The sequence below is a fragment of the Sceloporus occidentalis genome, unplaced genomic scaffold, assembly GCF_023333645.1.
Source record: "Sceloporus occidentalis isolate IW3139 unplaced genomic scaffold, rSceOcc1.0.p SCAF_50, whole genome shotgun sequence".
In the NCBI taxonomy this organism is placed as follows: domain Eukaryota; kingdom Metazoa; phylum Chordata; class Lepidosauria; order Squamata; family Phrynosomatidae; genus Sceloporus; species Sceloporus occidentalis.
Genome location: NW_028317030.1, coordinates 2305039 through 2377127, shown reverse-complemented (window position 1 = coordinate 2377127; position 72089 = coordinate 2305039). Strand labels below are relative to the sequence as shown.

The 72089-nt window shown below is 39.8% G+C and overlaps 4 protein-coding genes across 4 annotated transcripts; 2 read left to right on the top strand and 2 right to left on the bottom strand.

Annotated features, from left to right (window-relative positions):
• Positions 1 to 18681: 18681 nt before the first annotated feature.
• On the top strand, positions 18682 to 22938 carry LOC149288625 (leucine zipper putative tumor suppressor 2 homolog). The gene is made up of 4 exons (XM_089491543.1): positions 18682 to 19158; positions 20419 to 21009; positions 21627 to 21896; positions 22234 to 22938. The coding sequence occupies exons 1-4, from the start codon at positions 18682 to 18684 to the stop codon at positions 22936 to 22938; spliced, it is 2043 nt and encodes a 680-aa protein (XP_089347669.1).
• A 5037-nt stretch (positions 22939 to 27975) lies between these two features.
• On the bottom strand, positions 27976 to 45025 carry LOC149288624 (PDZ domain-containing protein 7-like). The gene is made up of 15 exons (XM_089491350.1): positions 44833 to 45025; positions 44491 to 44631; positions 43952 to 44126; positions 42928 to 43104; positions 42445 to 42592; positions 41381 to 41441; positions 39946 to 40437; positions 39554 to 39727; positions 36496 to 36659; positions 34522 to 34613; positions 33903 to 33994; positions 33078 to 33152; positions 32113 to 32730; positions 31720 to 31820; positions 27976 to 28131 (listed from the first exon to the last, which is right to left on the bottom strand). The coding sequence occupies exons 1-15, from the start codon at positions 45023 to 45025 to the stop codon at positions 27976 to 27978; spliced, it is 2859 nt and encodes a 952-aa protein (XP_089347476.1).
• Positions 45026 to 51616: 6591 nt separating this feature from the next.
• On the bottom strand, positions 51617 to 56189 carry LOC149288623 (proton channel OTOP2-like). The gene is made up of 6 exons (XM_089491349.1): positions 55781 to 56189; positions 54956 to 55092; positions 54125 to 54183; positions 53801 to 53925; positions 52374 to 53335; positions 51617 to 51805 (listed from the first exon to the last, which is right to left on the bottom strand). The coding sequence occupies exons 1-6, from the start codon at positions 56187 to 56189 to the stop codon at positions 51617 to 51619; spliced, it is 1881 nt and encodes a 626-aa protein (XP_089347475.1).
• Positions 56190 to 60877: 4688 nt separating this feature from the next.
• Positions 60878 to 69917, top strand: LOC149288622 (sideroflexin-3-like). Its single transcript, XM_089491503.1, has 10 exons — positions 60878 to 61041; positions 61322 to 61492; positions 64014 to 64112; positions 64706 to 64781; positions 65779 to 65864; positions 66250 to 66377; positions 67975 to 68024; positions 68397 to 68446; positions 69016 to 69063; positions 69821 to 69917. The coding sequence occupies exons 1-10, from the start codon at positions 60878 to 60880 to the stop codon at positions 69915 to 69917; spliced, it is 969 nt and encodes a 322-aa protein (XP_089347629.1).
• Positions 69918 to 72089: the final 2172 nt, after the last annotated feature.

Here is a 72089-nt window from a genome sequence, read left to right as displayed (position 1 = left end):
GAAGTATTAGGAATGATGATGATGATGAAAGAAACATTATTTTGGTCATCTTTAAATCAATGTGTATATCACGGGGTATAGTGTTATGGCAATAGTGAATATACTTTGCCATACGCAGTCATGGTTAACTGGCAACATTATATCTCCGTGTTGTCTGCGAGTTTCTGACATCTGCATACATGCTATCACTTTTAAGTGAGACTTGGCTTTGTGTTAGAAGACCACATTTACAGCGGGATAAACGGATTTGCTTAACCTGCTACAGTCCAACAGTCCATTATAGAACTGGAATATTTGGGGAGCAGGATAGGCTTTTTTTTTTCATGTGAACCAAAATTCTGAACACCCGCGATATTGAATTAAACCCCAGGTTTGGGCGGCCAAGCCTGCTTCCATCATCTGCTTTCCATTTCGCAACTGCCTTCAAATTGAAAAAGGAAAAGGAGAGAATGACAGTAATTACTGGGTGGTGGAAGAAAGAAATCTTTCCTTTCAGGCCCACAGAGCCTGGGAAATCTTTTCTGCGTCCAGGGAGCTGATAATAAACAGAACCCACATCTGCCCGACTGTCCTTTGAAGTCCTCTTTCCACCGTAGAACCTAGGTGATGTTCTATCAGCTGTTGAAGAAATGACCCGTTACCTAGGATGGTGGAGACACACTTATCTCTGTTTTTGTGTCTATTACTTCTCACCACATAATTACATCCAGACACGTATTCTGCAAAGACGACGCCAGATTCGTTTAGCGGGTTTTCACCATGTGAGTGCCGGAGCAGGATGTGACGGCATAATGCTTAATGATCCACTCTGGCACTCAAAGGGTCTTCCTAGGAAATCATTAGTACAGTGCTGTCAAAAAGTGTTTCTTGATTTCTTCTATTTTTGCTTATTTTTTTTGCATGTTTCAGATAATTATAATATAAGACAAACATAATGTGGGTAAACACAAAATACAGCTTTTAAATGACCGTTTCATTTCTTGAAGGTTAAGAGTTAACCAAAACCTATATCACCCATGTGAAAAAATAACCCCCCCCCAAACCTAATAACTGGTTTTAATTCAGCCACATTAGAGGATTTTGGAGCAAAACCTGTGTTTTTCAGGTCCTGCCAGAGCATCTCAATCAGATTCAAGTCAGGACTTTGACTTGGCCGCCAAAACCTTCATTTGGTTTCTTTCAGCCGTTCAGAGGTGGACTTGCTTGTGTTCCTTGGATCGTTGTCCTGCTGCATAACCCAACTGCACTTGAGCCTTAGGTCACAAACTGATCCGCCAGGTGTGATGGAGCCGATGTCTTCTAAAAAGCTCTACTTTTGACTTTGACTTTTGACTCATCAGTCCACAGAATATTATCCCAAAAGTCTTCGGGGGTCATCAAGATGTTTTTTGGCAAATATGGGACGAGCCTTTGTGCTCTTTGTGGTCCGCAGTGGTTTTCGCCTTGTAACTATCCCATGGAGGAAGGGAAGGTTCACCGCTGTTTAGAGTTTTCTCCGTTTGTAGATAACGGCTCTCGCCGCAGTTCGCTGGCATCCCAAAGCCTCAGAAATGGCTTTGTGACCCTTTCCAAACTCAATGAATGTATTTGAATTTCTTTAGATTGCGGCATCATGTGCTGCTTTTTTAGACCTTCTAGCCAACTTTACTTTCAGATTCAGCAGGGCTGGCAGAATTATACACTCTTAGGTTGTTTTCCTTTTTCCTAATTAAGTTTTAGTTTCCGGTTGGGATTCGTTGGCTTGGCCTCTTCCGTTCCCTATCTCTTTTCAGGGTTTTGCTTATACGTTTACGTCCTTGCACCCACACATAGATCTAAGTGCCAAGTACCAGTTTATTAATCTGCAGCGGGAGGGCAAGATAAAAAAAACAATTCCTGTGTTTAAGGGTTGCATTTTATTTTTAAATGTCTCGTGGGGCATGTCTGTACCGTCATATTAATTTGGATTTATTTGATAGTGGTGCCTACCATTGGAAATGCATGAAGGGGTTTATCAGAATCCTCCCCGTATGCATTTACTCTCTTTTATCTTCCTTTGGCTAGCAGGAGATATATTCGGCCGAACACATATCCTGCATGCCAATGTACATGGGAACTATACTCGCTGTTTGTGCCAGGATTCCAGGAGGTCTATTTAGACCCCCACATGTGTAGGAAGTAGCCCCATTTATTTCAAAAGGAGCTCTCTCTTACCAGTGATTGCTTTAAGCTGGAGTCAAAATTGGACAGAGGAAGTAGTATGCTGCAGCCTGGGAGCTGCAGCTTTCCCTAAAGGTAAGCCCCCCCTCGGCATATGATAGTACTAATTTGCATTCTTTACTGCTGAGGCTGCATGGAGCACTGGAGTATTCATATACACATTGTTGCTGAATAAAGGAACAACAGAGAATGCGTCTCTTAATGCAATTACATGTTACTCCGTTACGTTAGTTACTAAATTACCCTAATGAAAGGGACTCTGTGGTCATTGTGAAGGATGGAGTCATAAACAGCACAAAGTGACAGAAATTAGCACCCAAGTAACAGTATAACAATAAAATGTGACAGAATTAGCACGCCAGTGACGTGCACAAACCTACAAAAATATTTGTGAACCGAAATTTTTGTGTTGGCAACAGCTAAGTTATTAACCGGTTTGTGTCAAAGGACGTTCTATGCCGTATTCAAAGCAGTGGTCCTTTGTGACAGCGAGGATTGCCATGACTGTCCTGTTCTGTTCTGTTACTGACTTCTCCCGCTGTGAATCTGATCCAGATTGGGCTACCTGCTGGCCCTGTCTCCTCACTGTCGGCTGGAGCTGGCATAACAGTGTTCAGTGTGAGTACCATTATACTGGCAGCATCTGAATGCCTGAACAGAACTTTTTGTTTATTGTACCAGAGCCAGCAATGTTCACTTGAAATGCATACCGATGGTTGCTCTGCACATGCATGTATGGCTAATAGAAGGCTAATCAAGCCCACAGACTCGGCATCTGGAGATTATTTCCAACCATAACACATACCTAACTAGTTAAAATACATTACAGTGCCTACTCTTCATTTGCAGCAGCATTAATATCGAATATGTTGCGGTGCTGTTAAGACAACAGTTTAACTGCTAAGACAATGTAATAACGGCATCATGTGTAATTACTGCCATGCGGAACAATTATAATTCAGTCTACATCTGGTATTTCTAAATGGGAAGCCTCGTATTTTTTTTTTTTTAATTCTATGATCGTTGTATACAGCAGTAGTTTAGCGTTATTCCGATAAACACATTTTGAGATTATTATTATTTGTTTTATATAGCACCATCATTTTCCATAGCGCTGTACAATGGGAGAACCCCATTGTACACAGTTTTAAACTACATTCCAAACTCAGATGATTCTTCATGGCAATGCTAATAAAGTCCTACTTATGCTAATGATGTCCCTTACTCCCTAGACCTTAATTAGTCACTGAGACATGATTTTGTTGCTTTTTAGTACATTCAATTGTAAGCTCTTTAAAAAAGAAACCATTGTGTCTTCTCGGTGTTGACATGTTTATTTATGTAAGGCATTTACAAGAATAATACTTATTTTGGCGCTTTTTATCAATTCTAAATATTTCCTACAGTGTCTATCAACATTATACCCAGCAAACTCTGAGCTCCTAGAAAAGAGTGGAGGAAAGAGGGATTTGGGTCCTTAAATGAATAAACACTCGGAAAGTACTGTATGGGTTGATGCTGCTGCCTCTGCTGTCTTATGGTTACCCTAATTAATTTCAGTCTTTGGTCATGTTATAATTATAGGACTTTAATCATCTCTCGCATGTTCTGTGTCTTTTCCTTCCCGACACATTAATATGTCTGCCAAGCTGTCAGGGCATGATTCATGACGTTGTTGTTCCTTTCACTTAAACATCTGCCCCTTTCCCAGACGTTATTGGTGCACCAGTGGACATGCAGGCCTGTTCCCTCTGGGGTTTATTCAATGAAGACGGACTTAGACGAGTTAACAAGCGAGTCGCATTTTCATTGTGCGTTCTTTGGGATGCGACCCAAAGATTAAAATAGATCAATTCAATTTAGTTTGCCAACGTTTCGGCCACACAGGACCTTCGTCAGGGGAAAAAGCAATGAAAAATAGTTTTGCCTTGGCTAATGTTGGCAAACGTAAAAAATATTTGAATTATCAAATGTAATATTTGAGTGTACCTCTGGAACTTTGAGATGTCCTCTATACCTATTGCACCTCCGTTTTTTTTTTATTATTTTTCGACAAATATATTTATGCAAGCGAGTTTCTCTTTAATGCATAGTTTAATAAGTGAGGCTTTTTAAAGGGACAGCGCTGTGGCATATGATGGTGCTATATAAAACAATGAAATAATAATAATAATAATTAACCCCTGCGCCTCTTCTTTCTTCTTATAATTCTGGCCACTCAAACAGGCACGTGCTTATCCCACCGCATTACCGCGTAAAATTGTTAGCTTTTTACACTCCAGCAGAAACATTATGCTTTGCTAAAGTAGAGAATAACATTAAATATTAAAAGACGTTAAACACGTTGTTACAGAAGGAGAAGAGGGTGAGCTTACAATCTGTTTGGAGATCGAGGAAGTCTTCAGTTTTTTATTGAAGCATAAATACATGAAAAAATAAAATTGCGCACGTAATTATTTCTTTAATAAGCTCAAGCGTACAGCGCTGTAAAATGATATATAAATGAATAAATCATGATAATAATGCTCAGTCTCTGCATATGTTTAAACACAGAAGTGGAGTTAGAATCTCTTGTGATACTTTGTTACAGTAAAAAAAAAGATACATAAAAGTAGCTTCTAAAAAAACCTTTTAAATATAGCTTTGTTTCATACATACTTATGATTAATATTATTTTTTAATTATTATTATTATTATTTTCTTATGAATTGTATTGTTGTTATTTTTTTATTAGTCATTGTTTTATTATTTTATATTAATATTAATCATTTTTTATTATTTTATTATGAATTGTATTGTTATTTTATTAGTAATTTTATTATTATTATGATTTTTTTTACATTTTTTTTTATTCTATATTCAAAATATTTATCGTCTGGTCAGAGAATGGATAGCGTGATGTGTTTGTTGCGGAGCTGTCGGCATTATACTGTTTTTTGATCCAGTGCCGTGTTCTGGAGGATGTGGATAATAAGTAGCCGGTTTGAATCCTCTCTGTTCCTTCTCTCCTCTGGGGCCACTAAAGGGACAGATCCAGACAGCAGAGGGCTGGCTACAGAGTCAGTGCATAGGGGAGGGGAGAGCTACCAGGGGGATGGGCAGTGACCTAGCTGTTAGGGAGGAGAGCAACATTTTCAAACTTAATCAGTTTAACAGGAACCTCAGCCAGTTCTGGAGACCGTTCCCATAGACCGGGAATGCCAAGGAAGTAGCGGATCAGTAAAGCGGAGAAGGAATCCTCCCGTCTGTCTGGGTATCTGTCCATCCTGACTCTGCGGGGCATTTTACACCATGGCTGGGGGCAGGAGAGGTAAGGCTGGGGAGACGGCATGGGAAGGGGTTGGAGGGGGGTAGCGGGTTATCGATGGCGTGGGAAAGAGGGTGAAAATGAATGAGACCAGTGTAAAAGTTCCTTGAAATTTCTGGATTTTTCCTTTTTGGGTTTCTGTCCATCTCCGACGTGGATGTTTATATTGGAATCGTCTACGCTGAGACTATTTATATAAGCTTAACAGCCTTAAAGAAAGACAAAGAGCGTCTCATTCAAACAGCCGGGCTAGCTATGAGAATATAATATATATATAATATATTTAATATAATATATATAATATAATAGTTGGACAATCGTTCATCCGCCAAGTTATCGCAGGCAAATCAAGTTTTGGCTGGTAAACTGGTTGCAGTCTGGCTTGGTTTCCCACTGCAATTAAGAATTTGTGTGAACTCCCCGTCCATTAGATTGCAAGCTCTTTGAGATAGGAACTGTTCTGTGTTTGACAGTAGTTGTGCTGTGCTTTGTCAGTGTTAATGTGTTTATCGGTGTCGCGATGCTCGTAAAAAGGGATAGAACTCATTGTGCCTGGCAGAATTTTTAAAATAAGTCTGGAATAGTAAAAATCAAAGTAAAAAAAAAGTTGCGCTTTTGGTTTAACACCTTCTGCAGGTTTCGTATAACGGGAGGGCTGCGTCTGTTACGTGAATTCCGTATAAACCCCGGCTCGTGTTTCATGATTTTGTATAATAATGTACAGATTTTAATATTTTGGAAGCCGCTGAGGACTGTTCTGGTTTAGCGCACGTTAACATTAAAGCTCACATTGACAGTCTCCAGACTTATTAGAAAGACTCCAGATTTTTGGGATCGTCTTTTCCTTTTAACCCTTCGTCTAAACGGCATAAACGCAGTCTTGTCCTGTATTCACTCGCTCGGATCCAAGTGGATTCTGGCATTTACGCTTTTAATCAGGTTGCTGCGTTTCCGTGGGGACCTTTGATTTCATCTGACGAGGCGTTTTATTTTTATTCGTGTCAGTTCCCTGGATAGGAGGAATGGCGTGTCAGTCGGGAATGGGTTATCCCATGTTATGTCATTTTGGTTTCATCGGAACAGGGAACGTCAACTTTTTTTATTTTGGAAACAATTTGTCAGCAGAAATTGCATGTGAAATATTTTCCTGCCGCGCTCTTCGCTATCCCCGGGTCAACCGATTGTTTTCAAAAATTTTCTCGAAGTGTTTCTTTTTAAACTTGAAACAATGTACGTCCCTCACCGCCGATATGATTAAACATTTCCTGTTTTGTACCAGAGCGGTCACTTCCAGAATCATTTTCCTGATGGTTTTGGTACAGATGATTTTCGCAGCTGCACGGAACTGAACATTTTTGCCAAGCCAGTTGTTGGACTACAACTCACATTATTCTGCGTGAGGCTGGCTGGGGTGCTAGGAGTTTTTGATCACGCAACAACTTGATGGGTAACGTTGGCTGCTGCGGACTACAATTCCTATTATTTCCCCCGGCAGTTTGTTGGCTGAGCTTCCTGGGAGTTGTAGTGTGCACTCTGAAGCAGCCGGACTGCTAAAGGTTGCTTATCTCCTGTATAGCACACATCAGGTCATCCTTGAGACCCTCAAGTGCTCTGGAGTTACATTTCCAGTCGTTCTTAGGTAGCTAAAATGTTTGCTGAGCATTATGGGAGTTATTCGACTTTTACCAAAAGCCTGTTCCAGGTAACCAATGCGCTACTGGTTCCAGCTGAACTTTTCTCTTATTGCAATTCTTGTCTTTGTTGCCTTCTTCTTGGACTTTGAGTCCCTTTGATACATAAAGGGGTTTGTACTCTCCTCCCTTTTTGGGGTCTGCGTTATAAACAGGCAGCTTTGTTCTGTAATGGGGTCTCGACGTCTGGACCTGCATTAGCCCGTTGGTGATGTTTCAAGATGTGCTCGGTATCCTGACACCGGAGGGCCACGTGATGTTTGTACTCATGAAGATCTATCTTTAAACCAGCAGCACATAACTCACATCAATTATGGATGAAAGTGAGGAATGGAGGGGTTACAGTGACTCATACCGGCCCTGCTGGAAAGTAAACGTCATCCACTTTACTCCGTTACAGATGTCCGTCTCCTTTACTGCTTGTGTTGCTTGGATCGGGTGCTTTTTATTTTTCATTCCGAGTTCCCTTTGTTCCTCCTTCTCCAGGGCTCGTCGAGTTTGCAATAAAGGGACGGTCTGGTCCCCCGTTTTTGTTTTTTTAAGCTCTTATGGGGAGTGAATGAAGTCCGATGCATTTCCCGGCGTGTGAATCCGTGTTTGCGTTCTTTTGTTATTGACATTTAAAAAAAAAAGGCTTTTGTCTCATTTTCCTCCTCGCTCTGCCGGCCTTCCTCTGAAGGAGGAAGTGTACTTAAGTATGCTTCCTGCGCAGGTGCTGCGGGGATCCCATTGTAATCGGCGCATGTTTTAACTCTCATGCGGGGCAGCCGGTTGCATGTATAATAGCTAACGCCATATAATGGAGCTGATGCTGATTGCACACCCATTACCCCCCACAGCCTGAAATACGTTCGGACCGTGATGGTGGAGCCTTTGTCTGTTTGGAAGGTTTGTGTGCCATTTAGTAGAAAGGCCCCATTTGCCTTGCTGGGGGCAGACCTTTTGCCGACGTGCCCGGGTTAGGTTGGTGATTTAGAAAGAGTTTCACGCCTCCCTCCGTCAACTCAAGACTCGTTGGCTGCTACAACAAGACGCTTGTAAAGAGGGTCTTTAAGGAAACGCTAACCCCGTTCAAACCTCCACTTGGAGCCGCTACAGAGTGGCTTTTATGCAAACTTGCTTTTTTTTTACATCCCTGGAACTCGTGGAAGTTTTTAAGAGTTGACAAACAAGTGGGAAAGTGTGATTGTGACGTGTAAAATGATGCGGCGGGGGGGGCGTTAGCGAGCGGATAGAATAACATTTACAAGAAAAGCGACTCGTTGGACCAAAAACAGGGTCTACTATTATATGTGGAAATAAAAAAGCTCATTTTCGCATCAACATTTATTAAAACTGGCTTTTCTTAATAATGGAAATGCTTTTAAGACAGCGATCTGTGGCAGAAGGTGTCAGTACTCGTTTAACCATTGCCTGCTTAGAAAGACAGCCTTTTGTAGTTTTGGGCAAAATCTGTGTAACTAATTACTTGACAGTCCTCAGCTAACCTCCCTTGTCCTCAGCCCTCTGCCTATTACTCTCAGATTCAGGACACGCTTTTACGAGGAGGAATAATCATTTTTAACTGAGACCGTGCTAGGTAAGTGGAGCTGACTCCCAGCAGAAGTGGTAGAGGTTAATACAGTGAGGGAATTTAAACATGGGATAGGCATATGGCTCCTGAATCAAAGATGAGACCAGGGTGTCTGGAGCACGGAGGACAACTCAAGGGATGCACCGGGAAGTCGGGGGAGGGGGGGCATATAGGGGGGCAGAGGGGTAAATAGGGGGTATAAGGCATATCAGGGAGGCAGAGTGGCATAATGGGGGGGATAAGGCATAACTGGGGGGGGGGCAGGTTATCAAAAATACCGCTTATAGTATGTAATATTTCTGAGCACATTTATCGTATATAGAGGACAAACCATATTTATGGCGGATTCAGGTACATCATTTTTTTTGTAAGCTGGATTTTAATAATAAATGCAATATTTAAACAAAAAGCTTGGCTTAGTTAAACCACATCCAGAATCCTCTTTCAGTCCGACAAATGAAATGATCTGCATAATAGCCAGGGTTTGAAATCCCCCAGCGCTGCGGCTGTTTTCGGAGTGAACGCCGTACATAATGACAATTAAAGACCGCAATTTGCTTATAAATGTGAAGGGCCACGCGAAGGGCCACCTTCCTGCAGTAATTCTCGGTTAGAAGAACTACAATTACTTAAACAGAATGGCTTGCCGGTTTTAACGAGCGTGGTAGATAAATGCGGATTCCAGACCCGTTTTAGAAATTCACAGGGTATAATTATTGATACTTTCGTAGCACAAGTGGCCACTCGGGGTTCCAACAATTACAAAAAAAAAGCAGGTAGTATGCTAATTCACGGCTAATTCCCTCCGCAGGATTTAAAAATGGTTTTGTATGTGTTTATTTATTTATTATTATTTTTTTGGCCAAGATATGGGGTGTAAAAATATGTATATCAGAAAAGGCTGAATAGAATAGATTTTGGCTTTTTTCTTTTTTTTTTTAGTGCTTATATTGTCCACAGGGCTATAGCGAGCGTTGCCACGAAACTGTAAAGTGATCGCCGTCCATCGTAGGTTTAGGTATCTATTGCTTAGATAAATACAGCGGATCAAGTATCAGCCGTAACCATGGATACATAATCCACGAACCAGTGAAGATCTTATTACAAACTTTTTATCAATGGGTAAGTTGCCTAAAAATAATAAAAAATAAAAAAAAAATTTAACTGGCTTGGAAGCGCTCCCCCTTGAAATTTAATGGAGTGTGTGCCGCGCAGGTACATGGGGGTCTGATTAGACCCTCCGGAGTATTTGCCTCCCATGATTATATCACATGGAAGGAGATGTTTTTGCCAAACACATCTCCGGTTGGAGGAGGAAGTGAATATTTTTTTTATATAGGGACCCAATGGCTACGATTACGCATTAAAATGCATTTGATGGCTGAAGTGTCCCTTAAACGTCTGTACGGTGCTGCAGAATATGGCCGATCAATAAATATACAGACATATTCTGTAATAAATCATACTTTACCTGTGGGCGCTTTAACGAATACCAAGAACATCTGTAATAGAACTTATTTATGGGTGTTAGCGTGTGTAAGTGTGTGTGAATGTTATTATAACTATTATGGACCATGTATTGTATACCCACACTTCATCTTGTGTTTCAATGCCAGGTCATATGTCTGTATGATAACAAGGAAGACAATCCTTTTTTCTGTTAATAGCTATATACTGTAAATAAAATAAATAATTAATAATAATGCATTTACAAATAGTTGTTTTTCTTTCCTTTTTACATCAAATTTCACTTCCTAATGGAAGTTTCTTAAGCCGTAACACAAAGTGCTGGCGGTTTTGGGTATCTGTAATTATTTGTTAGTAGTGTTCTAGAGCAGTAAGCTTTAGAGGCGCTCTAGAGCTGCAGTTCCAATGACCCTGAGCCAGCATTAAAATGGCCATTCCCGTGGTTTACTCAGCATCATGGGAGTTATACCTACAACCCAGCCAGAGATCTACCTGTTCTTGGTGGATGGATGAAAAATTGTCTGGAAGTCGGAGAATAATACAGATCTGTAACAAACGAGTAATTTCCTACTGTGGATTTAAGGCAGAAAACGTACTCTTTTACTACCCGGCAGATCAACACTAATTGATTGCAGGAATAATATGTTTCCGTTTGATATATTTATCCGTTTATTTCAGCTACTTTTATAGCTTTGTGGTTTTAATTTGCTGTTTTGTAATGAAAAGGAAAGATAGGGGTATAAGCGAGCCTTCGGTCACGTTTATACTGTGAGGTCATAATACGGGTCAGAGGACGGCCATGTGTCTGGCCATAGGCAGCTGCACCTTCTGCTGCTAAAAGTGAACTCATGAACCAAAAACACCCCCTTTCATTATTCAGTAGAACACAAACCTGGTGTTTCTTCATTGAACCTTCTGTTTTAGGACATGGTCCTGTCCTGAGATTCGGTGGGGGAGGGGGGAGGGTAAGGGTGTAGATTTTTAAAGATTTTTCAAGAGCCCTTGTTTCCTTTTTAAGAAATAAAATGTTCTCAAAATGTATCTTTTTTCCCTATATATATATATATATATATTTAAATCTATGGAAATCTCATTCTATAAATCTAACAGTAGCTTTCATAAACACCTATGTGTATGTCTTGTCTCCTAATAAATATGTAAGAAGTGATCTCTCTCCCTGCCCCATTTCTTGTACGCGCTCTCTCGTTTTCTGAAAAACCATATCATTTTTTCCATAACACTGATTTTATAGGTCAGGAATAAAAAAGGATTAATCAGACTGATTAGGGATACGCATTTCAAATGTCTTTATTGAATTCATTCTCCCATAACTAATGTACCCAGTAAAGTGTTATGACCCTTGGCGACAATATTTGATGTCTAGATAAGGGGAAAGTGGTTAAGAATATATATATATATATATATATATATATATATATATATATATATATATATATATATCCTATAACAGTTGCTTCACGTGCACAATGTTCCATACTTCTAATGTTATCACTGCCGTCACATTGATGGAATACGGTTGTTGACATGCAAATTGCAGGACGTAGGTAATGTATGTATGCTGGAAAAGTGTCTGTCAATTAAAGCGATTCAAGGAATTGATTATTGGAGCAGAATTACAGGGAAATTACTGTCACTCTACAGATGACGGTTTCCCTGAGATATTGCGTACTTCCCAGCAGGCATTATGGACACCTAACAAGCAAGGAGGTGACATATGGTCAATGTGGACCTCTCCGTCTAATCGTTATCGCAGATGGTTATTGAAAGCGAGAGGTAAAAAGTGAAAACAAAATAGGACAGCATATCACAAAGAGATGTTTGGCGCACTCTTTTGCATTGAAACTCAAAATCTAATCTTGGTCCAAAGTTCTCTGGTTGACTACTCTGTGGGGCAGCCATTGTTACCAGATTTAATGTCTAAATTCAGAATTCTATAAGAGTTCCATACATAGACATCAATATTAATCCTTCTTCTGGGAAGGCTTTCCACAAGATTTTGAGGAGTTTCTGTGGGACATTTTCATCCATTCATCCAGTAGAGCATTTGCGAGGTCAGGCGCTGATGTTGGACGATGTCCCCTTCAGCACACCAAGTCACTTTGGACAATGCTCTGCTCCTATACTATATGGGAACAGTTTGGGGAAGGCACTTTACTATTTCAGCACAAAGCAAGGTCCTTGAAGACATGGTTGAATGCATTTTGTGTGGAAGAACTTGACCGGCCACACAGAGGCCTGACCTCAACCCCATCGACCACCTTTGAGATAAACCTGAACAGAGATTGCGAGCCGGGCGTCTCATCCAACATTAATGTCTCACCTCTACTAGATGAATGACCAACGATTCCCACAAAACATTGGTGTGATGGGCAGGTGTCCCAATACTTTTGTCCATATAGTATACCTCTAAAACTTGTCTTTCAGCACTAAAAATGTTCCATGTCCTTTTTTTAAGCCTGGTCCAATTATTACTCTAAGAATTATTCAATAGTTTTGTTTTGGGTTTTAACAATAGAATCTCCTCATTATCCTTGGCCGGGTTTCTGATGTCCAGTTGGTGTTGTAGAAGGTCACATGCTGTGTGGGGACAGACATTACAGTAATTCCATTTATTTTTATCTTTTTTTTTGGTCAGGCCTGGGTTATGTAAAGATCTTAAAAGCCTGTAGTTTGAGAACAATATTCTGATTAAGAGTTGTACCGTGTTAGCCGTTGAAAGGTATAATATGCCTGAAGAAGAGCCCTAGCTAGTCTCAAAAGCTTGCAATCTATTACACTTTACTTTGCCAAATCTTTACCAACTTCGCTAATATTCTAATTACTTTACAGCCGCAAATCAATATCTAGTCACTTTTTTTAATTCCACCCTGGGATCAGTGAAGTGTTTTATCATTACTTGTTAACTTTTCTTGTTACTTGTTACTACACCAGATAAGTAGTTTAATTGATTTGAAAAGTTGGGAGATTTCACCAAACTCAGGGATAATGGAAATAAAAAGCTTTCAAGTTTGTGCATTAGCTAAAATGTTCCACTAGGCCAGCAAATACAGAGAAGATGAGGTTTTGAAAAAAAAAAAAGGTAATTTCCGTAGTGTTTTTTTCTTTATATTTACCTTTTTGTCAATTTTTTATTTATTTTTAATCGGTGCAAATATTCTTGAATAGGATTAAAAGTATAGCCGATGGGGGCAAGAAAGAGAAAAATCTTACCCCGGCAGGCATTATTCTGGATCACTTCATTTCACTTTCCGCTTGATCCATTCTTTTCAACGTCCTCCCAAATCTCTAGATTGTAAGCTCATTGAGCGGGGCCATACTCACCCGTTGTCTCTGTATGTTACTTGTTATGTCCTATCTACCCATTGTACAGCGCTACGGAATGTGATGGCGCTATATTCCGGTGCCCGGGGCAGTTAGTGTCTGTGTGTTGGGAAGACACTTTATAAGAGGCTTCGAAGCAAACCTATTACTTTTACTTAGTAATGATGTCACTTGGCTGTTTTTCATGCCCATGCGCCCATGCGTTGGAGGACGTTACCGTTTGCTTAACACATTGTAGTTCCATTGCCTCTGCATTTACCAATATTTTCCTCCCTGCTCAGTCTGGGTATTTCTAAGATCAGCGGCTTATTTATTTACAGTTTCTTTGATGTGATACGTTGTTCAGATGTTCAGAGATTCAGAGCTTTAGCGCTGTAAATAAATCAATAAATGTTATAAATAACCCCGATTTGCCGAGATCGGGTATTGTGATCGCAGTTCTGCCAGATTCTGATACAGCTCCCATACATATTAATTTTACACATCCTGGATTTTTCAGAATCCCACATTTCCAAGGACTTTGTTCTTTTTATAAGACTCTGTGGCATTCTGTTGCATACATTCGGCTAGCGTTGCCCACTTATACCTAAACACATTGAAACATAGAAATTTGATGGCAGATAAGAACCAGTCTGCCCATTTTGTTCTGCTTTTAAGACTCAAACTTTTATCAGTCCTTGATTTTGTCTTAGATTCCTGATAGACATACGCCTATCCCATGCATGTTTATATTTACCCACTGTGCTACCCTCTACCCCTTCTGCTGGGTGTCAGCTCCACTTACATACCAAGTAGAGTAAAACTTCCTTATCACATCTGACTCTTTTACGCTCTAGTATTAGATTGACCTTGTTCTAGTTCTTCTTCTTTGAAATAAACATTCCTCCTGTGCTTTATGTCCCTTTAAGTATTTAAATGTTTCTATCCCATCGTTCCCAAATGCAATACCCCAAAGAAATCATTAAGTTAAAAATGATTAGGCGGTCAAGGATGGAAACTACCAGGCTTAGGGGCTAACTCCACTTACTAGTCTAGTAATATGGCGTTCCAGATACAGATGGTTAACCCTGCACGGTCCTGTCCAAGATTTATTACAATTACCTGCCTACAGAAGGAACAAAACAAGGATCCAGTACTGGTCATATCATTGAAACCATAATAGCCCAAGGGTTAATTGTCCTCCTGTCCCCTTTTTGCACGCCAGTTATCATGGGACCAGTAACTTATGGCCAGCCCTGTGGAATCAGTAATGGTAATTGTTTTTTAGAAAAGGTGGTAACCCCTCTCCCGTCCTGTGATCCTAGTCATCACTTCGCTGAAAAGACATTTCACATCATCCGTTAAAGAGAGAGACATTCCAAGACTGGTTAGTCTCTACGCGGAGTTAAATAAAGGCTTGTAGGTCTGTTTTGCATTAGGTTCAATACCTTTTTTATTTTTGACCTTTTCAGGAGGCTGAAACAAAAAGAAGAATAGTGTGTGGCCCCTGGAACCCAAACAGGTGCCTGCCCCTGCTGGTGTATATACTGTGCTTAAACCCTTTTAAGTTGCTTCTTTGTAGTTCCCAGCCGCTGGTAGTAAAGGTTTTCATTAGCAGAAAGCAGAACATCGGTGTCTAAAGTTTCTATAAATGTGAGTTAGTCACGCAAAGCCGGCTAACTCCTGGCAACACTCAGAGAGAAGGGAGTCAATAAACAAAAAGGAAGAAGGGAAAAAAGAAATCTCCTTTTCAAAGCGAGAGGAAGGTCAGGCCAACCCAAAAAATGTGTATAGACATGTAAGCGGAGAGTGTGTGTGGAGGGGCTGTGTGAGTAGTGGTGTGTGGAGGGGCTGTGTGAGTAGTGGTGTGTGGAGGGGGCTTTGTGAGTAGTGGTGTGTGTGTGTGTGCGTGAGTAGTGGTGTGTGGAGGGGGCTGTGTGAGTAGTGGTGTGTGGAGGGGGCTGTGTGAGTAGTGTTGTGTGGAGGGGGCTGTGTGAGTAGTGGTGTGTGCGTGTGTGCGTGAGTAGTGGTGTGTGGAGGGGGCTGTGTGAGTAGTGGTGTGTGTGTGCGGGAGTAGTGGTGTGTGGAGGGGGCTGTGTGAGTAATGGTGTGTGTGCGGGAGTAGTGGTGTGTGTGTGTGCGGGAGTAGTGGTGTGTGGAGGGGGCTGTGTGAGTAGTGGTGTGTGTGTGTGTGTGTGCAGGAGTAGTGGTGTGTGGAGGGGGCTGTGTGAGTAGTGGTGTGTGTGTGCGGGAGTAGTGGTGTGTGGAGGGGGCTGTGTGAGTAGTGGTGTGTGTGTGTGTGCGGGAGTAGTGGTGTGTGGAGGGGGCTGTGTGAGTAGTGGTGTGTGTGTGTGTGTGCGGGAGTAGTGGTGTGTGGAGGGGGCTGTGTGAGTAGTGGTGTGTGTGTGTGCGGGAGTAGTGGTGTGTGGAGGGGGCTGTGTGAGTAGTGGTGTGTGTGTGTGTGCGGGAGTAGTGGTGTGTGGAGGGGGCTGTGTGAGTAGTGGTGTGTGTGTGTGTGCGGGAGTAGTGGTGTGTGGAGGGGGCTGTGTGAGTAGTGGTGTGTGTGTGTGTGCGGGAGTAGTGGTGTGTGGAGGGGGCTGTGTGAGTAGTGGTGTGTGTGTGTGTGCGGGAGTAGTGGTGTGTGGAGGGGGCTGTGTGAGTAGTGGTGTGTGTGTGTGTGCGGGAGTAGTGGTGTGTGGAGGGGGCTGTGTGAGTAGTGGTGTGTGTGTGTGCGGGAGTAGTGGTGTGTGGAGGGGGCTGTGTGAGTAGTGGTGTGTGTGTGTGCGGGAGTAGTGGTGTGTGGAGGGGGCTGTGTGAGTAGTGGTGTGTGTGTGTGTGCGGGAGTAGTGGTGTGTGGAGGGGGCTGTGTGAGTAGTGGTGTGTGTGTGTGTGTGTGTGGAGGGGGCTGTACGAGAGACAGGAAAATCATCTCAAAGCCTGGAGACAATTAGCTTTCACCACCACGTTAAACCCTTCTGGCAGAATGTTGTATCCCGGGTTCGCTAGCGGTGGCGATCTTGAACAAAAGAAAAAAAAAAAAAAGACTTTTTAGATGTTTTTGACCCGTTTTCAATGGTTCAAATGAATTTGCTCTGTAAGGGAAAATCCATATTCAACAGAATCTGTGTGTGAGTCACAGTCTGCGTCGGGAAAAGTCTGAAACGCTAAATATCATTCTGTTGAAGTTGAGCCAAATGATTGTATCGCAAATGATCAAATTGTCCTGAAACTGCACGGATGTAAAAGTTAAGCGTTTAACCCCTTCTGTTGAATTTGTTGACATTTCATTATTACATTTCCGTGGGAATACCAAAAATGTGGGTGTTTTTGGCTTTTAAACTGATCACATGTATTTATTTACGCCTCCTAATTATTATTATTTTTATTTATTATTGCTATTATTATTTAATGTTATGTGATTGCCCCACACGTCTGAAGAAGTAGGGTATCTCGTTAAAATCAAATGATAAAAGCATTGCTTCCAAGTAACGTAACCCAGTCACATCTGTACGGGGGGGGGGGAAAGCCTCAAGGATCCACTTTCAGTGTTTCTGAATGTTTGACCTCTGCCTTGGGATACGGCGAGATACGACTTATTATGAGAAAGAATATATTGGGTGACGACATCTCCCTTTTTCCAAAGAAGAGGGTAAAATACAGAACACCCCTCGCCTGTATTATCTTTGCGTGGCGCATGCTCTTCTTGGCACTTGTCCTGTGCGTTCTGAAGACTCATTCTAAAGTTTGCACTTGTATAACACAGAACAAATAATAAAGGGATATCAAACCCTTATCCCAGCTTCATCAAGTGTGGGCAATGCTGGTGCCTACGTATTAACTCGCAAAATAAGCCAAATGCTGGGGATCTTTGATGGACTCTCAAGTCATTTAGGACGCCCCTGAATGTCCATTTACACAAAAGTTTGCCCACCACATTTAGAAGTCCATGAAAGGGTAGATTCTGCTTTGTAGAAGCACTAATTCTTTGGCAGTAACTCCGAGATCCAAAATTAACTCAGAATAAAATGACGCGCCGATGTGTGGACATCATATAATTACATCCAATTACTAATTATGATACATTTCTTGTAACACGTCTAGAACACGCTTAAGAAGGCTGGGGTTTTCCAAGGTTGCCCGGACATTTTGTTCTCTATTAAAAGAATAATGCAAGCCTTTTATAGTTCTTGGATGGGTTGGCCAGAGCCGATTACATTTTAATTTGAGAGCCCTGATCTTCAAAACCAAGAGAACCGATCTGACCTCCAACTAAGGTTTACCGGTATTTATTACATCCTTGAATTTAACTTGTCATGTAAAAAAAACACCTGGACGTAGAGAAGATATGGTTAACGTCAACAAAGTTGCAATGATTGTTTGAAATAATTGGAATAATCAAATACATATTTTCTGTCTGTAAAATGAAACGCAATGAATTGATGCCAGCATCCACCATGACTTTTTTTTTAATGAATCCATTTGAAAAGTTGAATGAACTGGGGGTCTTTGTATCTTTTACGGGGATGATACTTAATCTCATTGTGACAGAATGACGCTAAGCTTTGATCTGTGTCCTGTAAAGTGAAAATACACCCCTGGCCGGGGGGTATTCACAACGAGACAAACGGTCTCAAGCCAAGTGAAGCCAACTTAATTGTACTCTGTAGGAGAAAAAAAAACGTTTCACTAAATCAGAAATGAGAATCTTGATCCCATGAATTGTCTGACTACAATATCCATCAACCGACTAGGTTCTTAGTACCAGGAACAATGACATTTTCTGTGCCTTTATCTTTGAGAGCGTCGATTGCCTTCCAACACTTGCCAACATTCTTGTCTGATAATGAGGGCAGAATGTGGTGGTAACACCACTCTCAATCCATTTAAAGTCTCTTTCTTGCTTGATGGTTTGCTGGGATAGGGGTTGCACCAAGTCAGGGCAGTCGGGAGGTATGGATTAGAGAGTAGCTGTGAAGTGGCTAATCCTGTCCATCATCTTAAAGTGTACAATTTGCCAAGCTGTGCTTAATATCGTAAACATTATTGCAAAGACATGTGACCTATATTTTTTGTTTTCACTCTAGGTTGCTTATGTAGGTCCCTACATTCAGATCTCCTACACAATGGCTACAGTGCAGGCGCTTCCAACGTCCATTGACGTGACTCCTGAGGACAGCATTGCTGAAAGTCATTCCAAAGCAGAGTCGCCCGACCCCCTGGACAGCATGGGAAGCGTCAGCAGCCTCATCTCCGGGAGATCGTATCACGACAAGCAGTGCAGGGCCTCCGAATTTAACGGCAAGAGCCGTAAACCGGTGAACATGCCTAATTTCTTTAAGCCACAAGAGGGACTTCTAAAGAGTAATTATACCTCTCAGGATCCTATTTTTAATGGACTTCCTACTAAAAAACCTTGTGCTGCTACCTCTGGGAGTAATGGGAATTATGTCTATGTCAACGAGGACTTTAAAGGGGAATGGCATGAAGCGGCCAACAGCCCCTCCAGCGATGTGGAAGATGTGCGGGAAGAGAGATCTCTCAATGGGAATATCAGAGGACCTCCACCCAAACTCATCCCTGTTTCAGGCAAACTAGAAAAGGTAGATCATAATGTTCTATTGGAACTAGTATAACCAAAATATGAATCCTGTTAAAATATCCAGGGTTTATTCTCGCACATGTCTGAGTGATCGAATGTGGCTTCTGTGTCTATTTAACACCTGGCTTGGCCTTTGTTCTCAAGCAAATTATTGCTGCGTGAAAAGGCTTTAGTTGTCTTAATACATTAAACAATGCTCTGCAATGTCTATTATATGACCAAAAAGGACCACTTTCTATGGGACCAAGAGATTGCGGCCCATGGAATGGAAGCGATATTGTCACGTTACTGTTTTTTTTATCGGAGCTACAAGGTGTTTTCAAACAAAAGGATATTTTCAACGTATTAAAACATAACATTTTAAACATATGGAATCAGTGTTTTTGATGGTTGCTCCACTTTTTACCAGTGTTCTTTATCCAAAATTCCCAGTTTTTGTATATGTGGTAGTGAAAAAAGGACCAGAAAGCAGTAGCCCATCGCAGGTTGGATAACCGTCCTGTAATACACAATGTGTGTGTGTGTGTGTGAGTGTGAATACCAGGATTCCAGTGCCTTAGAACCGTTTTGTCCTGGGTTAACACAACTGTAAATAATATATCCACTCACAAGACGGCAGTAATTTAATAAAAATGACGCCAGTTGCGTGGTTGTATTGATCAGAAGTCTAGACTGAACACTCAATTCTTATCTCAAATTTCCTCCAATACTTTCCGTAGTGAGTCTTTACATTTGTTCATCTTTCCCATCCCCCATTGTGCTATATATATATAAGTTACAGCCGGACAGTGTCATGCATTTTTAGCAATACAGAAGCTTTTCCTTGCATTGACAAATTAACCTGACCATTATTAATGTATTTTTTTTTGATAAGACTACTTCTTTAAACTAAATATGTCTCTTGGTCCTGCTTTAAAGAGTCTTTCTGTTTGAAACACTCTGCAGAGCCGCTTGGCTTCTTCCCTTTAGGGCTGGTGGCGTCTCCACTTGTGGATTCTTGAACCCTGCAACATACATTATAGCATTATGGAAAATCGTCATACATATGTCTTTGTATGAAACCAACTCTGATATCCAACAGTGTTCGTTATACTCTGCCATACCCAGGATCACGGCATTTGTTGAGTTTTCTCACTCCATTCGGATTAATACATTTGAAACAAAGATATGCTGTTCAATTTATAACAGAACTATAAGTTTAATACGATTAGTTACTATTGGTGTCATTATATAACTTGTTTCTACCTCTCCACTTTTGCAGAACATTGAGAAGACCCTAATAAAGCCAACAGCTTTCAAACCAGTAGTGCCCAAAAAACACAACTCCTCACTCCAATACCTTGCCCAACGCAATGGAGGCCCAAGCCTTTCAGAAAGCCAAGGGAGTTTAAATCTCCTTTTTAATGGGAATTCAATGGGGAACAACGAGAAGCACAGTTCCTTCAGCTGCAGGACCAGCTCACACTCGGGCACAATGTCGGACTCAGGGCGTAACTCATTGTCCAGTCTTCCAACCTACAGTACAAACTGCAGTCACCAAATCGAGCCGGTCAGTATTTCCATGGGCCACATTAACTTGGATAATCACAGTAACCTGAACGGGTTTTCTGACCGAGGATCCAGAGGTCGGACGCGTCCCTCGAACTCTGACAGCGGGCGCTCTTCGTCCAGCAAAAGCACCGGCTCTATAAGTGGAAGGGGGAACCCGTCTTCTGATAGCGGCTCTTGTGACAGATCCCCGATCAACGAGGAGATGATTATCAGGGAACTGGAAGAGAAATTGAAGGACAGAGAATTGGAGCTTCAGCAGTTAAAAGAAAATCTGGACGAGAATGAAGTGGCTATTTGCCAGGTTAGAGAGCATAAATATAATATATGCATTTTTTGTCCCAGAAATAACCTTTATGGTTTTCCCTTCTGTTTCTCCCGCGGCTCCTCTGTTTTCATCCTTTCTGTCCTCCTCCGCCTCCTGATCTTTTCAGTACATTACCGTATAAGATTTAATAATGTATAGATTTAACAATAAAAAAATCAACATACAGCAAAACATTGTACATCATCCCAAAAAGCTTCTTTTGTATTTCTTCAGAGTTGGAGTCCATTTAAATGTCACGTTGTATACCGGAAGGTACATTTTTGTCTATAGCAATCATTAGCAAGAGCTATAAGGGTGTATGGTTTACAATACTATAGATGGTTCTGTGTCCTTAAAGGGCCTGCCATATGAATTTTTTTCCCGCTAGACAGACTGATGTGCCGTCAACCTGAAATGGGTCGAGCCAAGCACCTTTGCAGAGTGTTTCACACGGCAACACTCTAGAGCACGGGGAGATTATAAGAGACTGAAAGATTACAGAGAAAGGAACATATATGTAAAAAAAATGGCATGGCTTTCTTTAAATGCACACCTTTTTTATACCAGTTGTCGGTTTGGATAAGGCAGCCATAACCCCCCCCCCTTAATTTCAGGTGTATGAGGAGAAGCAGAAACGTTGTGAGCTGGAGATGGACGACCTGCGTCAGAGCTGTGCCTTGAAGATGAAGCAGGCTTCTCAGAAGGCTCAACGGGTGCAGCAAGTGCTCCAACTGCAAATATTCCAGCTGCAGCAGGAGAAGAAGAAGCTGCAGGAGGACTTTTCCCAGCTGCTGCAGGAGAGGGAGCTGCTTGAGAAAAGGTGTGCCTCGTTTCAGAGGGAACAGACAGAGCTGGGGCCGCGGCTGGAGGAGACCAAATGGGAGGCAAGTCGGAAACCCTACGCATTTCTGTTCTGTATCTCTCTTGGTTAGCAATATGTCTAAAGTGTAGGAATCTTTCCGTATTGTATACGTCTCCAAGATGGAGAAGACTTCTGCCATTAACTTCTTTCTGCTTGAATTTAACCCTAAGTTAAAGGATGGCTCAACATCATTTATATTTAGTTTAGATAAACCATAAAGATACTTTTAAGGTCTGTACTATATCCCGAGACTGGTACATCTGTTTGTTGTTTTTCTTTTGTTCAGATCTTATCATTTTAGCATTATTCTAGCATCAAAACTAAAACACAAACACTAAATATATTGTTCTTTATTTTAGGTTTGTCAGAAATCTGGAGAAATATCATTACTGAAGCAACAGTTAAAAGATGCTCAAGCCGAACTGGCGCACAAAGCCAACGAAATACTTCTGCTCCGGGCCCAGCTTCGAGAAACTCGAGCGGACCTCCAGCTGAGTGAAGAGCAGGTTCAAGAACTTCAAGACACAACGCACACTAAGACGCTGGAGCTCGAGGTGTGTGAAAACGAACTGCAACGCAAGAAGAACGAGGCGGAACTTTTGAGGGAAAAAGCCAGTAAGTTGGACCAAGAAGTGGCCGGCCTCAGAGAGGCAGCAGTAGCCAGTCTGCGGCACGGACTGTGCCATTGCCAAGAGAAGGAAGATCCCTTCTTGCTATACGAAAGCGACGAAGCTAAAGCACAACGGCAGACTACTGACGACCTGCAGAGTTTGAAGCAGTACACGGAACGTCTCAGGGAAGCGCTGGTGAGCGAGCGGCGCCGCAATCAGGACCAGATGGAGAACTTCGAAGAAGAACGTCGCGTTTGGCGAGAGGAAAAAGAGAAGGTCATCAGATATCAAAAACAGTTACAACATAACTATATCCAGATGTACCAGCAGAACAGGGAGCTGGAAAGGGACATCAAACAGCTCAGTCTGGAACTGGAGGCCAGAGAACTGGATGACTTTGACTTGCATGGCGCAGAGATTCAGTTCGAAGAGATCACCGCCACAGAAATTTAAAGCCAATGAGACACTACCACATATGCCTTTTTACTGGGACCTTCCACACTCCTGCCAACGGGGTCGCCAACGGGGTCACCAACGTGCACCTAACCCACGGATACTCTCCCAAATTAATCTTCTGTTTGTGGCTACTAGAAAAAAACACATATCTCAGCTTGGTTGGCATTTAAGCATAATCACCCTGCGGGCTGGAACACAGATCTCACGAGGTTTGTTCAACCACAGCTGGCGAGTCAGAATGTCCACACTGGCTCTATAACCCAACAGGTCTATTCACTAAGTCACTAAATTACAGTTACAAGCTCATGTTTTTCTGAACCTCAAACCTCTTACCAAGTTGAACACTGAACTCGTAGTGTTCTCTCAGTTTTGCCAAGCGTCTACCAAGTTCCATGTTAAACCTCACTATTGAAAGCAATAGCGTTCTGCAGAACGGCATTCGTATCCATGTGTGTGTGGGGGGTGCCTCCATACAGTTTAGCTAATAGATCGCTAATCAGTTTAGTAATCTGACACTCGTTTTCGTAACAAGTACGTAACAAGTAAGAATAACCGAGTGGTTCCAAAGCAAAGCGCGTTGGAGAAGTCAGAGAAACATACAAGTGGTTTTTGTGATGATTTCTTCATTTTGTTTAAATTTATTTCACAATGTTCAAAAAGGGGTCTGTTCACTGAGAATGTTGGACCATTCTTGAATTTGCTATGGCGAGAAGAACAATTTTTCACCAGAATCGCTACTAAAATCTACGTGTATATTTCTGTATAATACGCCGTAGGACAGACCTCATTCATACACGTCACTGTCACGTTGCGTATGATCCTATGCATAAGGAAGCGATTCCATTGGACAAAAGTCATCAGATCCATTCTCAGTGTTACACAAGCCTTTACTTCTCATTCTGCTTGTTCTAGCAACAGGCGGATATCTACCACGGAATGTTCTTCACATATTCACTAATAACAAATTGTACTTAATTGATGCGGTTCTACGACCGTCTGTAAATAATGTAAAATAAGAGTTTGTTAATACAGAATGATTGGTTTTTGTACAAACTACAATGTCGCCATTCTCTGACTGTTAGGGAACGATAGTCGCTTTAAATCTCAGGTAGGCAGTTTGCTAGAGCACAATCATAAAAAAAACATAAAAAAAAACGCGGTAGAAAAAAAAACAGTTTATCCTCTTGACTGCCACATGTGCCACAAACCAAAGTGGTCTAGAGCCAGTTAGCGTCAGGATAATTCCATCTATCTCTGGGTTAATTATTTGTAATCCCAATAAAACCCTGGTTAATACCAAAACTTTTTTTTAAATGTGTGTATTTTTATTTGTTTGTATTTTACGTCTTAATATATGAAGCGGAGCCATTATCGGCAGGTGATCCCCTTTAAAACATGCCCAAAAAAATTACCTTTACACTGGAGAAGACGCTGTTTGTGAAAGTATTGAAAATATATCGCCTCTAATTTCTCTTAAGTGGTTAATTCTGTTTAACTTTCAATAATAATAAATTGCGTAATTTACCCATTCTCTAGTATAGTTAACATGAACAATGAGATAAGAATATCACATTTTCTGCCTAATAGCGGACGTTGCATCCCATCCATGCTTAAAAAAAATGGAATCCATGCACAATTGACTTCAATATTCATTAACAAATAAATTGGAATGTCCCTTTGAACAACAACCCATCATTGTTGTGACGGAATGCGCCCTACAATGAATCTTTACAGAGATGGGGTTGTAGGGTGTAAAGCCTGATTGCTGGTATGATATCTTGTTTTGGGCATGCGTGGATTAAGCTGTATAGCTTTACGGTGCAGATTGAGTCCATGGTTTATAATGTCTCCTAAGTGCCTGCCCCACGTGTAAGAAACGATGCGCCCACGGGAGTTCTCCGGGAGAAGCTTTCAAACGTTATGGAGCCATCGATCTGAAGCGTCCCATACCTACCAGTTAAATCTCTGTGTATAATAATTACAGCCATTATTCATCTAAAGAAAGACAGTGATCGTTCTCGTCTGACAGCCACTGCTTTTAGGATGAGATATTGTATACTTTATAAGCTGTATGCGCTCAAGCCTCATATCTAGCGATCTAGATATATACACGCTCCGTATTGACGCCCATGATTTTGGAACAGGATGGCCAACAATCTTATATAATACTGTTTAAAAGTTTGGTGTCGCTTAGCTGGTTTTATGGGAAAACAAGGACATTTCTAGATGTCATAAGATGTCATAAAATTTCAAAATAGTTTTCTAATGATCTGTTTTAAACTTAAACTTGGATCAGTGAACACAACGTGCCATTGGAACACAGGAGTGATGGGAGTGATAAAGGGCCATTGGAACACAGGAGTGATGGGAGTGATAAAGGGCCATTGGGACACAGGAGTGATGGGAGTGATAAAGGGCCATTGGGACACAGGAGTGATGGGAGTGATAAAGGGCCATTGGAACACAGGAGTGATAAAGGAGTGATGGGAGTGATAAAGGGCCTCTGTACGACTATGATGAGATTCCATGAAAAATCAGCTGTTTCCAGCTACAATAGTGAGTTACAACATTAACCCCGTCTGTGCTGGATTTCTGATCCATTTCATGTTGTTTTTTTTTTAATTTAAATTAGCTTTTAGCATAACTAAATCCAAGATTTTCAAAATTCCTGTAGTTTCAAGTAGAAGTTCATGGCCGATGACCTTGGGAGCAAATCAGTCGCTGGTTTTAAAGACGTGACAAATACAAACAGCCAAAACAAAGCAGCTAACGGGCAAAATAAACTATAGTTAGACCAGAGGTGGGAATTAATTAATTGTCCAAGTCAAAGTATCTAATATTGTTTTGATGTGTTTTAGTGCATTAAACGATTCACAAGTTACAATTACAAATATCATTATTCTTTCACACGCGGGAGCAGGAAACGGGGTATCTGGAACGTCGGAGGCAAAATCGCTTTCCTGCCTCATTGACACCAATGCTTTCCGAAGGGCAGACCCAAGGGAATTTCTCCTGCAGGGGACCCTGTGTAATGGATAGTGTAACACGGGAAGATTTGTATGAATTATACTGGGACAGCTCAGCCCTTCTTGCAGGAAAACGCTCACTAGTTTAGGCCCTTCATAATGCATAATGAAGTCAGGGAGCGGGAATGGATACACGATGAAAACGGCTTTCAAAATACGCCTTCGCGTCAGCACAAGAAATGTACATCCCAGTAGAATCCAGACACTTGCCGGTTACTCTTTAGTGCCTTCTCAGACTTTTCAAGTTATTTGTGCCCCAGGGCTGATGGAAAACTCAAATTATTTATAGAACCATCAGCATCTGTTTTCCCTACAGTAGTTATTAAAATATAGGTATGTTTATTTGAAACTTCCCTTCTGTGATCGGCCGTGGGGTAGGCAGATGGAGGGGAAATATGTAAAAACAAAACTGGATCTGTACCAGGTAAACCAACTTTAAATAATGTGAAATATACCAACGTCCATTAAATCTTTTAATAGAACAGGCTCTGTCCTACTTCACTTTGCTTACTCTCTGGGGAGTCTGAACGTCTGGCTCATTAACTTCTAAAAAAGGGATTTATTCTACACATCCTCCAAACATTTTCCATTAGTCACTTTCACCCTACGAAGAAAAACATGAAAAAAAGTATATGGAATTTTAAGAGACATTTAGAGTCTATCACGTCTCTAAGGATTTAATTCTATATTTTTGGAAATGACATATAAATAGGAATTGTATATTATGGTACAGCGCTACGGAATTTGATGGCGCTATATAAAACAAAAAATAATAATAATAATGGAAGATGCTGTATAATGGAATATTTAAGTTCAATAATAGGCTATAGAAAAACGGAAGGCATATGTTTGTAGCATTTTACCTTTAATGTGCATTTATTTATTTATTTTTTATTTTTTAGAATTCTGTTGAGAATGCTATAGATTTCCAAAATCACTAGTTTTCAAACAATGCACAACGCGGGGAGGTTCGTTCAAATGCTTTTATTTAAAAATGATAAGATTTAATCAAATATGCACAAATATAAAAATAAACATTTTGTGTGAATTACTAATTTACATTTCACTTAAACATTGTTAGTATTTACAGCAATTAAGGAGCTGTCTACCAAGCAAAGTGATTTTCAACTAGTCTTCAGTCCCTTCAATACCATTTAACGACTAATCTTCAGCTGTGTTTTCCCAAAGTAGAGAAAGTAATACGATGATATGGAGTCAATAAATATTGTAATGAGTTTAGTCATTAACATATAAATTACATACATTGCCTAGAGCACAGGTGTTCTCCTTATTGCTGGGAATTTTACCTTGAGTCCCTGTAAGTCGTAGCGTTTCAAAGTCCAACGGGCTGATAATTGCATTATAGGGATGGGTGGGATGAGTTTTGGATGAAGATTTGGTGAGTAGGCAGAAAGGAGCCAGGGATTAAGAAACCTTTATGTACTCGGCCTGGTTCAGTAATGAAGAACCAGAAACACAGACCTGAGAGCTCTGGATATGGCTCGAGGGCAGCCTTTTGGTCTCCTGGTGGAGGTTTTTTACCAGTTCCCTACAAACACAACCTGACATGTTGAGCCCATCCAGGCGTTCATATGGAGACCAAAGAGCATTCCCGAGAAGGTCGGAGCTATAAACACAAAGCTGTCTGGAGAGGTTAAATGGTATGTTTCAGTCTAACGTCCACCTGCTACCACCTGGCTTCCTATCCACCATTAAATCACCTACACTTTGGTATAGGGAATACCATGGGCCTCGGAAAAGTCACATATTCACCTTACTTGGCATTAACACAACGTTTTGAAGCCATGTTTTTTCTGGTGGGTGACTAAACAATTATACCACCATCCGTGTTTCCTGTGATCCCAGAGCAATAGAAATAGACATGTACGGTAGAGGCGTGTATTTGTTGCTGATAACATTGTGAATCCTATACATCAATGTGCTGCTTGCTTGACCCATTTATGCAAGTTACATAACTATAATTATTCGGCATATTTGGTAAAAACTACTACTGGTCGCTGCTGGATCTCTTTGGAATTTTGACAACGAATTCCATTGGCTCTTTCACCTTATTACTGTAGGACTGGCGAATCACGTCAACGGCGCGTTGGTGCGTCACGTTCTCCAAAGTTTCCCCATCCACAGAAACCAGTTCATAACCAGCCTAGAACAGAATATACTGCGTTACGGTTGCTAATAATAAACACTGACACATTTGTATGGGGTCATATCAGACCCGCTGCACATTATCGGCCACCATTAAAGAATGTGGGAAACTAAAGGGGGAGAGGAAAGAAATAGTGGGAATTTAGCTTAAAGTAGGGTAGGAAAAGAGGAACAGGGAGGGGTACGTTAGCAATTGGATCATGGAGAAATATTGAACAAGCATGGCTTCTAGGAAGTTTAATGCATATTCCATGGATTACCCAGCTCTGGAACCAACTTGAAAGTTCCGGTGGAACCTTGAAGGTGCTTTGTGAATACTGAATATGCTGAGCACTTAAAAAAACCTTATCTGGAAATGATCAGATTTTCCAATTCAGATAAAACATGGAAAATATTGAATAGCCCCCACTGTGTGGTTATAGCATTTATGGACGGGGTAAGTTCTGTATGAGTACACGGAGCACCCCTGCATTAAATAAGAACAAAAAAAGATGCAATTTGACCTTTGCACAGCTTTTTAGGCATCGAGAGCATGCCGAGTGGCTATGGCACAGGTTTCCGTCATGAATTGGATTGGATTTGCTAACTAAAACAACTTTACATACCGTATTTCCCCAAAGTATAGGACACTCCCTTGTATAAGACGCACCCCTGTTTTTGGGGGCCAAAATAAATAAATAAAAAATTATTACATAAAGTTATTGTACTGGCTGCCTGGACATGATATGAGTGTGATTGATGTTGGCTGCTAGCAACTGTTAGCAATCGCACTCCTTTCATGCTCAGGCAGCCAGTACATACACATCACTTTCAGCCTCTCTGTTCCCCCTCCCTGTGCCCCCTACACACAGATCCATGCTAACATACATGCTAACATACATACATACATACATTTACTCCCCAACCTTACCTGAACTGCAGATCTTCTGCTGCCACTCGCCGACTTCCGTGGGGGCCGCTGTTTCCCCTCTGCCTTGCTCGACGCGGCTGCACAGGAACAGGAACTGAGCGGAGTCATGTGACGCGATGTGCATTAACGTGACTCCACCGGGTTCCTGTGCACCCGTGGTGGATGAAGGTAAGCAGCAGTTAGTTAAAATTAAAAAAAAATCTACCACCACTGTATAAAACGCACCCAATTTTTAGACCCCAATTTTTTCTAAAAAAGGTGCGTCTTATACATGGGGAAATACGGTAAATTAGTAAGGCAGAGGCTGTCTGGTTCATAATTAAGAAGATTTAAGTTTTAAGGTTAACTGTCCGCTTTATGGGGAAGTGAGACGTAATCAAGTAATGAATTGAATCTGTTATTGTTTACATCTCAAGCATCATAAAAAGCCATCCAAATTTAAGAAGTGCCAAAGCGGTCCACTAGAAGGTATCACAACTTACGACTGAACTGCTTTTCGTCGAGTCCAATACGACAGTGAAGACTTTCTTCTACAAAGTGTAAGTATGTAGACAAAGAAAGTAGAAATTACACAACATAGCAAAGAGGAAAGGGGAAGAAAGAAACATTGATTTATAGCACTGAGTTTCCAGCCGTGAAATGCCACTGTGGTCAAAAAGGTAAAGGGTGTTGCTATTACACCTATACAGCTATAACAGCTTCCACTCTTCTGGGAGGGTTTTTCACAAAGTTGTGGGGAGTTTCTGTGGGATTTTTGCCCATTGATCCAGAAGAGCATTTGTGAGGTCAGGCACTGATGTTGGACGAGACTGCTGGCTCGCAATCTCCGTTCCAGGTCATCCCGAAGGTGTTCGATGAGGTTGAGGTCAGGGCTCTGTGCGGCCGGTCAAGTTCTTCCTCACCAAACTCATCTAAGTTTATGGAACTTGCTTTGTGCTCTGGGACACAGTCATGCTGGAATAGAAAAGGGCCTTCCCCAAACTGGGACCACAAAGTTGGAAGCAGAGCATTGTCCAAAATCTCTTGGTATGTCCCCTACTAAAAACTAGACAGTAGTGTATATATATTTTTTATATTTTAACTATGTTTAGCATTGACTCTTAGAGTAACTTTTGCTTTTAAACATAACATGCAATAAATGGCTTATAAAGCCAAGGTGTTTCAAACAGCTCCAGCCTGCCCTTCAGGTGCCCTTGTCTTCTTACTTCCTAGTAAGGATCAGTTGCCCGGTGCAAGGAGTGCGTCAAGATAATTAAACGGCAGCTCCGCCACCTCTCTCTAAGCGACAAAATTACATCGCAGAAAATTGTCTTTGAGAATAATTGCCAAGAGCTTTATATGTTTACTCTTAGTAACCTTTAAATTGGTTACATCTTGGCTGCCTCTAAAACATCCCTAGTAATTAAACTTACACATGTTTTTTAATAGAAAAATAGAATGGTTGTGCTATTAGTATGTTACTGCTAATATCTCAATACAGAAATCACCGAGTGCATCTCTTGGACATTTAATAAGAGGTATCGGATCAGGGTATTGAGTGAAAATAGTAGCTTCACAAATAGCAGAGCATCATGGGTAGGCGAGTACTTGCATGAAATGTAGAAAAAAAGTGATAAAGAGGCTTTTTGTGACAAATATTACATAAATGTTCCTTACAGCCACAGGGCAATAACTAAAGGAGATGGTGGGAGCTCGCCTTTAAGAAGCTGATCCTCCTAGCTTGGTGAATAGAATATGGTCACAAATAGATATAGTATCGCAATGACGTACATATGATTTTGGAATAACCCAAGCCTGCCCAGAATCCTTTGATATTGTGATACTTCCCTACTAGCTTGGCCATGCAGCACGTACGCAGGCCACGGGTAATGCAAAAAGGATTGTCGAGCAGTAAAAATATTGCTGTATTGATAGGAAGACAGAGAAGAAACGGTGTAGAAGTTAGTGATACCTTTTAGTTGGCCAACACTTTCAAAGAGTAAAATAAAAAATGTCTTATAAGCTTCATATCTTTGAAGAACAAATTAAACAGACTCTCTGCTCTTTACTCACTGGAGTACTTAAGTGCCGGACGCCCCATACCTTCTATCTTTGTTTAAATACTTATAACCTTATTGTACGGTGCCATGGAATCTGTTGGTGCCATATAACGAAAAGGAGCCCCGTCTAACAGTTTTTTTTTCTCTCTCTCCCCAAGAACCATGGGAAATGGGCGAAAAAAGCAAGAAACTTAGACGTTAACATGAAAGGTAAAAACACAACCTTGGGATAGGTGAACAACAAGAGGATAGTAAATGGCGTGAGTGAAAAGAGGAAATCGATCGACCCAGAAAAATGAAGAGAAGGCAAAAAAACAGAAAAAAAGTGGAAATCAGAAACTAGTTTAAATCAAGATAGAAGATCTCAATTGTAATTCAACGTTTGCAATAAAATCACTGAAAAATGCAAGATATTGGCACATATTATATTGGCTTATACCAGTGCTCTTCAACCCACTTCTCGAGGCACACCCAACAGTCCAGGATTTAGGTATTACTCAGGTGTGGTTAAGGTGTTTAAGGTGTTTAGACACATCCAAGTAATACCTAAATCCTGGACTGTTAGGTGTGCCTTGAGAAGAGGGTTGAGGAGCACCGGTTTATACCACCAACATCTGAGATTGTGATGGACCCTTACTTGGAGAACACCGCTGACAAACGCTGCTCCTCCAGGAAAGATCTTTTCAATTTTTACCATTGGCTGAACTTTGGATTCAATTCCTCCTGAAATGCTGATCCCTGCAGTCATTTAAAAACAACACATAGGCAAATATCATTATGTTATATCCTTATGAAAACAGTTATTCTGTCATTATGTGTATTAAAAGTAAGGTTTGACGATGGTCTCCGACAGTACAGGAGCTGGTTGAGTCCATACCATGGAAGCAGACCCTCGCTTACGAGAGGACCTGTCAATGCTTTATGGACAAACACTGTGATATACATAAATTCATCTACAAAAACACACTGATTCCTGGGAAAATATTCCTGAGGTTCCTGACCTTGAAAACCCCCAATTGATGGAACTCACCCAAGGACTGTTTCATCTTTGAGATTGTTACTGTTGCCAGTTCGTATTCTTCTTCTTTTGCGTTACTGAAGCCGTTCTGTGAGGTCTGTTCAGTTGTTGTAAGCTCTGTGTCCCTTCTTAGAGGCTTTAGTTGAATATCAAGGTTTGATGAACTCAGAGAAACTCCTCCAAATATCTGGGACAAGATTGGCCTGGATTGTTTAGGTTTATTAAGCACAGAATATACATCAGCTTTCCTTTCCCTTGACCTGCTGCGGGTAGTTCTTGGAGTTTGAAATGTCATTTTTTTGCTTTTTTGTTCCTTTCTACTTCTGGATGGCAAGGTCCTTGTCTCATTGGGCAATGAAGCAGGGGAATCGGTAGCCCCTTCGGCTAAACTAGTAGATTCAGTAAGGAGCCAATTTGCTTTTGCAGCTTTGGAAGAAGACTTTTGTAAAGTTGTATTTTGCACGTTATAGGAATCGACTGGCACATCTTCGAGTGGGGTGTAATTTTTGGAGTGCGTCCTTTTTACCACCAAAGAGTCTCCAACCTTTAATCTTTCCATATCTCCTGCTAAAAGCCTTTCACTTTTTGCATCATCATCTGCTGGTTTAAGATGAAAACCCCCTCTGTAATCTGAAATGAAAAGTATTAATATTACAATCAAGTTTTAGGGACACAGACTTTAATTTATTATTATTATTTATTGTTTTATATAGCACCACCAAATTCCGTAGCGCTGTACAATGGGTAGACAGGACATAACAAGTAGTATGTAACATAACAATTTGACTTACAGAAACAACAGGTGTCCTGCCGTATATGTTATATACTTATATTAATTCACATTTTATATAAGTATATGTCATATACTTATATAAAATGTGAATTCATTATGCCTGGAAACCAAGCCCTGGACATTGATTAGTTAAAAAGAGTGATAATGGGGTTGACCTTTAGTAAAAAAGAAGCTGACTACTGACCAGGAACTGGAGTGACAAGATGTCTCTTGGGAAGTGTGTCGTCGTGTTGAGTGGGTCGTAGAACCGGTGATGACACTAGGGAAAAAAAGAACATAGAAGAACATTATTAACATAGAGAGGAAACAATTTGATATAAACTAACCATAATTTTATCTTTAATTATATTTAATCCACAGGGGACAGGCAACATGCACAAAGAGGTCTACTTTGTAAGGTGCTGACGTTGCTCGTTTATGACGCCTACTGTTCCATGACCTACTGAGGATATGGAAATTTCCAATCCAAAATAAGATGAAAAACAGGACCTCCTTGTCTGACGATATCGTCTTACAGTCCTCTCCTTTCTCCTCCAAACGTATCTAATTAGACATGTGCCTGAATCCATTCCCAAAGGACATCAGCCCACAGTGATGAATTAGCACTGCGCACGATTCATGCTGGAGAAGCCTGGTATGGGGTAATTTAATTTACTATTATACGTTACCATGTGTCTGAATAATTAAAAACTTTTATGGCGAAGGCAGTTGGCAGACAAAATATTTCTGAAAGACCATAACATCCCCCAGCTGTTCTTCAGCTACAGATGGACGTATTTCTAAGCTCTGACATTTTACACCAACATAGCAGATAAAACTCCTTGATTCTAAAATCATCACCACAATATGAGTCTTCAAAGTGATGTTCTGGCTGCTCTGCTAAATAGACCCACAAGCATGAAGAGGTAAAGGGGGTCATCGAGGGATTGTACGTGATGATGGATCGAATGCCCTTTTTTCGTAGAATATCTCTGAACCTGGTTGGCATGAGAAGGTAAATACTACATACCTGATCTGCTTTTCAGAGCATCGTAAGCATCTTGCTCCAGAGCGATAACCATGCTGTCAAACCTGCCCAGGTCAGTTAGAGCTATCAGCCCCCTAGAAGATAAGAACTCTGTATTCATCTGTTTTCATAGTAAGAATGTCCCCCATAAAATGTTTTACTACCTCCAATCCTACTACTCATATGATAAAGGAACGTAGGGAGGAACACCTGCCAGGTCTTATATATTTCAATTTCCAACTCAACACCATCTAAGGTGTTACATAGTTCATAAGGTTGTAAAAAGACCTAAGTCCATCAAGTTCATCCCTTCTACCTAACCTTCCTATTCTTGATCCAAAAGAAGGCCAAAGCAACCCTAATTCTCAGGAAACCAACGGTTGAATATTTTCAAATTGATGCAACAGCAACTCCTCTGTTAGGGAATAAATGAACTCAAAAAAACAACTTAAAAGGTAGTGGAGACATGCTGAAAATTGTTACTTTTGGTATGCTTGAGGGAAAGATTGGAAATGCCTTACTGTTTTTAATCATGGGCTCCTGAATGGGTTACGCTGAGAAGATGTGTTAGAGGATACTTGTATAGATGGAAGAAATAAATAGGCTTCACAACTAAACACACCTAATATCTCTTAGAAGTAAAAGCTTCTCTGGCCGATCCAAGATCGCAAGCAATGGTCTTGTCAGATCTTCGATGCCTCCATCCTGGATATACTGCAAAGAAAATACCAAGACATGATGGATACTTTTTATCATTCCTAAGCTAGAAAGGGTTACAATTTATCAATCTGCTTGACGCTATAAAATTATTGATAAAATGCAACAGAACCTTTTGCTTTTTTTTTTTTTTTTTTTTTAGAGAAGGTCAGGACTGTGGAAATCGGCATTTATTGTTTAAACACCAAAGCCACTGGAAGAAAAGATGTAGAACTACAAGGCCAAGAACAGCTTTACCTATAAAATGAATCAATGGTAAAAAAGACAGCGGGCCACAGCCTGACCTCGTACCATCGAATGTTTAAAAATAACAGAAGAAGAGCAGTTGGCTCCATGTTTTTTTTAATTTTATTTTACATAGTAATGGCCAGAATATGGAATTAAGGGAATTAAATAACTAATTACCTCAGAGATCCCATCGGAGCTAGAATGATTATGTAATTGATTCCCTGTTAGAAATTAAGTTTTCAAGTCAGAAAAATAAAGGTCTTGGGGAATTCATTTTGTTGAAATATGTCCAGTTTCTGACAACCTCGGAGATTATTAATTTTGTCATAAGTAAATGTATTCGTTAAAACTAGTTTTGGAGATATTTAGTTCTAAAGTTCACAACATGAACTTGGACGTTGACCTTCGGCGGCAGCCTGGGGCAGAACCTCCACCCTACCATCACAATCAACAACAATCTGCAACATAACAATAGGGGAGAGATAAGTTGGAACACTGGAATACGCCGCCATATCAGAGCTTTAACGCGTCACGGAGCAGCCATGTGAGAGCCATGATTGAAGTCTAAGCCGCAAAAACCACAAACCTTGGTCAATTTCACACCTCGATGGGCTGGTCAGGGGGCATCCTCTGATCGCTCTAAGTGGCCCACGATTGCAAATGCCTACAAAGGCGTGAAAGTGAAGCAGAACTGCAGGACATTACCTGAACATTGGGACTGGCCCATTTGAAACCGGACACTCGGGAGGTACCCATAAATCCTAAATACTGCAAAGTTCAATCCTTCCTATCCTCCTATTATTATTTATTGTTTCATATAGCGCCATCATATTCCGCAGAGCTGTACAATGGATAAACAGGGGCTCTGCTCCAAGAATCATGCTACCCAGAAGCATTTCTATGGTATTGAATGTCTGACCTAACAACGGGAATACTGGATGAAAAGTAATGACCGTTTGCATACAGGTTTAACTTCATAAAGTTTTTTTTTTTTAAATTAATCACTACGATACTATGTTATGTCAACTAGGTTGGCAGGACTAGCTACATTTTCCAGGACACATGAGCACTTCACGTTACTGGCCAGTTGAGGTAAAGTGCTGCCCCCTGCAGTATGTGGGATGTATAACCTCCCAGAAAGGACACAATTATACAAACGTATTTCTCATATCCCGCACGTTCGCATGTCCCAGTCTGCAAGTATGTAGGAAAGCACAGCCGATGGGATCATACATGTAATTAGCCTTTACGGACATTATTAGAAATGTCACACGGATACTTGGGACGTGATGGTTAATTTTTGCACAAAAAAGTATTTATATATGAAAAAACACAGCATGCAGGTTCAGAGATAATATAGAAGGAAGGCGCTCAGCCGCATATGGGCTTCTTATACGTGGTCAGACAGGCACCTTTACGTCTTTGGTGTTTCCATATGTATGACCCCGCACAGAATCGCCCCACAGAGGTTAGGTCTGCGTCTTATGTTACGGCACCACCTTGTGTTAGGCTAACGTTGCTTCGCTCTCCCAGTATCACCAGTAAAATAATGCAGACTTGCGTTCATTAGTGTGGATACATCTTAATCTTACCTGCTGCCGGTTGGCGATTTATCTCCTGACTGTCATTATTACATACATCAGGAACTTACCCGTCTGCAATGACGCAAGACAGCCGCAACCTCATCTTCATTGAGCAGCTTCATGGCCATATCTTCGATCACTGAGAGTCTGTCCTCCAGCGATAAATGCATGTCACCATTATATAGCGCATTCAAATCCCTTTGGGATCCAAAGAAAAAAGGCTGAATCCGCTCTTTCCCTAAGAATAATAAAAAAAAAAATGTTCAGAAAACGTATCAGCGTGTGATGGAGACTTTAGCTGAAATTGATTGGGCCAACACAGAAAAAGTGGTAAAGTTACATTAGCTTTTGGGACCCCAGAGGTCTCTTTCTTAGAAGTAGAAATGAATAAAAACACAAAGAAGTGTAAAAATAGACAGGTCATACGAACTAGAGGTATCTGTGCCACTCCTTCCACGATGAGACATGACTCCCAAGACATTCAGCCAGCCACACACCCTTCCTTTCTCCAAACGTAGAGTAGCAAAACAGCCAGAACTCAGTCCAGTTACATATAAAGATGTATTGTGAGTATGGTAAGAAATAATAATATTTACAAGTACTCGGACAATTGGACTTAACAGCGGAATGTTTATTTTGGTGAAAAGGGATCATTTTGATTAATGAAAGCGACAATACATTGTAAAAGTTTTATTTTACATCATTCAGGGAACATTATATCCAATTGTATTTTGCTGGGTTTTATGCTTTTATCTTTAATCAAGTGAAAAACATTTCAGATGAATTACATCTTTATATGATTGGACTTGACACATCACACAACAGATCGAACGTCACGCAGAACAGGATTCTGCATTTACCCCTCTTCAGGCTTCTGATCATAAATTTCTGGACAATGTTAACTGGAAAAAAATGGTAAATAATAATAACAATATCAACATTACACAAATAACTGATGTCAATATAAATCAATGCTATGAACGCGGTATCATTAAAAGGTACGTTTCTATATTTCTATAAGGTTATTAAAGGGTTGCCAGTTTTCAGTACTCACAATGTATACCCGGAAGAACTCAAAATCAAAGCAAATTAAGAAGCATCAAACCACGTTATTAAGATGAGAACAATAATACAACATGCAAGAAAAAAGGGCGAGAGGAGCTCAGTCAAAAAAAGGCAGAGTAACAGTAAAACCCCACTGTAGAAAGTTTGGTTTTTTTACTCTCCTTTGCTATTGTAGAGCAAAAACCTCCAGCAATACATAAGTTTAGCGGGGCTGATGTTTCCTGCATAACAGAGCCAACAAGCACAAGTTTTGCCCTTTGTAGACCTCATCAGTGGGATGCAGTTAGCATCACTGTAACATATCCCCGACATTATAGGTGCCCAAATCTGGACACTTTTGGAGCGGTATGTCCTTTGCGCCGTGAACGGGACGAAATCTGAACTCACTTTTACACTCGAGGAGAACCCAAGATATTCCCAAAGGAGGAAATGCACACAAAGAGTGGGACCTCGACCGTGAAGAGATAGAACTCGCTCTACCGGGAATAACTGCTCAGGAGGAGCAGAACCGAAATGCAAAACATTACCGAATACATGGAGGCATAATGTGTGAGTACAGACCTTAACAAAAACAATGTGCATGAACTGCAATAATACTTATACTTTTACACCTACTACACCATGATGTTTTACTTTGAAGACATTGAGGTGATGAAGGTACCATTGTAAGGCCACAGTGGACCACTGAGTTCATAGCCTTCTTCTTAAAGTATATGTATGTGTGTCCTCTTCCTTCCCTATCCGGAAGGCCAGCGGAAAATCTTCAAGGGGAGATGATGGCCAAAATGTTGTCTATTTCAGGCTAATCTAGTCTTGTGCTGTGTTTGTGTTGTACATAACAGAAGAACATATCTTTAAAACATAGGAACAGATGTCTGCCTTTGTTGATCGCTTTACTACCTTTTGGGCACTTGGAATGGAATCATCAAACTTTTACATCCATTTACTCGCACTTAAAGTACCAATCTAGACCTTTAAATTAAGAGATTTTTTTTACGTATCAAATATAGGAGCAGATTATTAGAGGCACAAATTGGATTGCACTCTAAAGCCTCCTTACCAATGATACGATCAGCGCCTCTGAATGAACCGAGTCGTTTCTGTGTATGTCTTAACGCTGGGATGTTGAAAATAGATGGCAGCACAGTTTGCTCACATAAAAGGGTGAGAATAAAATACCCTGCACTTATAGGACGAGGCCTTATTAAAATAGTGATGTCATGTTTAGGAAGTGCTCAGACAGGATGGTGCCATAGAAAAGCCACCGAGATGACTAACTGTGTCAAGAGCTACACTTAAGTCAAGGTCACCATCATGACCATCATTATCTTTAAACTCTGGTTTTGTTAAGGGTGACAAAATCCATTCCATACGCCAATGGAGAGGGCAGGGCTAGTCTACAAGAGACTACAAGTAGACAAGAGAGGCAGTGGAAAATGAGAGGGGCCAAACTCCACAGAGTTCAAAGGTTACCCAGCCTGGAGACGTGTAAACAGCTGTGATATTCAAAGCTTCCGGGCAAAACCAGGAGTGTTACCTGCTATAGATATTGGGGAAACAATACATTGAGGGTATTGCTATGTTGCATTAGGGTAACTCTGTGACTGGGCAGCTTGTGTCAGAACACTTTAGGAGTCCCCTGCCTCTGCCTGCCCAACATTGCCCCTCATTGAAAGTGTTTACACTTGTCTTGACAGGGGTTGCATTGGTGGTGTAGGATATGGAGATGCATACATTGAGTGCCCTTGTCATACTACCTGACTTAAGGGGGTATTACCAGTGCAGGACCATTGGTTTTTTTTAATTTTTTGTTAATGTTTCCACCGTGTACTGGTTCTGAGGAACCCTTCGAGGCTCTGGGAGATCAGTCCTCCTCATCTCCCACTGTCTAATTGTCTCTGAGGATCAACTTAAGGCTGTGATGCATGGCTCTCCTTGCCTTCTTCTCATAATAACCTTAATGTGTATTGGTCCTTCAGGCTGCTACTGGTCCTATTGCTTTTCCCCTCTGATTGTCCCTGTTAAGAACTATAAATGAATCTTAATTAATTAACAGATTACCTTTATCTGGGTCACGGTGTGAGCGTGCTTTTGATCCAGTTGCTGCTTCCTTACTGTTATCGCCATTTAGTTTCCCTCGGCTGCCTTTAAAGAATAAGTTCATAAATGTTTTTGAGCGCTCCAAGCCACTGTTTCCAGCTGTCCTTTTCTCTTTTTTCTTCTTCTTTTTGGCTTCTAAAACACAAATATATAATTGCAATGAGCTTATTTCCCATTATAGTTCCTGGAAGTAGAACTGGTGTGATGCAAACGTCATTCCTGCAAAACGGCCATGGTGGAACCAGACTTCCCCTTGTCTATAGTGACTATAGGAACAATTAAAGCTGTATCCAGAAAATATACATCATTATTTTGGCATTCATCTTCAATCTTGAATCATCAGCACAACTTACCCCAAAGGCTCAAGTAGCTCTGAGATCTCTTGATCGGTTTCCGAGGCTTGCTGAGTGCCAGTAACAAAGCAGTCTTTGGGGATTCCGACCTAGGGAACTCTCCGGTGGAAGCCTTGTTCTTTTTTTTCTTCTGTTGAAATTCCAGAAAGCTCTCTGTCCTTATGGCTGTGTCTTTCAGAAGTATTGTTGGGCGCACAGTTCTCTGGGTCTCTGCAACTTTTCCTAATTTCTGAGATCCCTCAGAATCTGAGAACCCAGATGGAGACAAATGAAGATCTGTCTGTATGGCAGTTTCTGTCCTTTCTAAGAACCCGTCATGTGAAGCTTCTGTAGAAATGCCCACGTCCACCATTCCTGGATCGTACAAGGCTGGGCTAGAAATAAGTGCTTGATGGTATCCATTTACGGCGTTTGCGGGAGCCCCAGAAGAATAGGAGGAGATGGAGGAGCTAGTTTCAGATGTTTGGGAAAGTTGTAGTTGGCCATTTTTCACTAAAATACAAGGAAAACATTTTTAGGGCCTATGATACAAAAAAGGTATATATTGTATGCCTGGTGCTTGCGGGTTGCATTCTGTATTGTTCTTACTATTGCCTTGCAATATTCAGACATTTATTGGTAGCTTTTTTTTTTCAAAATTAATAATTATTTGATATTTAAACCTAATCAGGTTTTTAAACTACCAGCCAAAACATCTCAGAGGAAAGTAGATCTCCTGATCACCTGAAGCTGTAGATATCTACCCTCATGAGAATACATACAGATAAGTCATAAGAGGCCCTGCCGGATCTGCCCCAGTCCACGAACACGCGAGCTTCATAAAATGGGTTTCCATGACAACTTGGCCTTTCTTACAGGACAAACTTTAAGGTACCAGTTAAAGGTGAACTGCTTTTAATATCTCTAAAATACATTTAGTTTACATAAAAGTAACTTAACAACTATCAGGAATAACCAAATGGGGAGAAATAGTCTTACAAATCCTGAAATACCCTGCCATTGGGCCACAGAGTATGGGAGCTGCAGCTTCTCCTTAAGATAAGTGATTTTTTTTTCTCAGGTGTAAAGAATGGATACTCAAGTCCTTACAAGGTATGTTAATATGCATTTAGGACACTTGACACTTGGGACACTTAAGTCTCCCCTTAACATATGTTTTCAAGACAATTCTCTAGATACATCCTGAAAGCATGAGATGTGTCAAGAGCTACAAAACTGATGAACCTAGATATTTCAATAGAGTAGCCTGAAATAATTAATCTGGAAACCATGATTTCCAACAAAATCGTATGGATATCTATCCGTAGGACGTGATATCTATCCGGCATACCCTGTGTAAAAGATACCCTCGTTCTGGGATTTCCCTCCCTTCGAGGAGAATGACTCTCCTGCGAATGCTTGCCGAGCCTCTGCTCGTTAATGGTCCGGTACTTACATTTATTGAACCAACAATACTCTGCTATCATTTCCTTGTAAGCAGGGTACATGCCTGTTTCCTAAAAGAAAAGGTTTGAGAAGCATTCAAATAAAAGGTTAGAAAATGCCCTCCAGTAAATAGCTGATACGTGGCTGAAAGTAAAACCCGATAGTCTTTGTTTTTTAATAAATAATGTATTCCACTTCACGGATGAAACCGTATATGCGGCACCTTAAGTAAGTGACCCTGCCGTGCCTTGAGCTGAAGTCTACGCGGTAAGGCTTGATTATTTTCTTTCCTTGCGTCTGGCGGTAATTAGGAAGAAGTCATTTGTCTGTAAAACCTATTCTGGTTTCAAATGGTGAATTACCTTTTGGGAATATTGTAAACTCTCATCCATGCATACCGCCAAGCAAGTTTATCCTAAGAATATATTTTTTTTATATTCAAACTTTTTTGGGTTTTTTTTAAGGAGAAAAATATATTGGGACTGTCTCGTAATTTGAAAATTATATTTGCGTTTTTTAGATATTGGATCACTTGAATGGATCCCGTGGTCCCAATCGCTTTAGGAGATACTTGTTACAATGGGGGTTCTTTTTTTAAAGTTGTTAGGGTGTTTTTATTAGCCAAACAGCCAATTTATTTGTCAAATCACAGGAACATTTTCTTTGTTGCTACCATAATATGGCCACTTTCAAGACAGGTAATGCATGCATTGTAAATGACATAGCAGCACTGATAGGCAGTGTTATACATATATAAACACGCACACAAACATACAATTATGCACAAGCTACTTGCACACACAAGCATACACAGGCGCATAGACGCAGGCCTTAGTGACTTACATACACTTACACATTCATGCTCACACACAAATTTGCATATACACATCCATGCTGACACATTTACCCATGGACATTTATTCTTACACACACTTACACTTACACGTCCATGCTTAAACATCCATACTCACACACACTTACGCATCCATGCTCACATACAAACACACTCTCTGGTGATGCCTGAAATGTCTCAATAAATAACATGTGTAGAAACATTTCATTTCAATCAATTACCTTAATTGTTAGCATAATATGTGTTAGTCCCTTTAGCACTTCAACTGCCTTGCTATGGCTTATGTCTTCAAAGTTGACTCCGTTGGCTGCAAGGACTTGATCTCCCACTTTGATTCCACTTTCTTCTGCTATGCCTCCTGGATCCAGTCTGCAGACAAAATGTTATTTTACAGTCATTATAATGAGCATTCCTGAGTAATAAACACTGGTTTGTTAAAAACTGTACATTGGTTGAATTTTTAATTTAATAATTTATTATATACTTTATATACGTTACTGTTTCTTTTATTTCTATTTTATTATATGTGTAGTCTGATGTCAAAAAAGCAAAAAAGTCACAATTAATGCAAATGCAAATGGGAGGAAAATTAGATTTTTTTGTCCAGCTCTAGTAACCAGCAGGAAATGGGGTCTGTGATGTCATATAATGCATCAAAGGTTAAATACGCCAACTTTCTGAAAATGTCATTATTTAAAACTTACTTGGAAACAAAGATCCCAAGCCCAAATTCTTTTCCTCCTCTGATGTTAAAACCCCAACAACTGTCGTCGGAGGATGTGTAAAGATGGACAATTCTTCTCATACCATCTTCAGAGCTGGTGTCTGATGGTGTGGAGCCGATCTTCTCCACCACCAGCCTCTTTTTCAAAACATCAACCCTAAAGCCCACAAGAATAAGAAAAAAAAATATTATTTCTGTGCCAATGCTGATGAAATCTTAGTAGGTGAAATAATAATAATAAGAAAAGGGTTCATTTCAGGAGGAAACTCTGAAATTACGTAAAAATAGCCGGTAATGACCAGAGGTGAAAATACGTAGGCTTTCAGAACCATATCTTCCTCAAATCCAGATTAGGCACATTAAGATCCATCTGAGGGAAAATGGATGTGAACTAATCTCAAGTGTGCCCAATAACACCAATTTGCCATGTTCCATCAAGTTCCTACCTAGAATCCACCTTGTTTATCTTAATATGTAACAAACCATTATAAGGATGTATTTACTGTATAGGACTGTATAACATAGGCTTGAAGAAAAGTGACAGGGTCCACTTTAAAAGTAGGTTCATCCATGGAGATGTTAATGGCTTGAAGCTCTTGGCTGATCTTGTGTCTCACTCTTTTTAACATGGAGATTATCAGGTGAAGTCAAAATGCATTTACTAATAAACCGGACTAAATATAAAAATTGAAAATCTTATACAAAACCATATCCGTTACATATAACGATGTTATGATCTTTTATATGCTGAAAAAACAATAATATCACCTTCTGACCAAATGGCAACATAAGGTTCAGGGAATTTGTGTAGCTGTTGCATCTCTTTTGGTCAAAGTTCACGCTCGCATGAGCCTTTGTGCTGTCGTGAAACTGGACACCTCCATACTAAAATGAACCTGACACACTCTCCTTGGCTCGCGGAGGTAACACATTGTGAATTTTGGTTACCTAGAATGGCTGACAATGCTCCGTAGGATGTGAGCGAGCGGCGAGGCTCTGCTTACCATGTGGTCTTTTCTCTGGAGAATTTAATCCCTGGCACTCTTCCCAGCCGTCTCACCATCATTCGGAGACGGTTATTCCCAGTCAGGACTTTGACTGCACTCCCCATCGTTATGCTTTCCAAACTGATACCATTCACCTCGGCAATCTTATCTCCAACACACAGACCAGCTTGCTCTATGGAATATACAATGAAAATATTTAAAATCTTGAATTTCTTGGTCCAACACATGGCATAGTATGTGTTTTATTATCTCTTGTTATTATGTCTTCCATAATAGCCAAATGGCTATGGAAAATAGGCCTATTCAGATAAGAATTGGTCTTGGTTACTATAGAAGGAATCGTAAAATAATGTATATGTGTAAAATGAGTTTGTTAAAATAGTGGATAGTATTTATAGGCACTTTTATACTAAACACAACATATTGTAATAAACAAATATTGTATATAAAATTAGAAATGCATTTTTCTGTACAGGAATATATGTTTTGACACAATTGTATAATCACACAACCGGCATACAGTGTGGTCATCTTACCAGCGCTGCTCCCTTCCTCCACTTTGCTGACGAAAATTCCGAGTCCGTGCTCTGACCCTCCTCGAACACTGAACCCCAATTTTCCATCTGGACTTTTATCTACTGTGATAGCAAGAACTGAATCGCTTTCATCGCTGTTGGCTGCAAAAAATTCCGAAGATTTCCAGATTTAGTGATATTTATATATTCAATTAAAGTAGAACTTATTGAAAAGTGTTTAATAACATTGGATTTCGTCCATTACAATAATGTGAGTGTATTCTTTATGTCAAGGACATGCATAGTGGCAGGTTCCCATCCTATGTTCATTCAACAGGGCACAAGTTCTATAAAAAAAATTACCTTCTAAAGGGGAATTTATCAAGATGACCCTGCCCATTGGAGAAGTGGTTCGGAGTCCTTTGGGATGGCCATTGCCCTTTCGGTTTTGTTTTCGCAATAAGGATTGTGTTGGAGTTTCTGAGTTTCTCCTGGAACTCCTGGGTAAACCAGCACCAGTCATCTCACCGTCATCCATCTCAAAAGCACGAGCCATGGCAGGCCGACGTGAGGGCAGATCATATGGATCGCGGTTTGGTCAATGTTCAAAGTGAAAAACCAAGAGCTTTGAGCACGGCTAGTGTGACTTGTTTGTCAACAGAATATTGTTCATGTCATTTCCCACCAAAAAATATGTGTGTTTAACATGTTGACCAAAAACTTGTCTTCAGACTATAATTGGAAACCATGTGAAATTCATACCGTTTGGTTCCAGGCAACACCAAAAACACAACCTAGAACATAACAAAATAGAATGTTATTACAAAATATTTCATTTGGATACAAAAGTTTGAAACATCCAATGGGAAACCCCAAAACATCTAAGATTGCTTACTTTTTATTCCCCTAATGTCCTTTTTCTTCTAGAAGCTCAGAATATTAAGCTTAATTAATAAGTCACAATAGTGTGTATAGACACAGCAGATGTCATAAAGAATAATACCATCCCAGCTGTTCCTTTACCCATGCCACCCTTTAACCAGCACCCCTGATGTTGTCCCAGCCATCATATGCACTTTGATGATGGGATCACTTTCCTACCAAACAGCCAATCAGTGGCAGGGGACATTGGACCACAGAGGAGGTAGGGAGCTGCAGCTTCTTTCGAAGGCAAGTGCTTTTTTTCAGGTTTGAAGACCCCATATGTTCTTTTTGTGCATTCATTGTTCGGGGTACTCCCCGGGACACTGGATTGTCCCTTTAATTACATCTCTCATTTGGTATCATTAATCCTCAAGTTAAGAATTCATCTCAATACTAATAATTCTAGTATTAATACCACAGGGGGCATAATCTTTTAACCAACCTGATCCAGTTGCCTGCTCCAAATCTCTGTAGATATCCACGCCAAGGCCAATTATGTCTCTTCATTGAAAATAATGTGTAATTCAGAAACAAACCATTCTAATGACACGAAAGACCAACGACGTACAGTAAACCTTTTTCATATACATCAATCAGGATGACGTCCATTTAAATACACAATTAATTACCATGCTTGTGGTTCCTAGTTTAGATCTCTGTCCGTCTGGAAAGATCTACCTATTCACTGTAATAACAGGGTAAGCGTGTATTGTAGACATGCAGTCCCCTGCGTCAGCCAAGAACTCCAAATAAAGGTTAAAGGAACATTAATGTTTCCACTAATATATTTTGATGCGGATTAACGTTTAATACGAGACACGCATTTAGAAAGAATCTGTCTCCTTCATCAAGTCATTGATGCAAACTTTGGGATCAATGAAGATTGCCATAATAAGTTTAATGGTTAGCCCAAATAAATATACCATAGAATATTGCAACACTTTTGTATTCTCCCTCTTGTTTAATGCACATTTTCAGCATCGTGTATCTCTAGTGTAATAAAATGTTTTGTTAAATCCCTTTGAATGTGAGAAGACTGTGTCATTCATCCCTCTGGCAGTCCAAGGGTTAAACACACAATGCCTTGTAGGAAAGCACTGTATAGAATGTGCATTTTCTACGCGGCTGGTTAGACTAATGTGGCCTCCAACTCGAGCGATGTATCGGATAGCAGGCTGGTGTTACACGTCACAGCACCGCACAATGAATAAAGCGACTGATCCAGGCCGTTTACCAACGATAATTAAACACTTTGTAAAACATCACGTCCTCAAGGTGTACTTACAAATGTCAGAAACAGAGTGGGATTTAAAGATCCCTGCTTTTGCACAGGTGAACCAATGACATTTGAGAATTGAAGAATGTTAAAAATGCCTAAATATATTATATATATATATATATATATATATATATATATGTTTCACAGTCAACTCATGCTATCTTAGACATGATAAGGTGGTGAGGTCAGGCTGTCACATGAGTGTGGCGTGAGGTCACATAGTGTCAAGCAGGCATAATTACACTAAGATGCCTCAACATACATATTGGAATTAGTGGTAAAAGCTCTGAATGAGAATAAGTGTTAAGGAAAATAACTTCCAAGTTTTTGTTCTTGAAAAACATAAAAAGAAAGCATTTTATTTATATAGCACCAACAATTTCCGCAGAGCTTCTTACAGTCCTTGTATTCAAAGCTAGAACTGACGGACTAAGATGAACCCATACATTAGGCTCAGAAGCTTACAATCTAGAGAAAATATTACGAAAGAATACCAAGCGGTAGGAGGCAACGATCTGGAAACTCTGGGTGGTCAAGGTTTAAAAGAGATGGCTCGAATGAAAGGGCTGCTGTTTAACCCTTTAAGCGCCAGGTCCAACTGCTTGCACATACACGCAAAAAAACCCACAAAGGGTTAATCGAATCTGCCTAGTCGCATGGGTATAACACTTTTTTCAAAAAATCCAGAGCTTTTTAGAAAAAAGTGTTATTAACCCTTTCAGACGAGAGAGAGCCACAGCATTGCAGACTTGCACTTTATTCATTTATTATTATCTTTTTTTTTTATGGCACCAACAATTTCCACAGCGTTTCTTACGGTCCATATATTCCGATACGTACGCTCCATATATTCAAGGGGTCTGACAGAACTAGAACCAACAGACTCAGACGAACCGATACATTAGGTGCGGACGGCTCTGGTCACAAGCTAGTTATTGCAATAACATTGTTACTGCAGGAAGGTAGACAGCCGGATCTGAATGCGTGAGAGGAGGGAGCGATAAAAGCGTGCAGAATAGAAGACATACTCACATGGATCTGCGTGTCCGTCCTGTGCCCACCGCAAACAACAGCGGCTTCTCAGTTACATCAGCAGCTTGTACGATGCAAACGGGACGACAACCTAACCTGTCGTGCTCCAGAAGCCGGTCCCGGCCAATGAGATCATCAGCTGATGCAGGTGCTTATACAGCGCGCTACCTGCTAAGCTCGTACGACCTGCAGAGGTGCAGACCGGAGAGATCATGATAATTACCAGCAGGAGAGCTATTATGGATTACGACTCCCATCACGCTCATCCACTGATGTGCTAGGGACTATTATTACTATGCAAAAGGATGTTGTTTTATCGCATTGTGATATCTGTCGTGTAATGTAATCCGCTGCATTATGGAAGCCTGTGAGCGTAGGACAGAATAATGTTTCTGCAGGCTCCTGGTAGTAGTTTTTTAAAGCAGGGTTGTCACTTTTCCTTAATCGTGTATTTTAATGTTCAATGCACTAAAATAAACCTTACTAAGGATGTTCGCAGATGAATATGACACGTGTACCCATTACAATTCACCTCTTATGTATAGCATGAGTTATCTTAAAATTTATTTCTGTGAATCTGCATGATTATTCCTCCTCGTTAAGTTATCTCTGCACTATTGGTAAATTGCTGATTGATGCGGATTGGTTCAGGCAGCTCTTTATACGGGTGGGATGACGAGGAGAGGGCAGTGTCGATTTATTAAAAATAATCATGCTTGTAAGTTAGTAATGAAATTGTTATTTTCCTACATTTTTAGCTTCAATATCTGAAAATCAAAGCACATCAGTATGCGTCTAATGAGATCGAGCATCTTGCCACAGCAGAAGCTCATTGCAGCCAACATGGCACAGCCAATGCATTGACTACTTTTATTTTTGTTGGTGTTCGTTTTCATGTCTCTTAGGTGAATTTATTTCCCATTAAACATAGGCATAGCATAGTAGCAGTTGTTACTTGTCTAAAAAGTGCAAATCTGCTAAATCTGTTTGATTTTTGCACCAGTAACTATGGCGCAGTCTAGTAATGAAAATGTTGCCAATATGAATGCCAGTGATTAATACATCCCTTCCTATGACTATATATCTTTTCACCTGTGTGCTTACTGCTTACCAAACAGGAACAGGTTAAATTTTGTTAAATCGGATATTTTTTTTAACATGCTAACGTTATTTAAATAAAAGCGTACCGGGTGTCTGACTTTTCCTGTCCATTAGTTAAATTACGATGTCTTGAATAAGTGACCTGGAACTTGTTAATAAGTGATGAAGCTCCCACTAACATCTCAAGTGTATTGCATTCTCAGACACAAACAAAAGACAAAACACAAAAAGTGTTTAAGGAAGTCATTAGTCTATCGATTGATGAGAAAAAGAAATATGAATACCATTAATTAGTATTATTCTTTGAATGCCAAAGAGGTTAGCAATGCTGGGCTCACATTCTAGTATTCAAATGGTTAAGCCAATGCCCTTCATTGGTTGATTCCAGAGGAGCTCACCGTCGGCGACCGATAGAGTCGCTCGTATGGACCTTTAACTACTAATGCTGAAACTATGCCTGGGGAGGCTCCAGGAGTTAAAGGTCCATATGAGCTACTCTATTGGTCGCCGGCAGGGGCCTCCTCTAGCATCAACCAATGGAGGGCAGCTGTTCTTCATGGGTTGATGCCAGAGGATGACCAATAGAGTCGCTCTTACGATCCTTTAACTTCTGGCGCAATGTTACGGATTCCCGTTAACCCCTACAAGGTAGCCTAGAGGCAGTGGAAAGAGACCAGGGAGATTAGGAAGGAGATATTAACGAAGATGAACACGAAGATTCTTCGCATTGTGTTTCTCCATCTTCATGCCGCCATATTACTTAATTCGGTAATCGTTTTGAAGAACGAAAACGCACATTCATATTCATTTTCATGTTCTCCCAGATACGAATTCACAAATCCACTATTAACCCCTTTCGTATCACAATTATCTTCTGGGTACTATAATTGTATTTACAGTTGGAATTGTAATAATGGAAGATTTCCCTTAATGCCGATCCTGCCGCAGCCAAGAAAGTAAGAATGTTGGTAATTGTTGGAGTAGAAATGCTGAAAAAAAGTAAAAAGTTAAAATGTCTTACACGAGATCACCCTATATAACCTAAACTTCTCCTCTATGTCCATCCTCATTATCCAGTTAAATACTTCTCCAAGGACACCATTGAAACATATAAAATGGCAGGATATTAGGTCTTCCTGGGATTTCAGCCCTGAAAAGATGATGTTTTCTTGTTATCGCTATACTTTAATTTGCAATCTTATCATTAAGTGCTATATGTTTCGGTTATCAATCATTAGCCAGACACCCAATGCGGACAAATTACTAACAAGTACTGGCTAATTATACATAAATCAGCAAATATCTGAATACTTCTCATATTAGTAACTGTCAATAGGATTGGGACGGACGCAACTATCATGAATTTAAAATACCCACGCGCAAAAGAAGGATCAAGTGCCATTCATGTTCTCAAATGCAAGGAGCAGGTGTAACATAAGGCAATTGACAGAGGATAGCAAAAGAATGCTACACAGCCCACACATCTCATTTAACACTTTATAACAGCCTTATGATTACTGACCTTCTATATTATAAAAATAATATTAATTATTATTATTATTAGTATTATTATTCCAATCTTCATTTATGCTTTGGGTATGAAGGCCCTCATTATGTTAAGAAGCTGACACTTTTATTAATGCCAGTTTCATTGTATACGTATTAGGAATTTAAGATTAATATATGGGATTTTTATCTGTACAGTGTAGATGTTTCTTAATACGGGTTTTAAAAAGTTACAGGAAAAAAGCTGGGAAAGTCTTTCTATTTTGGCATATGTGGTTCCCCTAAAAGAAGCTGGAGTTTCATACTTATCTTCCATTTCTTAAAGTGATTCAGGTTGCCCAAAAGAACTGAAACAGTTTCAACGATCCTTTAAATTTTGTTCTTTGCTTAACGTCACTAGAACAGGCAGATTTTGCTACTGATTGAGCAAAATAAAGTTAAAAATGTTGGATCATATATTAAAACTAGTGACTATTACCCCAAACAGCGCAAAAAAAACATTTAAACCTCAATTTTCTAACACAGCAATATTGCCAGGTTAATGCTGCTAAATTAAACTTAGCACCTGGATCACATTATATACAGCATTTACTTAATTTTAAATGACAGTTTCACACTAATTGTATGGAAGGAAGGAAATTAACCCTCGATATTCTGGGACCAAAAGCAGAGGTTCCCATACTATTACGTACTACTTAGACTGCAAGCTCTTCGGGTTAAGGACTTCCTTTCCTAATGTATTCATACCTGTTGAACACCATTCATAATCTGTTTGACTACTGCACTTATTATACAACTTTATTATACAGTAAACGCTAAATAAATAGGAAAAAAAATTATAATTCAAAAAAATAAAAAATAAATATATATATATATATATATATATATACACACAAATAAACAGGATCTTGGTTTTCAGCTTTGTGCGCTAACCCAACTTTATTTGAGACCTATCAATAACCAGAAATTAGATCTACCTTTTCAAAAGAGCATGTTTTATCAAACATATCAGATATAAAACTGTTTAGATGCTACTGCCCTGTGGTTAAAATTACAGTCAAAAAACTGAAAGGCAGTTCCAGAGGAGCAACAAACAGAATGCTAATCATTGCATATTTCACACACACAGAAAGAGGTGCTAATTACTGAAATCATAAATATATTTTCCCACAGAGCTATTCTTGCATTGATGTCAACAGCTGTCATCACATATAGAAGATGATGTTGAGTCTGTACGTAGGCTTCATTCTATGCCATTCAGCAACTCAAATGTCAGAGTTTCAGCACAAAGGTGTCAGGAGACGGTTAGCAAGCAGCTGCTTCACATATGTTACAATATGCTTCAAATAAGCTGGCAACAGAATGCATTCGGTAGAAGATCCCCAACGGGAGGGAGATCTTAACAATGATAACCCAGAGCGTGAAGCCGTAGAAGGACTGCTCGATTTGGCTCACCAAATGCGGACGGGTTCCATAGGCATATAGGATCCAGACCTGAGAAAAAAAAACATTTAAAAAAAAGCCATCAGTTTTGTTATACTTCCACCAACGATATTTCAATCAAAGGCTGGATAATACCCTTATAAACCGCCCAGGCTGTTGTGGAACTACCATGAAGCCCGGCTAGCTGTAGGACTAGGCACCTTTCTCTTCTTTTCAAACCCTAAGCATTATTTTCAGTAGTGCCCATGTACTGATTATAATAAGCTTTTTGTTATTATTATTAACAAATATTTCTCCCTTGTGAACGTTAATCGCCTTTTACATTTTGGAGGGCTACATTAAAGAGATTTCTTTTCAAGTTAAGTAGTTTAGAACTAGAATGGTCAACATTTAGCTTTCCAACTCTTGTAGAACTACAAGTCCGAAGATGTGTAGTCAGCATTGTAAAATAAGACTGGACCTTTGTTTTTAAGAATGATGGGACTTTAAGTTTCCTAATTGCTTGAGTGTTAAATGTATAGCTCATAAGAAACAATGTTTATAATATTTACTCTGATTTGCCATATTGACCTAAAAGAAGTCTACATTACGAGAAAGCTAGGGTACTCAGATTGCTTACCGATATATTGTAACAGATTAAAAGAATTGATATATTTTGTAAAATCTTTCTCCGTGTTCTAAAACAGCTCTGTTTGCCACCTTTCTTTAAGCATTCCCTTTTATTGGACATGTCTATGAGGCTACTTCCAGCTTTTAAATTTCTTGGCTCGTCTTTTTTCAAGTCAATCAAGATTTTTGAGCTGCTTACGCTGGTTTCTTTCTCTGAGAAAGACCTTCTACTACCTTCCACTGAAGATTTATTGCTGACACCATGTTGTAAGATCTCCATTGCTGGATCTTGAGATATGGAGTAGATCCAGGCCCTTGGTGTACCACTTTTATTTTTGGTAGGTCCAGAATAAAGTGCCTCAGTTATGAATAGATTTTGGCCAAGTACCTGGATGGTTTTAGAAAGAGAAAAACAAAGATCCAAGATATAGAGGTTCCCTTCAATGTGCAGAAAGAAGATGGCCACCAACGAGAAGACAGACACCATTAATGGTCCGCAGGAGCTCCCCATCAGTAGAGTAATGTCCAGACTTCTTACTACACTTTTGGAATTATCATCGAATGACGAGCCTCTCTGAAGCCTACAAGTGACTATACCGATTACAGAGGCAATGAACATCGCCGACAGCAAGACCGAGTTAAAGAGGTAATAGATACGTAGAGCCTCTTGGACAGTTTCTGGTGTCTTGGCAAGAACGCCAAAGGAAATCATGACTCCAAAGGTGGCAGAAATGGCGAACGCTCCAAGAATCAGACCCACAAAAGCCCCATTAATGTGAAGTGTTCCTTTGCTGTGTCCGGATATTTCTGTAGAATACGGCATTTTACCTGTGTTTTTCCATATGACATAGAGCATTGTGGAAGAGAAAAGGCTAAACTCGATATTGAAGGGATGCAGGTATGCAGCTCCTTCTGAGAAAATATGGCAGAGATCGGTGATGCAGACACAACTATTGGTGTGGGTTCCTTCGCCTTGAACAGATGCAGAGATACATTAGATGTGATACCATGTATTACAGTAAGTATACAGCAGACACATGGGTGAGGTGTATAGGCATCACATGGAGTGTTTCCTAAGCTCTAGAAGCCTGTCTCATTGATACACTGTATCAACGCCCCCCAAAAAGTTTAAAAAAAGACACACTTTTGTAGAGATACATTGAGTTTAAAGGTTATTTTCTACTTTGAGAGAACATTTATTGTTCTCTGTAGCCTTTTAAGCAAATATCTCTTTTTACTCTATCAATAACTTTTTGTTCAGAATTTAATATTGAAACAGTAAAAGGGGCATCATGGAGGCATAATGAAGAATCAATAGAACAAAAGGGTTGAGATGAGGGGGCAGGAGACACAATGACAGTGAAGATCTTAGATAAAGGAACAAGGACAAGGAAATATATAGAGGTGGCATATGCTCTGTATACATATCATACATACCCTGTATTGCATTTAGATTTTCCTTTTGAATATCATATATTTCCTCTAATTGTTTCATTGACTCATCCAGGACAACGCTCATCCACATTAACAAATTTGTAGCAAGTGTATGCATCAGGCCAAACCTACAATCAACAGGAAAAAAAATACAAAACGCAGCAAATAAAAAAAATAACTTTCTTTCCGAGGATGTTAATAGCTGGAAGAAATGTTTTAGGGTATCTTCTAGCAAAATACTCCCCATGTCCCATGTCAAAGCTCTCCCATCTAAAATTCAACCTTCTCGGTGCTATGGAAAAATAACGTTATTTTAAATGCCCTCACCTGTTCAGGTGCTGTTTTTCCTGTATGCAGACTTTAGCATAAAATGAAAGAAGTGATACCTGAAATACATACGGTACATTGCAAAGGACTTTTTTTTAACGATCACATCAAAATAAACTTACAGGCCTTTACTAAACTAGTAATCCACATATCCCTTAAACGTGTAAAATATTTTACTTGTGGCTAGAGATTAGAGCTTTGTATGTGATGATGTGAGTGTCATGTGAGTTTGGAAGCTGTGCGAGTTCAGCTGCCTGGGGAACAATTTGTTTTTGGTATTCATTATAATATAATAATAATAATAATAAATAATATTTATTAAGCGTTTTTCTCCCAGTGGGACTCACTTTTTAGCCCACGCCCTCAAAATTAGGTGGATAATAGAAGAACATAAGGCTGCCATCAGAGTGGTATAGCTGATAAGACTGAAATGGGGCCCTGGCCCTAATGAGTATGTACACTGAGGACAAGGGAGGAAGGCAGAGGGGTATGGACACTGGAGGGGTGAAGGAAGGCAGAGGGTTATGGACACTGGAGGGGTGAAGGAAGGCAGAGAGGATATGGACACTGGAGGGGTGAAGGAAGGCAGAGGGTTATGGACACTGGGGGGATGAAGGAAGGCCGATGGGTATAGTCACTGGAGAAGGATGTGAGGCAGGGACACCAGGAGGGAAAGGAAAATAGAGGGGAGAAGTGGTCTCAGAGAAGATTGGGATGGGTCAGGATGTTGATGGGGTGCCCAGGCACATACATGCCTACTGGTCCCAGAATTCTTGATGGAGACACTGAATGCAAATGTCATATGATGTCATATCCCCTGGCGTTTCTTACCTGTGTGACTGTAAATACAGCCTGAACTATTGGAAATGAGGTTACAAGGACTGAAGTGCATTGGTGTAGCTCATGGTAATATCCCAACGTTAAACAGTCAAGTACCAAAGTAGCCAAAGCAAATAGGCAGAGCCCTCCTACAGAAAACAAGATATATATTTATCTCTACATTTTTTAGGATTATAATACCATCTCAAAATTAGTGAAATACCTGCCAGGAGCAGCCCTATAAATACTGTAATTGTATAATATATTGTAAGCTCCCGAGAGCAGTGTCCTATTCTAGATAAGTATCTAGAAATAAATAAATGTAATGTAAAAGTAACAAATACTGAGTTATTTTGTGAACAGGACAAATTTAGTGAGGGTGGTAAACCCAAAATGAGTCCATATATAAATATATAAATACACACAACCTGGTGATAAGGATGGAGGCAGCAGGGGAATGGTTCTGTAGGGAAATGATAATGGGATACCATGAACAGAGACAGGTCTCTCAGGACAGTTGGCACTGGTAGGGCAAACACGGTTCTATAGAGAATGGGCTTATTTAAGGGTAAATTGTAACCCTGAACACTGCATACTGTATAACCCCCATTGTTAAACACAGCAGACAAAACTGGCCACTGGTGTTGGCCCACCAGACATGGACTCTATGTTACGTGTTTTGTTAGTTTGTATGTGTGTGTGGGTTTGTATGTGTGTCAAAGACATGGGTCTAGGGGCCCCAAGGAATTCCAATCTATGCTGAAACATTTAAGCTCTTTTCAGTTTGATAGGAGAGTGGATGAGTTGTATGTGTAAGGATGGAGGAACAATGCCTACCCTTTAACCAGCTGGCACCAGCCTGGTGATCCTGGTACATTTTAATTTTTTTGTTTTGTGCAGATTTCCAGGCAAACCAAAGCATCCACGCCGAGGAAGTTAACATGAGCACCGTCAAGGAGCCGTGCACATTCTGGGTTTGCTGGTTGTGGTGCCTCATTTCTGCTAAAAGGACTGCGCTACCAAAAAAAGTCAAGAGAGCAAGATAGAGCAAAGAGAGCAGGCTGGTGGTCCTGGGGTCTGCGGAGTGATTCCATCGCTCACGCTCGTTCTCCAAGCTACAGCTGCTCATGCTTGAGCACAATGAGTCCTGAGAACACGTCATCTCTTTGGTGGCAATCTCAGGAACTTGGAAAGAGCTCATTCCATTAGCGTTCATTAACACGTTGTTAATTTCTCTGTTAATCATCTCTAAATTGTGAGAAAAAGACTGATTTAATTTTTATATATTTACACATTTTAAATGCAAGAAAAAAAAATAAAACTACAACTGTAAAAAATAAAATGTGCTGCAGCCAAACACTTTTGTAGTTGAGATATTTCCTATTACTGAATGAGAATTGTCCTGTTGAATTTACAATAGAAATTATTGGAGAACTATGGAACGTTTTTTTAGTATCGATGAGTATCAGACCTGACTTTCCCACACATATTATTATTATATTCCAATATTTATATAAATAGATCAAATGTGTATTCCACAATAACTTTCAGCATAAACTGTCTTGAGGTCCTCAATCCTTCATTTCTTCGCAATAATAATAGGAAATATAATTAATACAGCAAAAAGGATGGGTGTGTTATATTACATAATTGGTCAAAAAAGTTATCTCTGGGATAAGATGCAGCACTTTTTTCATCTTTTTTATTGTTTTAAAGTGAAATTATATATATATAGACCATTGATATAAATCTGGTTTAATAACAGTTACTTACTTGATTGATTGTTCCAGTAACAGTTGCTTTCGTAATGAGCAATGGCTGAATTTATTCTTCTTACGTTCAGTCTTTGTCCTCGAAATCAATTTAGAATGCCTCTTAGATTGTCTTAGGTTCTCTGCTAGCACAAATGAAACTATATTATTTATTATTTGTATGAAGGGTTTATGAAGGAGGCGTTATCAGAGAACCAAGGCCTACCCTAATCCTGGAAAAGGAGGCAATCCTTCACATAACTTGACATTTCAGGTTTATTACCTGATAAATGACCTAATGAAGTCATCACCAATCCTTGACATTTTAAAAGAGCTTGAGACCATGCAGGTGGTTTTCAACTAGAATATTCCCCTCTGTGATAAGTCTTCTGAAGTGCCAAGGTCCAGCAAACAAGACCCCAGATATTTTGTAGGCGTCTGTATGGCCAGCAGGTCAGCTTTGAATGCCCAAGGACCATGGTCTCCAGGCCTGTACTAGCCATCTGGCACCAGTGGGCTGACAGCACCTCGTACACATCCGACATGCTGCTGGAGGAGCAGACGGGATGCTACAGCAGGCAGCCAGCGGTTGGAAATGCCAGACCAGAGCACATTAGGTACCAAGCATCATCAATGGGCCCAGTTGGCCATCCATGCAATGTCCTTGTGTCCTTGCTTGATGCCACATTAGCCCATACAATAGTTGCTGTGGCAGCAGGGAGCCCTGAAATCCTCTCCACATTGTCTTTGGGTCTGATGGGTTGGTGGATCACACGTGGCGTCCGCAGGTGTGGTTTAACTCCCTTCAGTTGGTGCTCCCTCACAAATTTGTCCACGTCGGAATATAACCAACGCATTTATTGCCTCCATGGTGGCAGTAGAAATAAGAGAGACATGGAGCACAGCCTTTCACTACGTCTCTAAGAGTTCCATGCAAAGAGTTGCACACAAAGAAAGCTCTTAGCACGGTAGTGATGTCAGGCAATCTTTTGCCTCCCTTGTCAGGAGATTTGTACATCACTGCGCACTTTACTCTGTCCATTTACATTTATTTCCCGTGATCCATCAGCGAACTCTGCTTTCAAAGCCCATCAGGCCAAGCAGGACATCGTAACAAGAGACTGACACTAATTATCATCACCTTTTATTTATATATTGCTAACAGGTTCTGCAGCGCTGTACAAAGAGATACAGACACATTCATTATTTATACAGACACAGAATCATTATTTATCAGGATTTTAGATAATCCAGAATGTGAATTAGTTTTTCTAGGTTTTTTTTTTACTTCCAGTGTATCCTGGATTTTATTAGTTTTAATATAATATATAATGTTTAACCTAATAAATTCAAGGATATAGTAAAAAATCACATAAAACTATTTATCTCGATGAATCGACATGGTCTAGAATATCTAAAATCCTAATTATTATACACATATGGTGTCCAATTGTCTTTGTCTTCCATATTTTTTTTCTTGCACCAATGTCACGTTAACGATGAAGGGTGTAGATACATTGTAACGTCCCCTGCTCTATACTCTGAGATCAGGCATTGTCTGCCCTCAGCCAGCTTTCCATCCTAAGCCGCTGCTCTTAGCCAATCACAGGGGAGTATTTTACAACACACCCTTTGAGTCCTGTATGATTTCCATTGACAGCAAACCAGTTCAGCCAGTCATGGGCTTCCCTTCTGTTTATCTCCCTTTTATTCCTCATGTATTGGCTGTCGGGGCGGCTGGGAGGGCTTACAAGTTAGGTTGTCCCCTCTCACATGTACTGTACAAGCTGATGATGTCATAGAGAGGTCACAGTTTTCACTGGATGCTGTATAGCTTTTGACTCCTGAGCAAGGACATATAAGAGGGTAAGCGAGATCTATAATTAAACCTTTTCTTTTTACACACCATTGTTTCTTGTCTCATTGTGGCTAAAACAAACAAAAATGCTATGGAGACATATTTATGTATATTTACATTGTCAGGGTAAATGCTATAGGGATAGGCTGCTTAGCTTGTTCCAGTTCTGAATGAGTTAAAACTAAGGTTACTTTCATACCTGGAACTCTCAGGGTTTGATGCTGAATCTCCGGGTTTTTTGCCCTAATCTCAGGGTGAAGGGGCAAATTCTCAGGGTCACCCAGTCTGGATCTGACTCTATCTTATTCTTCGCTGCTGTGATCCTATACGAAGCTTCCCAGTTTTTTGCTCTTGCTACCAGTATGTTATGGTTGATATCCCTGCTTGAATGCAGGTGTGTCAATTAAGTGTATCTTTAAATAACGACAAGTCAAGGTTTCCATAAGAACAGGTATTAGAACTATTTTGGTAACAGATTCGCTGAATCACTATGTAGAATCTTTGTGATGGGCTAGTAAAGGGTTAATAATGCAGGCGAGTCAGGGTCAACTCTTTTTAGGTCTGGTTGAATTCATGCATATATATTCGCTGGCATGTATATAGTGAGTGCAGTAAGAATGCTATATGTTGCTATATGATATACAGGGTTTCTAATGGCTGATTAAATCAAAGGATTAAACTGGAGCTTAACTCTTCCAAAGCAGGAGAAAATCCTATTTTCCTCTAGCATCTGCTGTAAGACATTAGAAAAGGTGTAATTGCAAAAAAGGTCTTCATTCTGGCATTGAAATGGTTACGTGTGGGTATATTTCCAGGATGATAGTAAATATGGCTATTAGCTCTTAAAATATCGATCACCCTATTAACTCAAGAAATTAAATTTTGGATGCTTTGCAGATTTTGTTGAAAAAACCCATTACAGGAAGAAAAAAACAAAGTGAAAGCATTTTCTGCGCCGCTTCCTGGCTTTTTATATTTTTTGCCGTTTCTGTTGCAGGGAGTGGTTATGGCAAAAATGAGTCAGATTTTCTTGTAAAAAAAAAACTCAAAAAAACTCAAATGCGTGTTTGGCAGAAAAAAAGCAAATATACCCGGTTGTTATTTGTAAATTAACCATTTGGTTGCTGCAGTGTCTGTAACTATCGGACTTTAACTTATCATTCCTTTAGTTAAAGTTGAGTTTTATGTGTGAAAAAGAGATAAGGAGTTTTGATGGGAAACACCCTAGTTTGAGGAACGTATCTGCCAATTTCTGTAGTTGTCATGGAAACAATTGCCAAGAGAACATAACAGCAAAATGCTCCTTCTCATATGACTCCCATCAAAACATCATAGAAACATAGAATTTGACGGGAGATAAGAACTATTCAGCCCGTCTAGTCGCCCGTTTCTCCTGCAGACTCAGACCTTAATCAGTCCTTGGTCTTGTCGTAGATGCAGGAGGCATATGCCTTTCCCATGCATTCTTACATTCCCCTACTGTAATAACCTCTCCCGCTTCTGCTGGGAGGTTATTCCGCGTATCTACCACCATCTCAAACAACTCCTCCATGGATTTAATTATCACATGCCTTTAAGCCTATACCCCTGAGCCATTTAAAGGGTGAGCTTTCTTTCTGTATGGACGTAAAGAAACAATATATTGATTGCACACAGAACTTGGCAGATTAATAGTTAACAGACTACAAAAAGGTTTTAGAATAGCATGAATAGGAACATTCATACTAGCTTTTTTTCTTTGGAGAAGACATGCCAAATGGAAATTTTGAGTAAAAATATCTGGCCGTTTGTTCAACGAGCAGAAATTGGCATGCTTGGGATATCTGGGAAGTGCAGTGAAGCTGAATGTGCGTAGGAAGATTGGATGGAATTATAGAATCCAGATAAAAAGATACAAAGACGTTAACCACCAGCATGTGTATTCAAAACGTGTTCTGCGTAACATTACATTGTATTGACCTTTAATGGGCATTTGGAACTTTGCACCAGTTTCCTCCCAACCAACGATCTCTGAACCGGCTGGATTCACTAATTCTACAATATTTCATGTAGAATGAGAACGAATAATTGTTGCTCTTGGTGCCCGGGTCAGGATCAGAGGTCCTGCCTTGTCCATCACATCTGCTTCTGGTGGAATGGTGGCACAGGGGCATTGTGCACCTCTCACCTTGTGGCATATTGGGCAACTACCCCTCTTGCCCCATGGAAGTTAGGGCCCTGAACATAAGGAAGGGGGGCTAGTGTTAAGAAAAGCACATTTATATCTTTAATTTGACTATATAGTGATCCATTCACTGCAAAATGTCCTCCTCTTTCTTCCAGACAATGTCGGGTGAACTCCCTTTCAACATTAACATCAAAGAACCACGATGGGATCAGAGCACCTTCACTGGAAGAGCAAAGCATTTTTTCATGGTGACGGACCCAAGAAATATCTTACTTGGACCCAAAGTGCTAGAGGAAGCCAAGAACATCATAGAAAATTACAGGTCTACACCAGTTAGCATCTAAATCATTTTAATGTCTTCTTCCACTTGTTCCATGAACCACTGACATTTCCTAAGGAATGCATGCTCTTGGTTTATGCTGACCCACTATAGACTTTATCTTCTCTTGGAGCAACATCTGATGATGATGATAAAAAAAATGAGGACACTTTGGTCCAAATTAAATTGTGTCTCCCCCATGATACCTTATTCACATCAAAGGCCATTAACTATTTCTCAGGTGGAATCTTAAAAATGTAACCAGCTTGTTACTTTGTTGCAGAAATGGGATAAAGACCCCTGGACTGACTGAAGACCAACTATGGCGAGCAAAATACATCTATGATTCTGCTTTCCACCCTGACACAGGGGAGAAGATGGTCTTGATTGGAAGGATGTCAGCACAAGTGCCCATGAACATGACAATTACCGGCTGCATGCTGACATTTTACAGGCATGTATCCACCATACTCATCAATGTCAATCTTTTAAAATAATCATTAAAATAATTAGTAATATCGTGTGTTGATTGGTTTTCTTGAAGTGGCAACTGAAAAGGTATTTCCACCCCGACCTCTTAGTGTCAATGTTACTGTAAGAGTGAGCTAACCATAATCAACAAGATGTGTGTCACGTGCCACTAGAATCTCAGATAGGGTAATGTATGTATCCAATGTATATTTTTATTTATGAATGCTAATAGATTTATTTAGCGCCATACAGTTTACAGTATAATATAACAGGAGGTACAATAAGTGCTATCATATAATAAGTACAGTAGCCTACAGACCTTTTTATTAGGATATATGATTAGGTATGATAGGAAACAAGGTCTCTGCCCAGTAAAGCTTAAAACCAGTAATGGCAGCCTCTGATCTCTCCATACCAAACAAGGCCAAAATAGGAGAAAAGGTTTATTTAGATGACGTGAGCTGATTTCCACCGTAACCAAGGCATGAATCAATTATTTATGATTTTGTCATAGGTGACGTAATGTGCGATGTAATCATGTAAATATTGAAGACGCAAATAGAGTCAAACATCCCTACGTATAAAGCGTCTGTATTTGCAACAATTCTCTGGCTTTATGTGCGGGGCGTCCGACTCCAATTCTGCTCCTTAGTGTCCAAACTCCGGCAAGGAAAGGCCACATATGATGGGAAAAATGTGAAGTAGGGGACATCTATGTAAAAATATGTACGTTTTCCGGCTCTTCTGTTTCAGGTTACTACTTAGCCTACTTAGCGCACATTGGTAGATACCCTACTGACAATATAAATGCCGCTTACAGGGACAAAAAATTGTTGTAGTTCCTCTTTAAAAATCCTGTTCCTCTTAGACATAATATAGGTTGTGCTCGCTAGCTGTAATTTTATTATTTCCTTTAATCACATAGAAACAGCACAGAAATGCCTTTTCTGCTTCAATGTCTACTTTTGTCACGACAGACATTCCTTAAAATAATATTAATAAAGCAAAATGTGGTTCGAGAATTATTTCTGGGAAGCGTTTGAACATTCAGAAGTACTAGGGGTCATGTTACTAATGCTATATTTAGTTGGAAAAGTATGCCATGGATATATTCTTTCCTAGCAGGCAGATACAAGCGATAAAACCCATGTAACAGTGAGTAATGAATCAAAAAGTGACGTACCTTGTGTCCATAACCCCTTCATGCCTATATGGACATACCTATACGTCTTAAACTTTCTAGCAGCAGGAGACTGTTGGCGTGCGCCGAGCGAGGGTACGCATTACATAAGGAATTACGTGATAGGGCGTAGATGTCACTGCTGACAGTCACAGGAAGGTTGCTGGAGGACAAGATATGTCCAATTGCCCCCTGCAAGTCTGTGGAGCTTTGCTTGCTGATCACAAGGGAGATCGGAGAGAAAATATTAATAGTTATAGTTATTAAATATAAATAAAAATAGGAAACAAAATAAATCCCTAAAGGGATCTCTATCCATATTGCACTGATAGCCGGGCAAATAAAAAAAAATAAAAATAATAATGATAAAAGTTCTAACATCCCATTGACCTAGCATTACATTTAAAAAGAAAAACCTTCTGCCTCATTTTATTACCCCCAAACCCCCTTAAGCCAGAAGGATCAAAATTCGACACTACAGGGTACTATGTAAAGGATGGATGTGGCCCTTCTCAGCCCTCTCCTTAAGGCACACCGAACAGTCCAGGATTTAGATATTACTGGGGTGCGTTTTTGATGAATTAATTGTGTGTTATTATTTTAACGTTATTGTTACATTTGTATTCTCCTCTCGCTGTGCGGGATCTCCTGGAATTCTATAAATAAAATGTAACAATAATAATGGTTACACAACACATTAATCGTTCTCTCCAGTGTGTTAAGCAAGTAAACCTTCGCAGTCGGGCCATTTATATATATTTATTTTGATGGTTTAATCACATTAAACAACACGGAAGCTTTTTCAGTTACTATGGTAACAACCTATTGTATGACAACATTGTATGTGATTTAATGTCAATTATTTCTGGGAAGGATATAGACATTCAACATGTTTTGAATCCTGTATTTAGTTACAAGAGGGTTACATTTTGCAGAGTGAGTGGAACAGCACCTTTAAGTGAACAGTTTCAAGTAATTTAAGATTGTATTAGTAATTAAAGGACTATCTTAAAGTGATTTTGGATCAGTTAATCGGGATGCTGATCCATTAGTGATTTGGGATCGCTGCACTAGAATTTAAGAGTCTAAATGTATTTCTGTAGTGGTTGTTTAGCAACAACATTATTACAATGAATTGGTTATTTTGACTGAAACTAGTAATTAATTCTGATTTAATTGGTGTTTTATGTTTGCTTTAACTGATGTGCATTTATTGATGTATTTTAAATGATTTGTGAATCAATTTATTTTTCATTAATCTGTTCATTATTCTAATTATGATTAAATTATGACTTAATTGGCGCACGTATTGTATGTCCTGCAGAACTACCCCAGCGGTGCTGTTTTGGCAGTGGGTGAATCAGTCCTTCAACGCAGTTGTGAATTATACCAATAGGAGCGGAGATGCACCCATCACAGCCAGGTAAGGGCAATTCTCTGCGTACCCGAGGGGTGACTGGTAAAATAATTTTATTTAGGGTTCGATTACTATTTTGTGCCATTTGTGGAGCGAGAGACCGCTCTGCCTGTACTTAGTTTAACTCACAAGGTCCTCCTGCAACTCAGAAATCGGGACCAATTTGGGACAGATTTACTATTATTATTATCCTTTATTTAAATAGCGCCAACAATTAACGCAGCGCTTCTTACAATACATATATTCAAGGGGTCTGACAAGACGAGAATTGACAGACTAAGACAAACCGATACATTAGGTGGAGAGAGCTCGGCTCGCAAGCTTACAATCTTACTTAAATTATACACCAAAGACTGGCTTGGTGTACCTGTAGATCCCCGTACCATAACATATATTTTGCTTTTTTGATATAAAAGGTTTAAGATCTCCATTAAACCCATAAATATTTATGTCATTTTACTAAATATTTATATTATTCTTGTCTTTTTTTAAAGGGAACTAGTTTTTAACCCTTTGTGGATTGTGTTTTCTCTATTTTGAGATATGCAACCATTCTCAGTTCTATCGCCCACCAAAGTTTGTTCTCCCTGTATTTGCAGCCAGCTGGGGACAGCTTATGTCAGCGCGACGACCGGTGCTGTCGTGACAGCTCTGGGGCTGAAATCATTGACCAAGGTAAGAAACAAATTGCAGAGAACAACACGGTTTGCCATTCCACACCTATGATTTGTGCCGATAACAGCCCACTTCTTCAGCATTATTCTCCGTTATTCAAGTGTGTAACACTCCAGATCTCCATCGTCTTGGATTGCGGAATTGTCCTTAGCACATTGCTTATTGAAACCCAAATATTAGCTGTTTGCCTACGTTTAGAGAACGTACTGTAATGTTTAGAAGCAAATGTTTACTGCATAACATCAGATGACATCCCAACGAAGTACTGCGTGACTGAGAAAACATAAAAAAAAATTATAATAAAATAAATAATATGAACTTCAAAAAGAGTTTGAGTTATAACTCAATCATTGTCAGAAATCAGGAGTAAAATTGGTAATTTTTCGATTTATTGACTATTAACAATGAATTTTCTTGTTTCATATAAATCAACCAGCCACTGAAAACCGCTTACAAGGAAAAAAACATTGAATTTAATGGCAGATAAGAGCCATTCAGCCCAAATCTGCGTGTTTTTCTACCTAGAATGCAAAGCTTACTTTGTCTCTTTACGTCAATTACAGTTTAATCCATCCTTACTTGTATATAGGTAAGAGTTATTATGTCAGCTTATTAAATGAAAGCATAGAAAAGGAAGTTATTGGCAAAGTTAGTTTTTTTTTATCATGCTTTTATATTATGATCGTAACAATTAAAGCGTTCAGTATAGTAGATAGCAGCAATGTCCGCCTTCATCTATGGGGGGGGGGGGCATATTTAAAAGCTGTGGTCTGCTAAAATCCCTGAAAACCTGCTCTGGGGGTTACCAGCTTTAATGCAAGAAAAGTAATTTGCTGTAACAATGCTGCCCGTCTGTGCGCCATTTAGTTGTCCGACACCAGCATAGCCTAGAACTAGGTGGAGACCTTATACAAAACTTCACTTCTAAGATATTTCTTTTTTTGGTGGCCTCTTCCGATGAGCTGACGTTTCTAAACACGTTCTTATGTCTTTCTAGCACTTGCCGTCACTGGTTGGTAGATTTGTACCTTTTGCTGCCGTAGCAGCTGCCAACTGTATCAACATCCCATTAATGAGACAGAGGTAAGTGTATCAGCCTACGACAAACACGACCTTACTGAAAACTGCTTAACAATGAATGAAAAGGGCAACACCGTGTTTGGCCCTACATCTACCCATTGTACAGCGCTACGGAATATGATGGTGCTGTATATAAAGCAATAAAAAAAAATACATCTCGGGGCATCTAAATGTAAAGGGGCCGATTGCACATTCTTTACACGGAGTCGCAGTATGTGGTTATAATCCAGTGCAGACGTTGGGTGCACTCCTACTATATTTTAGTATCAAAAAATATTCTGCTTCCTTTGAGCCTCTGGGTGAGATGAGATGAAGTCAAAACTTTATTGACAGCTTTGAGTTACAAAATGCCGCAATTAACTGTATTTTCCAAAAAATCTTTGTTTAGGGAGCTGAAACATGGAATACCCATCACAGACGAAAATGGAAAGAGGCTGGGAGAGTCCACCAAAGCCGCCCAGCAGGCGATCGCTCAGGTGGTCGTATCTCGAATTGGCATGGCTGCCCCAGCTATGGGTAGGTATTCATTTATCAGTTCTACATTACTTTTCAAAAGTTTGGCGTCACTCAGCTGTTTTCATGGCAAACACGGGAATTTTTAGCTGTAACATAATTACAAAAGGGCTTTCTAACAATCAATTAGCCTTTTAAACTTAAACTTGGATTGGAGAAACCACAGGAGTGATGGGAGTGATAAAGACCTCTGCGTGCCTCTGAAGATATTCCATTAAAATCAGCCGTTTCCAGCTACAATACTCATTTACAACATTAACCCCGTCTGTGCTGGATTTCTGATCCATTTCCTGTTATTTTAATGGACAAAAGTGACCCCAAACCCTTTTGAATGGTAGTGTGTATGACTGAAGCACAGGATTTGGAAGCTCATCCTGTGAACACATTTACCTATCTAGTCTAGTTGACCTTCGGTGTACTTTTTGAACTTTAATTAGCTGAATTGGAGTTCTAAGAGTATCATTTGTACTGGGAGGCTGTTATATGAAACTCTGTTTGCTGAAGGTGCTCTTTCTCACATCATATATATATATTATATATACCCTATTTGTGTATATATGAATATAAATATATGTTTATATATATATATATATATATATATATATATATATATATATATATATATATATATGCCACGTCCGTGGTGGTGCGGTAGTCACGAAGTACTTATTGCAGAATGACTTCTTTATAGTTAATTTTTGATGTTGGAAAAGTATTTCTGACATTTCACAGGTTCATAGAAGGTCATTTTCCCTAATCACATTCCGACTCTTATTCATTGACATTTAAGAGAGTAGCTTGTAATTTTGGTTCAAACTAATACCCTGCGGGGAGTCCGTTAAATTCTCTTTCGTGGTATTTACCGTGAAGTACAAAAAACATATTTTTGCAGCCAAGAAAAAAAAGGTATGTAAATGAAATTCGAAAATTAACATGCCATTTTACATGAAAAATACACAAAGTGAGAAATAAAATAACCAATAACCTCAACTCACCTTGTCTGAGCAACTGAGATATTAAAGGTGCTGTTCCACTGATATAAAACGTATTATGTTCAGCAGAAAAATCTTGTAAAAACACAGAAACTTTCAAGATGCCTTTATAGTTTGTTTTTTTAAGTTACAGTCACATGTCTTTACGGCAAAAGCATGGGTGAGGCAACATTTTACATGACTAAACAAGTATTTTTGGGAAGGGTTTGGGTAATATAAGTCACATTCAGCAGTCGTGCTTTTGTATTTTTGTTACTTAAGGCCTGCGATTGACACAGTTAACAGAAATTTATGGCAGGTATATAGTTTTACAGAAGATAGAAATTTGTGTCTGAAGAAGAGACCTATGAGGTCCTGAAAGTAAAAAGTTTGATAAAGATCCCATGTTCTCTTGGACTAATAATGGGTTTCCCTTATTAGATTGTCCACTACAGATGATGGTCAAGAGTCACGCATACGACCGACCGACCATCATTAAAGCTTTTCAGTTAATTTATTTTGTGTTGCTTATAATCAACAGCCCTTACTGGCATTTAAAAGATGTTTATTTTCACCAATCATCTTTTGTTTAAATGAAGTGTAAATAAACGTGTCATTTTTCCCCCCAGCAATCCCTCCTGTAATAATGAACGCATTGGAGAAAAGAGCCTTTTTAAAGGTAAGGCTTTTCTCATCTTACTCTTTACGTTGTGTGGGGTGATGTCTATGCCTCCCTAATTCCAGATATCAGAACCAAAGGCATTACTATGCATGTAGTATGATGAATAATGCTCTTAAAAACGATTCCTTGGACGTCCTTTTATATGGAAACCCAGTCTATAGCCAATAAATAGGCAGTTGCCTAGAATGTTGGGGATGAGTAGTAATCAGTTTGGTTGGCAGAGGATGAGGAGCCCAAAATCATGTTTGGTCAGAGCGTCAAAAGCCAGCTAATCAGAATATTATTTTTCCTTCCCTCTTGTTTCTTTTTTTTCTTCAAATTTCATCTCGGTTGAGTGTATGACATTTGTAATCATTTTTTTTCTTACAGCGCTACCCATGGATGAATGCTCCTCTACAGGTTGGGCTGGTTGGATTTTGGTAAGTAGTTGAATGAACAATTATTTCCTAGCTTCAATATATTCATAGATAACGAGATGACACCGCCAAGGAGGCCGATGAACGGTTCAGTTTTTTCAAGTTGTAGACGTTTAATGAGATTTCATTTCCATGAGCGTAACAGCAATATGGCAGCAACATCATAAAAGTGCAGTCCTAATCAACTTTCATATGTCTTGCCAGGCTGGGCTTAGTGTCATCATGCTGGACTCCTAAACCGAGCACCACCATAGATATAGAACATACTACCTGTAATTTCAAACCGGACACTGGCTGGGATTTCCCCATAAAAGTGTAGAGAACCAGTTACACTTACATACCCCGAATGCTTAGTAAAAACGTAAATCGTATTTTCCGTTACTAATCTCCTTTCCAGTGAGAGTTCTAATGTTCGGCAGAGGTTCTAGTATCTCATATGCCGTCTAAAGTTTGCAACCTTCGAAATTAAAGCACACATACTTGTGTTCTAAAAACATGATGATTGTTAGCTCATTGTTAGACAATAATCCAGTACGGACTTATTCAAACCCTCGCTTTGTTTTATCTTTTAGCTTGGTCTTTGCAACTCCTCTCTGTTGTGCACTTTTCCCTCAAAAAAGGTATGTAAGCGGTCATGGTTTTGTATAAAATGGGTTGGTAGATTATGAATTACTTATACCAGTAAGAGTTCAGAGATCACTGTGAGGATAGTTTAACTTTTTTATATTGTTAGATGAATTGTTTGTTCATCTGTCTCAAAAACTGGTCAACAATGACCTTTAGCTCTCCTGCAACATCAAGGACAATTGGAATAATAAGCATGATTTCTAGACTGCCATGCTTGTTTGTCAGCTTCTAATGTCTCTTCTTCCAGGGGTGCTTATTTAGAAACAAATTGTTACATCATTACATTACAGGGTATTTTTAACCTTCAGGAGGGAATATACCGTACTTTGTAGGGAAAATGGTTCTGTAGGGTGTTGTATCGAAATCCAGTCCATGTGGGCTACCAACAAACCAGGCGTTCAGTAAATCCTTTCTCAGAACACAAGTGATTAAATAAGTTGAACCCGTTTGGATTGTGCTGCCCGTGCTTATGCTTGACTATCCAGAATATTTGGTCCTCAGGTCTGGAGTTTGACACCTCCTGATCTAATGGTTTTTGTTGAGAGTTATAAAAAAAAGATGAGAAAAATTAACCCCTTAAGGACAATGGGTTCTCATTAAACCCATTAAAACAATGCAATGTGAGCGTTGTCATGAACGGGGTTAAAAAGGAAAATGGATTCTAAATATGTACCACAAATAATAGCTTTTTTTTGTCCTGGTCATCTGAAGCCCCATCTAGATTCTGAAACCTGTTTACTCTTCCCGCAGCTCCATGAGTGTATCCAGGCTGGAACCCGAAGTCCGTGCTCAGATTCTAGAAAAAAACCCTGGCACACAAGTTGTGTATTTCAACAAAGGTCTTTAATCTGCACAATCAAACCGTACTCTCCATGGACATGATTCAGAATGATATTTATTTTCTAAACCAAAATGTTACTTTACAAGCTGTGTAACTGTTTATTTTGTTCTATGGTTATGGCCGGATTTACAAAAAGCCTCCGGGCCTCCTCAGTGATGATTAAGAGATTTTTGGAAAACCATTCTGATGCTACTTCATATATTAAAAAGCCTAGTAACCTCTTATCACACAAACCCAACAACAGCATACAAATCAGCATTAATAGCACATGGCAACCTACCTTGGCGGCTCGTATAAACAGAACATAAAATCACTTTATTAGAACATTGACCCTAGTCCTAAGGTTGCTCTGTTACGTACTGCACCTTGACCTGGAGCAGCTATGGCGAAGGAACATGACCCTTTCTAAATAGTGGAAGAAATCTGAAAGAGGCATTTATTTTTCTTGGTATATTCCATGGTCTTCTCAGGTAAAATTAACCGCAGTGTGTTGAATGTAAACTTGTGGTCTGGTCATAAAGAGAAATCAGTACATTCCAGTTACTATTGGTATCATCCTTAGACGGTTTAGGGGGAACTATTGGCCCTTGTAGCAGCAAATTGATAAAATCTGGCATTTTTTACCATTACTATAAATATGGTTCTGATGCACAACTATTAAATGGGCAGGTTACCGGCCCTGAGAGACACACACTAAAGAACCACTCCGCGAGTGATCCCAACCCTCTTTGAGTACTTTAATATTAGTTCTTCACTTACCCAAGGAAGAAGCTGTCCTCCTCCACTGTGGTCCAACGAGTCTTAGGAGTGCTTTCTGTGTAGGTCCACGCCTTGGACAAAAAGTTACTCTCTCATAACAATATCGCCATAAATATGTGACACTAATAAGTAGGTAATTAGTTAAAAATAACTTAGAAATTGGATTGGAAGTAAATTAAAACTATGAGATATTTAGATTGTCCCATCTTCATGAGATAATTGAAAATCATTTACAAACTATATCATAACATAACAATGAATTTACTTGGTCGCACTGATGACATCACCAAATTTAAAAGCATTTATTTGCTGTGTGTGATGACGATGTTGTCAGCGTTGTGTGAAGTAACTGTTTATTTGTCTAGAAATTGGTTGGGCAGACTGGACGGGTTCTTATCTGCCGTCACTTTCTATGTTTCTAGAATAAATAAATAAGGATATTGTCCCTGTCCTCTTACAGAATTATATAGTTACATTTACTACTTTACTACGTTATTAGATAGGTACATATTTAACAAGGTTGAATAAAAAATACATACCTAAAAAAAAGTCAACCTTTGTACTGAAATAGTTAAACCCTATATGCAAATATTAGGTTTTATATACCCTGTCCCCCCCCCCCATATACCAATATTTCCATGATATTTTAAATACATATTAACAAAAAACAAAAGTAATCTCAGGAAAAAAACATTTTTTATTATCGCTGTTAATTATACTGTATTTCACTTAAAATCATACAAGGCAGCTCTGAATATCTGAAAATGTGCCTGGGAAATCACAGTGTTTGTATTGTGCGTATCTGAAAATACCTGAAGTATATGTTATTATTACAAATAAAGTAAATGTAAACAGGAGAATGTTAGTCTTACTCATCTCATCTCATCTATCTATAACCCATTCTTGGTAAAAACAAGATGGTTTGGAAGGAGATTTAGAATGTCATGTGAAATGCATCCTTTGGTGTACTCACCAATTTTCAAGGGGATATATCTGTGTTCAGACCAGTTTGTCTAGATGTGCAGTCAGAGTAAAGCTGCGTTGCTCTCCTCCTCATATTCTCCCATTTTTGGTCCTGCTGGACACTGAAGGTAAGCCTGGCTCAACTTGCGTGCACTTTGATGAGCCAGGCATTGTGTTGTGTGGCTAATTTAGTCTCCTGTGTCCAGCGGGGTGAAACAAAGCTCACACTGGATTCTTATAGGGAGAGGATGGTTAGGTTTGCATTCCAAGTGCCGATTAGAAATGTGTGTCTCCTCCACATGCATGAGACCTTGGCACAATGGGACAAATTTTCCCCCATGCTTACGCATTTAGACCCAAAATGAATAAACCTTTAGATGTGAATCTATATATATATAAGGGGTAGTAGAAGTACTGTTTTTCTCTCAGAAATCTCATGGTGCTGCCACAACCACA

Excerpts from the sequence above, each read along its gene's own strand:
- LOC149288625 (XM_089491543.1), top strand. The coding sequence starts at position 18,682 with ATGGCTACAGTGCAGGCGCTTCCAACGTCCATTGACGTGACTCCTGAG. Across the intron at positions 21,010-21,626 it reads ATGAAGTGGCTATTTGCCAG|GTGTATGAGGAGAAGCAGAA; the intron begins GTTAGAGAGCAT and ends CCTTAATTTCAG. Across the intron at positions 21,897-22,233 it reads TGGAGGAGACCAAATGGGAG|GTTTGTCAGAAATCTGGAGA; the intron begins GCAAGTCGGAAA and ends TCTTTATTTTAG.
- LOC149288624 (XM_089491350.1), bottom strand. The coding sequence starts at position 45,025 with ATGGCTCGTGCTTTTGAGATGGATGACGGTGAGATGACTGGTGCTGGT. Across the intron at positions 44,127-44,490 it reads GGAGGAAGGGAGCAGCGCTG|AGCAAGCTGGTCTGTGTGTT; the intron begins GTAAGATGACCA and ends TATATTCCATAG. Across the intron at positions 31,821-32,112 it reads AAAGATGAAACAGTCCTTGG|GGATCAGCATTTCAGGAGGA; the intron begins GTGAGTTCCATC and ends AAATGACTGCAG.
- LOC149288622 (XM_089491503.1), top strand. The coding sequence starts at position 60,878 with ATGTCGGGTGAACTCCCTTTCAACATTAACATCAAAGAACCACGATGG. Across the intron at positions 64,782-65,778 it reads GGCTGAAATCATTGACCAAG|CACTTGCCGTCACTGGTTGG; the intron begins GTAAGAAACAAA and ends ATGTCTTTCTAG. Across the intron at positions 68,025-68,396 it reads AGAAAAGAGCCTTTTTAAAG|CGCTACCCATGGATGAATGC; the intron begins GTAAGGCTTTTC and ends TTTTTCTTACAG.
- LOC149288623 (XM_089491349.1), bottom strand. The coding sequence starts at position 56,189 with ATGATTAACAGAGAAATTAACAACGTGTTAATGAACGCTAATGGAATG. Across the intron at positions 55,093-55,780 it reads TGGTGCCAGCTGGTTAAAGG|GAGGGCTCTGCCTATTTGCT; the intron begins GTAGGCATTGTT and ends TGTTTTCTGTAG. Across the intron at positions 51,806-52,373 it reads TAATCTGTTACAATATATCG|GTCTGGATCCTATATGCCTA; the intron begins GTAAGCAATCTG and ends TTTTTTTCTCAG.